Source organism: Arvicanthis niloticus, unplaced genomic scaffold (assembly GCF_011762505.2).
Source record: "Arvicanthis niloticus isolate mArvNil1 unplaced genomic scaffold, mArvNil1.pat.X pat_scaffold_363_arrow_ctg1, whole genome shotgun sequence".
Taxonomy (NCBI): Eukaryota; Metazoa; Chordata; class Mammalia; order Rodentia; family Muridae; genus Arvicanthis; species Arvicanthis niloticus.
The window spans coordinates 19,324-83,170 of record NW_023046015.1 but is presented as its reverse complement, the minus strand read 5'-3'; the positions used below and the strand labels follow the sequence as shown (position 1 = coordinate 83,170).

The 63,847-nt window shown below is 48.2% G+C and overlaps 2 protein-coding genes across 3 annotated transcripts in view; one reads left to right on the top strand and one right to left on the bottom strand.

The window, feature by feature from the left end:
• The first annotated feature begins 6,677 nt into the window (after window positions 1-6,677).
• Window positions 6,678-47,060, top strand: LOC117701977 (calpain-9-like). 2 transcript variants are annotated; one of them, XM_076706348.1, is made up of 20 exons: window positions 6,684-6,958; window positions 14,574-14,643; window positions 17,292-17,410; window positions 20,431-20,564; window positions 22,560-22,728; window positions 23,807-23,890; window positions 25,370-25,455; window positions 29,126-29,203; window positions 29,412-29,572; window positions 30,662-30,819; window positions 30,968-31,176; window positions 33,533-33,569; window positions 35,279-35,359; window positions 37,333-37,390; window positions 39,722-39,786; window positions 40,180-40,248; window positions 41,009-41,087; window positions 44,366-44,483; window positions 45,676-45,732; window positions 46,676-47,060. In XM_076706348.1, the coding sequence occupies exons 1-19, from the start codon at window positions 6,746-6,748 to the stop codon at window positions 45,695-45,697; spliced, it is 2,010 nt and encodes a 669-aa protein (XP_076562463.1). In that variant the 5' UTR covers window positions 6,684-6,745; the 3' UTR covers window positions 45,698-45,732; window positions 46,676-47,060. The 2 variants fall into 2 exon arrangements, with proteins under 2 accessions (XP_076562464.1, XP_076562463.1); XM_076706349.1 differs by lacking the exons at window positions 39,722-39,786; window positions 40,180-40,248; window positions 41,009-41,087; ... (1 more) ...; window positions 45,676-45,732; window positions 46,676-47,060 and adding an exon at window positions 39,088-39,314 and having other exon boundaries at window positions 6,678-6,958.
• A 16,147-nt stretch (window positions 47,061-63,207) lies between these two features.
• Window positions 63,208-63,847, bottom strand: part of LOC117701978 (uncharacterized protein C1orf198 homolog) — a 14,584-nt gene continuing 13,944 nt past the window's right edge. The window contains exon 3 of the mRNA XM_034493379.2: window positions 63,208-63,847. This exon is cut by the window's right edge and continues 1,495 nt beyond it. The gene's annotated coding sequence lies outside the window, so the exon portion shown is untranslated.

Here is a 63,847-nt window from a genome sequence, read left to right as displayed (position 1 = left end):
GTGGCTTGTGCATACCTGCATGCCTTGCTTAGTATGTGGTGTTGCATATTAATGTGGCTTGCATGTATATGTTGTTTATACATGCATATCCGTGTGGTGGTTTGCATGTGTGTGTTGTGCATGCATGCATGCATGTTTGTGTATGACAAGGATAGATGCTCCCAGGGGCTTGGAAGTCAGGGCTGTATTGGCCTTTGTTTTTCTGCCTCTTTGGGCTTTTTCTTTACGGTGTTGGGGTGAATTGGGTAGGTACCATGGGACTATGCCAGCCTCCCAGCTCCCACCATAGACCTGACATCCGAATAGAAATAAAAACAAAGAACGCTTTGTAAATTTAGAAAAAATATTGTTAAAATATATAAACTGGTTAGGGAAAATCACTTTAATGGCTTTTTTATTTTTAAGACAGCATGTATCCCAGGCTGGCCTCAGACTCTCAATGTAGCCGAGGATGACTCGAACTCCTGACCCTCCTGCCTCCATTCCCCAAGTGCTGGGGTTAGAGACATGCATGCCCATGCCTGGTTTATGGAGAGTGAACACAGGGTCTCAGTCATGCCAGGAAGTCCTCTACCCACTGAGCTACTCTCAGGCAGCTTAGTGGAGTCTATTCCAGAAAGTATTTGTCAATAAAAATCCCTCAGCTGTCACATACGTTGAAACTAAGTCTCATATTGAAAGTGGCAGATTCTGGGGATGTCCTCAGAGTGCCTTGTGGGTCCTTTGGCTCATGAAGTAGTATTTCCGTCAGAGCCGAATGAGGCCACAGAGCAGACAGAAATTCGGGTTTCCTAACCTTTTCTCCAGTTCTAACTCATTAGCACCCACACACCCACAGACACAGCCATGGGCTGCCCGTCCAAACTCCATGTTTGTCCTGGCGAGGGTCCTAGGAAAGTCTACGGAAGGGTGCTTCTGCCCCGGCTGTCAGTTTAGATAAGTCATGGCCTTTCCTATGGAAAAATGTCATCACCCTCTTGTCACCAGAGCGCCAAGCAATGGTCAAAGGACAGCTCCTGTGGGCCCAGCAGGCTGCCTCTTGCGAAAGATGAGCTCTAGAAATATTTAACTTAATGGTCAGTTCCTCTATGGAAAACATAGCAAAGAAATTTGGAAACACAAATACTAGTGTCTTTCCACTGCAGACAAGGGAGAGAGGGGGCGAGGCAGAGTGGATACTGGGCACCGTGGAGCAAGCTGCAATTCCAGTCCTAGGGAGATAGAGCCAGGAGGACACGTCAAGTTCATGGCCAGCCTGGATTACAGAGTAAGACTCTGTGGAGGAAGAGGAGAAAGAGGAGAAGGAGGAGGAGGAGGAAGAGGAGGAGGAGAAGTGGAGGAGGAGGAGAAGCGGAGGAAGAGGAGAAGTGGAGGAGGAGGAAGAAGAGGAGGAGGAGGAGGAGAAGTAGAAGAGGAGGAGGAAGAGGAGAAAGAAGAGGAGGAGGAGGAAGAGGAGAAAGAAGAGGAGGAGGAGGAAGAGAAAAAAAGAGGAGGAGGAAGGGAAGGAGGAGGAAGAGAAGTGGAGGAAGAGGAAGAAGAGGAGGAAGAGGAGGGTAGAGCAAAGGCTCTCACTGGAGGACTGCCAGGAAACACTGTTTGCTGGGGATCCTTAACTGCAGTGGTTTACTTCTGAACTTCTGACCTCTAGTGTGCACATGCAGCCCCCAACATCTCCCCCTCCAACACTTGTGCACTTCCTCATACACATGCATCTACACACACACATGCACCCCCACATGCACCTCATACATATATGTACCCCACACACATGCAACCCACATACACATGCACCTACACACACACATGCACCCCTACCACACACAAAAAATTGGAAGAAAAGAGGAGAGAGTTTGGAGCGTGATGGCCATGAGTGGGCTGATCTTACTGGAGACAGGCCATCTGTCATCAGGCGTGTCCATGCCTATAAACTATTAACCTCAAACCAATTAAAGTACAAAGGTGGGTCAGCAAGAAAAGTTCAGCGGGTGAAGCACTTGGAGCCTTACAACCTGACCTCAGCTCCCGAGTTCCACATGGTAGAGAACTGACTTCCCTAGTTGGTCTTCCTGATCTCTCTCTCTCTCTCTCTCTCACACACACACCACACACACACACACACACACACCACACACACCACACACACACCACACATACCACACACACACACACACCACACACACACAACACCACACACAACCACACACACACACACCACACACCACACATCACACACACCACACACACACCACACACACACACCACACACACACACCACACACCACACACACACATCACACACACCACACACACACACACACACACACATCACACACACCACACACACACCACACACACACACACACACCACACACCACACACACACCACACATACCACACACACACACCACATACACACACACCACACACCACACACACACCACACACACACCACACACACCACACACACCACACACCACACACACACCACACATACCACACACACACACCACATACACACACACCACACACCACACACACACCACACACACACCACACACACCACACACACCACACATACCACACATACCACACACCACACATACACACACACACACACCACACACACACACACACCACACACCACACACACACCACACATACCACACACACACACCACACACACACACCACACACACCACACACACACCACACACACACCACACACACCACACATACCACACATACCACACACACACACCACATACACACACACCACACACCACACACACACCACACACACACCACACACACCACACATACCACACACCACACATACACACACACACACACACCACACACACACACACACCACACACCACACACACACCACACATACCACACACACACACCACACACACACACCACACACACCACACACACACCACACACACACCACACACACCACACATACCACACATACCACACACACACACCACATACACACACACCACACACCACACACACACCACACACACACCACACACACCACACATACCACACACCACACATACACACACACACACCACACACACACACACACCACACACCCACACACACACCACACATACCACACACACACACCACACACACACACCACACACACCACACACACACCACACACACCACACACACCACACATACCACACACCACACATACACACACCCCACACATACCACACACACACACACACACCACACACCACACACACTACACACACCATACACACCACACATACCACACACTACACACACACACACCACACACACCACACACCACACATACACACACACACCACACACACACACACTACACACACACACACCACACACACCACACACCACACATACACACACACACCACACACACACACACTACACACACACACCACACACACCACACACCACACACACACACACACACCACACACACACACACTACACACACACACCACACACCACACATACACACACACACACACACACACACATACCACACACACCACACACACACCACACACACCACACACACCACACATATCACACATATCACACACACCACACATATCACACACCACATACACACAAGTAAAAGGTTTTTGTATTGTTTTAAAGAGCAAAGGTGACCTGACCCTGTGCCTGAGGTAACCTCCCTCCCACTGTGCCCTTTGCCACCTCAGCTTTCATCCAGACTCACCCAAACCAGAGCCTGGGGACCATAGCCTCCTGTCTCCCTCCCCCAGCTCCAGGCAGCAACATTAACCCTAGTGAATGTGTCAGGTCAAGACAAGTAGATAAAAATAAGGCTGTAACCCTTCCTATTGAAGACGGGAGAAGAGCTCACTTCCCTTTTCGTGAGGGGGCGACAGTGTGCAGCCTGTCATGGTGGGACCTTTCTCCTGTAGGCACACAAAACCTCTTCAAGGACTAGGCAGGCTTAGCCCGTTGTAGGAACCAGAAATGCTCCTTAGGGTCCTGTGCCATCTCTGGAGACACAGATAGAGGGAAACAGGGGCCATACTTCTGTGGAAGGCATCTGCCCCAAGGCACCAAGCTCTCCAGCAGGAGGGCCAGAAGCTTGCTTGCCCTGTCTCTGGATAAAGCCACTGCGCAATGGGCTCCTTTCTGTCTGAGATCTTAGCAGCCAAGCTCCTGCATCATCTGGTCCCTTGGTGAGCAGAGACTTACCTGCTGCCTTGGAAGTCTCCAGCCTGGAGGCTGGACTTGATTTCAGGTCTAGCTCCAACAGTGCCCCCTGGTGGTCAGGTGCTCTCATGACTCCAGAATTCAGCCCTCTCTACCTGTCCAGGCTACACCAGGGCTACACCACCGGAAGTGAGTTCTTTCTTCTGCTCAAACTTCCGTCGAAGCCCTCCCAGAGAGCTGCTTTTCTGAGGCTGCCTTTCCAGTTAGTGTGCAACCCCATGCAGGCCACCCTCCTCCTCCCTGTGGTCACAACGCCTGTCTCCTGACCCGTGGTCCAATACACTGAGCTCATGTCTGTCCCCTACACAGTAGGATACTTGTGGTCCCCACTATGCAGAATGATCGCACAAGTCTGGGCCCGCAAAGAGTTCTGTGACCATCTCCTTGCCCCACTCCCTTCTTGTCCTACGGCTCAGCCCTGTTTCAATGTGATGTTATTAGCACAAGACGTGAAACTATTCCCACGGAAGGAAATCCCACTGCCAACCCTCAGCTATGAGGCAGGTTTCCACACTCAGCAATACAGTTTCATGTTCCCGCTCCCTGACGGTTATCTCATTGCCTGCAATTCAGTAAGGCACACCAAAACGGCATCCTTGGTGTATGGAAAACTTTTGTTCTGGAGAACTTGACCATGAAGTTCAGATGGGGAGGAGTTACACAATGTCCCTTTTCCTCTTTCTCTCTCTTCTCTTTCCTTCACGTCTTCCACCCTGATCCCACTTTCTACAGTCTTCAGCCCAGGCTACATAGCCAAGGATGATTTTAAACGTCTGCTTCTGCTGCCTCCACCGCCCGGGTGCTGACATCACAGACATGTACCGCCATGCCGGTCTCTGTGGTGTTCGGCATGCTAGACATGTGCTCTGTCCATGGAGCTAGAGTCTCGGTCCTATTTCTTGCAAATTGTTTTGATGGGGTCCCTTGAGGACACTGTGAAATTAGAGGTCATCTCCAGCTCAACCAGCTACCCGGTTGGCATTTCCCAGTGGTTACCTTAGACCTGGAAACCCTGCTGCAGACTCTCTGTCAGCTATTCAGGTACCATTGTCCTGGCTTCAGGAAGACAGGCTGGGCCAGACAAGGCCTAAGCCACTGAGAGCCTGCAAGATCCTGATGGGGAGTTTGATGTGCAGAGGGATGTGGTGAGGCCTGGAGGGGGGCTTATAGCTGTCCGTGAGCTCACCTGACTTGGAGGCAAACCACCGGGGCCTCATGCTTGTTTAGTGTGTGTGTGTGTGTGTGTGTGTGTGTGTGTGTGTGTGTGTGTCCGGTGCTGTATCATATACCCTGTTGTTGTTGCTTTATCTGTATGGGTGTTTTGTCTTCATATATGTATATGTGCCACACGTATGTAATGCTTACAGAAGCTAGAAGAGAGCATTGGATCCCCTGGAACTGAAGTTATAGATGGTTGTGAGCTACTAACTGGCTGCTGGGAATTGAACCTGGGTCCTCTGGAAGAACAGTCAGTGCTCTTCACTGCTGAGCCATCTCTCCAGTCCTCATACATTGTTCTTTTTTTTTGTTTTGGGTTTATTTTTTTTTATTTATTTCTTATTTTTGGAGATAGGGTTTATCCGTGTAACAGCCTTGGCTGTCCTGGAACTCATTTCGTAGACCAGGCTGGCCTGGAACTCCCAGAGATCTGCCTGCTTCTGCCTGAGCACTGGGATTAAAGACATGTGCCGCTACAGTCTGGCTCGTTCGTTTGAGGCAGCATCGCTCATCGACCCAGAGCTAGCTCAAAGAAATCCACCTCTCTCCACTTTCTCAGTGCTGGGATTATAAGTGGATGCCACTATGCCCAGCTTTTTATGCAGATCCTGGAGGTTCAAACTCAGGTCCTTCCTCATGAGTGTACAGTAAAGGCTTTCCCACCTGACCCGATTCTTGTCTGTAGGGAAGGCTCGGTGGGGATATAGCCTCATCTTCGTGTCCACACAGTTGCTTTGGCAACTGTGACAGTCACTCGAGTGTGTGGCTAGAACACAGACGATGTGGTCCAGGGATATAAAGGCCTGTCACAGGAGGGAGTGCTGCGCCCTGATGTAAGTCAGGATGGCATTTGGTTCAAAGATCCCAGGCAGCACTGCCTGCAGTGTCACGTTGTGATACACCCAGCTCCCTCAAACTACAAAGCTCTGCTCTGACTTCAGACCCCACAGCCACCTCCTGGACCCATGTGGTTGCTGTTCTTCCCTATGAAGTGACCCTGCCCGTCCTTCAGGGACTCCATGGTGCATCAGAGGTACCTCCTTCCTCTGATCAGACTCAGCCATGCTCCAGAGGTGCCTCTGGTTCCTTGGAACCCTGAGTGGGCAGAGGTCTCACTCAGTATTTGCCATCCGGGAGGGCCCTATCTCATTTCACAGGGAGGTGCCCAGCAAACGGGTGGAGGCCAGGGCCAGGGCCTCTTTGCTGGCTACTCTCACTTTGCCTCTCACATCTTATTCCTGTACTTGGCTGTAGAGAAGCAGTCATGCCTTACCTGCATCGGTCCCTGAGGCCACAGCCACAGCCAGTCCCCAGTGATGCCAGGACTATCCACTCCTCACGTCAGAGCTTTGAGCAGCTGAGGCAGGGCTGTCTGCAGTCCGGCACCTTGTTTGAGGATGCTGACTTCCCTGCCACCAATGGCTCTCTGTTCTACAGCGAGAGGCCCCAGGTCCCCTTTGTGTGGAAACGGCCAGGGGTGAGTAGGGTGTGGAGGAGGAAGAGAAACAGGGAGGGGGGATAGGGATAGGGATGGGGATGGGGAGAAAGAGAGAGAGAGAGAGCACGCAGTCTGAAGAGGGTGGAAGGGAAGAGCCAATCACATGTAAGCTCATTTTTTATAGGAGGGTTTCTGGTAATGTGCTGGCTAGAGACAACTTTACATGGTCCCCAGTGTATCTGGCCATAGCCCCCTGGCCTTTCAGAAGCTCTGAGTTCCACTGAGTTTACAGACATAGGGAGAGAAGTTCTCTCACTTGTGAGCAGGATCAGAGCTCTAACCCAAGCATAAATCTCTGGCCGCTCGCTCCATCAGAACACAAAGGCAAACTAACCAAGATGGCAGGTGATGGGGTAAACGAGATGCATGTGATGTACCTGGAGGCCAGCCAGCCTTGCTCTGAGGTTTTTGGGGGCACTATGGGGCTAGCTTGATGTTAGCACAAGTTCTCAGGCGGTGTGTGATATCTGGGCCCTAGGTAGACCAGGGTTACTTATCCAAAGCAGCACACACCTCTGATGTCCCTAAGAGGTACCAGCTGGTGCTCAAGATGCAAGGTCAATATTTGCAGCACCTGGTCAGTCAGGGCCCTCCCTGTGAGCCATGGTGCTGCACCCTCTGGGTGGGAACAGCTGGTATGTGTGCAGGGAGGGGCAGTGTGTCTGCTGCTGGATCTGAGTGGGTGGCCCTTCATGTAGAGATGACTGAGGTAGGGCAGGAGCAACACACAGGTGTCCCAAACACACACACTCTCACTGTTACTTGCTGTGTGCTTCTCTGTCATTGGTAGCTCAGAATCTCGTTTGTTTGTTTGTTTTTCGAGACAAGGTTTTTACTGTGTAACAGATCCATGGCTCTCCTGAATTCACTCTATAGACCAGGCTGGCCTTGAACACACAGAGATCCATCCACCTGTGTGGGATTAAAGGCGTGTGTCATCCCATCCAGCCAGAATTTCATCTCTAAAATTCATTTGCTTATTTACTTTTATTACATGTATTTGTGTATATGTGTGCAAAAAAACAACTTGCAGGAACAGGATTTCTCCTTCCATTATGTGGGTCCCAGGGATCAAACTCAGGCCATCAGCCTTGGCTGCAAGCTCTTGCACCTGCTTAGCCGTCTCACCTACCCTTATTTCCTTGACTTTGTATGTGGGCACAAACATGCCTTAGCTCATGTGTGACAGCCAGAGGACAGCTCTTTGAAATCTTTTTTCTCTTGCTGCTTTGTGGTGTCTGGGAGAGCTCAAACTCAGGTCCTTAGTTTGCAAGTGTCTTATACCTGCTGTGCCTTATAGGTTTGCACCTTATAAGCAAGTGTCTACCCACTGTGCCATCCTGCCAGCCTTCAGACCCTCATTTCTCTATAACTACCTCCTATTGTGCATCAGTGTGAACGTGCTGAACATACATCATGTCTGACTTATAGAAAACACCCCACAAGATGCCAGGGCTCCTTGGGGAGTTAGTTATGAAACAGGAGGTTGTCATAGTTTGCTTAATGCTGGGCTTATAAACACCATGGCCAAAAAGCACTCAGGAAGGAAGGGTTCTTTCACCTGACCAGTTATAGTTCATCAAAGGAAGTCAGAGCAGAGACTCAGGGCAGGGACCTGGAGACAGGAACTGAAGAAGAGAACATGGGGTGGAGGTGGGGCTGCTTACTGGCTTGCTAGCCATGGCTTGTTCGGCTACCTTTCTGGCACAACCCAAGACCACTTGCCCAGTGGCGTTGTGGTAGGTGACACCCACCGGACAATTCGATGAAGGCAATTTGTCAGCTGATGTCCCCTCTTCCACAGTGACTTTAGCTTGTACCATGTTGACAAAAGCCAACCGGTGCTTACTGCTGTTCCCCATCCTGGACAATGGGCAGTTGATAAGTATGTATATACACGTATGCGTCTGTTTTAGAATGTGTAAATGTGCACACACATATGTATTCACATGTCTACATATGTGTCCCTCTACACGGATGGTACCAGCCCCCATCAGTGAGACAATGACCCTCATGGGAGGGTGTAGTATTGACTACCATTTTGATATCTTCATTTTGGGGGACAGCAAGGAGCATCCAGTGCTCCTGGTAGATCCTAGTGATATCTCTCTCTCTCTCTCTCTCTCTCTCTCTCTCTCTCTCTCTCTCTCTCTCGGCACCTGGAAGTCACTGTAAGTTAGTTTGGTTCTCTGCGTGTGGCCAAAGGCAGTAAAGGTCACCCATGTGGGTGAATGAGCGGGATGTTCTCCGTTCTGTAAGAAAACGTTTTTAACGTGAAAAAGCACAGGTCTTACAACACATGAAAGTGACCTCTGGTAGCATTTTGGTAGCCCTTGAGTCTTCTTAGGTTCATTTCCAGCCCTCAGGATTAGGACAAATGGGTCCACGGCTGCTGCCCAGGCTGTGTGTGTGTGCTGTACCCAGTGGCAAGCAGCTGCCTAGGCTGTGGGTGCATTTCATCCCATGAGGAGCAGCAGCCTGGGCCATGGACAGCAGGTACAGTTCACCCAGTCCTGGGAACAGCTGATAATCAAGATCTTGAGAAATTCTTCTCAAGATGCGGATTCCTTCTCCCACGAGAGTCACAGCTTGGCCCAGTCACTTCTGGCCCTGGGCGGCTTCGTCTCAGGCTGCCACACGCACTCATGTTTCCTGTGTTTCCTGATTAGGAAAGGTTGGAAGCTGCTCTAGAAGCTTCTGGGAGCAGACTTACTGGGGCCACAGATTTCAATAGCTACACTGTCAATGCATGCATGCATATATGTGATATTTGCGAGTGTGCTATGCATGTTTATGTGCATACGATGCATGTATATACTTATGTGTGTTGGGCATCGGTGGCTCTGTGTTCATGTGGTCTGTGTGCCTGTGTCTGTGTGCACACACATGTGCGTTGGCATGCATTCTGTGCATGTGAATTTCCCTGTGTGTACCTACATGCAAAAATAAGCCCTAGACCTGGGCACTCACATCTCTGCTGTATGTAGGAGTCTGGCCTAGGGACCTCTGGGTGTGGCAGAAGGCTTGGTGTGTAGATTCAGCGAGCACCAGGACTCTGGGTGTTCCCAGATGCTGGCCCCTCTGCTCCCCAATCTCAGCTTGCCCTGGCTCTTGTTCCCCCTTACAGTCTATACTCTCTCTGCCCTGCTGAGGCCTTCCTGCTCCTCTCGGAGTTGCTCATGACTTAGGCCAGCCAGCAGAGTCTTAAGCATTGCACTGTGGCCATGCCCCATTCAGTGGTTCTCAACCTGTGGGTCGTGGTCCCCTCTGGGAAGTCAAACAACCCCTTCACAAGGGTTGCCTAAGACCATTGGGAAACACAGACATTTACATTATGATTCATAACAGTAGCAGAATCATAACTACAGGGTAGCAATGAAATAATTGTATGGTTGGGGGTCACTGCAGTGTGAAGAACTGCATTAAAGATGGCAGCCTTAGAAAGGTTGAGAACCACTTCTATTCGCTTAGAAGGTCCGGCCTCATACCTACACTAACACTGAGGTCGTGGGAAATCCCAGCCTTGAACCAACACTAACCTGTTCATTTAGAGCCTGGAGACCTTTGTCTCTCTCCCCATGTGGAGAAGCCACTGAGTCTCAGCCCTCAGCCGTAGAGGCTGTCATCTGTACCATACAGAGCTGACCAACACCAGGAAGCTTTTATCTACAGGCCAGGACCCTGAAGCACAGCCCTCCATGGTACCTGCCACATGCCCCTTGCAAAGGTGCCCAAAAATTGGATCCCCCTGCCCTTCCCTGGCTGAGGCTGGGGCTGAACCGTGTCTCCAATCACCACATTCAGCCTTCTAGTCTCCTGCCCACAGCCTCTCCTTGTGGACTCTTTCAGAACTAGATCTGCCCTCTCCAGTGTGTGTGGTCCCTGAAAACACTCATCTGTTTCCTAGTCAGGGAGCCTGTTCTCTGACCATGGTGAACCCTGAGTTTCCTCTTGTCATGCTAATGTGAAAGTGTAAGGCCTAATGCAGGGCAGAGGGGTACAGAGAGGCCCGAGCTTCCTCAGCCCCTAGAAAGCCTGCGGCTGAGTAAGTATCTCAAACAGGACACATCTCAATAGCAAAGGCCAAGCTACTTTATGGGCTGTGGGCAGAGTGACCTTCCTTCTTGTCAAACACAGCTGTGTTTTGGGAAAAGAGAACACAAAGCCAGTGTGACATCAGAGGGGTGGACAGTTAGAGTCACCCTCAGGTGGCCCAGGGCTGGAACCACTGAGTGGAGTCAGGGGCAGGGGGTAGCCCGGAGGAGAAAGAAGCCTAGCATGGGGCAGGGTGGGAGAGGACATACCAGACTTCTGCTCAGGAGAGGACAGCTGATGAAGACAACACTGTGCCTTGCTGAATAGAGAGGACCACACAGTCACTCTGAGACAAAAACATGGAGGAGCTGCTCTGCTGACGCCTCACTGTCTGCCCGCGGCATGGTGGGTGGGGTCAGTTAGTGAATAAACTCCGAGGCTGCTGGGGGCTGAGGGCAGTACAAGAAGTTGTGCAGTGTGTGTGTGTGTGTGTGTGTGTGTGTGTGTGTGTGTGTGTGTGTGTGCAAAAGGTTTTGCAGGGTGATGGGTGTCTCTGGGAGAAGCTGGCCTCCCAAGTTCTTCTTTTGCCAGGCCTGGGCTTTGGCACAACCAACAGCACAGCCTGTCCCTGAACCCTCCCCCTAAGGTCACATGAACACTTTAGAAACAAATAGAGACACACAGCCCTGACCTGGGAGGCTGCACTTCCCCCTCACCAACACCACTGCCCTGGGGCCTCATGGGAAGCTAACAGCTTTCACTCCAGCCCTGTCTAGGATGCCATTGGGCTTATAGACTTCCCACTCCCATCATGCCCCTGGGATCCAAACCCAGGGAGGAAGCAGACAACTCAGGCTGTTAGGAGGATTTGTAGCTGGAGCTACCCCAAGTATCAAGTTAGAGATTCCTGGGACTTTCTGTCCCCACCCTGGCCATTCCTCAGTCCAGCTTTCACAATTCTGTTTCCTCTCTGATGTCACCCTGATCCAGTTCAAGTGAGTCCCTCCGTCTGTCAGAGTGTCCTCTAGGCCTTAAGCTAGTTTCTTCTCATTCCTGGACCTCCACGGGGATTCCCTCCTGCACAGCCTTAGGTTTCTGTCTACTTGAGCTTCCCTTTGGCCCAAGGTGAGGATTCTGGTCCTGCATCTCAGAGTGCTCTCCAGCCCTGCCCTGAGAGCTGACTGATGGTCTCTCTCAGAGATCACATGGGCTTCCTCTCTCTCACTTATGCTGGGCTGAAGTGCCAGGGACAGTGCCTGACACCTAGAAAGACAGAAGAGAGCAAAAGTAGGAGAATCACAAGTTTGAGGCCAGGCTAAGCTACACAGTGAGGCCCAGTTCCAAAAATCTTGAAAGAAAGGAAAAGAGAAAGAGAGGAGAGGGAGGGAGAGGGAGAAAGAAAGAGAGAGGCTTTGAGATAGGAGAAGGAAGAGAAAGAACTCAAGATATCAACCTGTAGGACAAGCCGAGGTACACTGAATGTGGCAGCAGATTTATTCCAAGGTTACCACAAATTCTCCAGTTCTCACTGCCCAGAAACAGTGTCCCTAAATTGCAGGTCTTGGGTCTCACAGGGGGAAAGGACAAGCAGAATGGGTAGAAAGCCTCCGTGATGTGGCCCCAACCAAGGACAGCAGCCTGTGGGGTAGGTGGCCCCACCCTGAGGACAGCAGCCTGTGGGGTAGGTGGGGCCAGTGAGATAACCTCAACTACCAGCAGGCTCAGATCCCAAGTTCAAGGCTGGCCTGGGTTACTCCGGGAGTGCAAGGCTGGCTTGGACAATTTAGTGAGACCTATCTCAAAATGAGAAGTAAAATAAGGTCAGGGACGTAGATCAGTGGTGGGTCTCTTGCTTAGCAAGTATGAAACCTGAATTCCAACCTCAGCACAGGTGGATGGGCAGACATGGTTGATCAGAGAAGGCTCACACTGGAAACTGTTTATTACCTGTGCCAAGTCAGGGGTCCTCAGAACCCTGCTGCACTGGTTCAGGTAACAGGTGACTGTGCTCTCCTGCTTCATGTCATGTGACCTCATGGAATTTAAAATCCTTTCTTATATACACATATTGTTTTAAAAGGTCTCTACCCCACCTTTGCAACTTAAGTTCCAGGATGAAAGACACACAAAACCCTTATATTTACAATAAGTCTTAAAACAACTCAAGACCTGGGCAGATATTTACCCTCCATGCTGTTAGAATCTACTTTCCTATTGATAACCCTGACTTAATACTAACAATGTTTCATAGGGGCTGCTCTAAGCTCCATTGGCCAGCCCACATGGCCATGTTCTCTTGACACCTAACCCATGGTGCTTCTTCCTCCTCCTGCACTCTTTCTCCTCATGATTCCTCTCCAACCCCAAACCTCGAACCCTGAACCCCACCTATGTCTCTTCTGCCCAGCTATTGGCTGCTGGCATCTTTATTGACCAATCAGAATAGCTTGGGGACAGGGTCACTTGGCTTCAGTGCAGACTCTCTCCTTGTCTCTGGGGCAACCAGCCTTAGGGCCCAACATTAGCATTAGAACGCAATCAGCATTAGACCGACCCACTACAGATACACATTTTAGAGAGGGTGGTGTATGCCTTTAATTCTGGCACTGGGGCAGCAGAGGTAGGAAGATTGCTATGAGTTTGAGGCCAGCCTGATCCACATAGCAAGTTCTAGGACAGCAAGAGCTACTTAGTGAGACCCTGTCTCCAAAAACCCATATGTTTTATATAATTGTTTAGACTTTTTAATATTTTACATAGAACTTTCCATGTTAAGTTTCTACATGATTATAGTTTCATACACACAAAATATACACGATTACATAAAATACCTAAGGATGGGGTAACATGTAATAAAGTGTACATAGTACATGCGGATAAAATTCTGCGTGATATGCAAACACTCCTCTAGATGTGATAAGGATATAGAAAATCTACTGGGAAAAGGAAGGCAGCTGGGTGCTGGGCCGGGTGTGGAGAGCCTGCCTGGGGTGCCGGGTCACATGCTCATTACACGGTGAGTTTGAAGGCCCAAAGCTGACAGTTCTCTTTTTTCTTTTTTCCTTTTTTTTTTTTTTTTTTTTTTTTTTTTTTTCGACAGGGTTTCTCTGTGTAGCCCTGGCTGTCCTGGAACTCACTCTGTAGACCAGGCTGGCCTTGAACTCAGAGATCCACCTGCCTCTGTCTCCCAAGTGCTGGGATTAAAGGCGTGCGCCACCATGGTAAAGGACTATTTGGAACTTTCCTTTACCTATCCCAGGACTGAGGCAGGAGGCTTGGTGCTTGACTGCCATCTCACTTTCTCCTTAGATAAGGCGTGAGTTTCTGTAGAGAAAAGTGACAGGATCAGGCTCTTCCCTGGGCTGAGCTATGGATGGACTAAGCTGAGCCCAGGAAGGACCGAGCATAAACTCCTGTCAGCTTTTGCCTCCTCCTGGCCTTCGGCAATGGAAAATCAAGTGTATGAGACTCTGTCTCCCTGGGGGTGGGGCTGCCTGTCTCCCTGGGGGTGGGGCTATGGGTGCTTTGGGTCTTCCCTAAGATGCTCTCGATCCTGCAGGAAATTGTGGAAAACCCAGAATTCATTCTTGGAGGGGCCACCAGGACCGACATCTGCCAAGGGGAACTGGGTAAGTAGAGAGGAGAGGGGATGTCCAGGGATTGCGCCTGAGTGTCACCACAGCCAGAGCCATGAAGGCTCCTAACAGGGCTGGACAGAACAAGGCCACCACCTGACCCACTCCCTCCCTAGTGCCTTCCCTGCACGGGGTCCAGTGGCTTCCCTTCCCCTGGCACTCCTGCTTTTCTGGTTACATTGTGTTTGGGTTCTGTGCCTATCTAGAAGTTCCCAGAGGGCTGAGCCTTCCCTAAAAGCAGCACCTGATTCAGAGGCTCCTCCCGACCCTTTGGCTCCTCAGTGGTGGCTCACAGTTTTATAACTCACTGACACCTACACGATGAGCCTGTTCCCTGCCATGTCCTCTCCCTAAGATCACAGACTTCTGCTCCTTTTCCCAGATGTCTTCTCAATGTTACATATGAGGAACTGAGGCAAGGGAACCAAGTAGTATGTCTAACTTCACACACAAGTGACAGGTGAACACCCAAGCAGTATGTCCAAGGTCATGAGTAACAGATGGACAGTCAGATTGCAAAACCATGCTGGCTACAGAGTCCGTGTTTCCTGCCAGCACATCCCAGTAGCTTTAATCAGGAATTAGGGTAAAACTAGGCAAAGTTTGGGGGCTGGAGAGATAGCTCAGTGGTTAAGAACACTGACTGCTCTTCCAGAGGTCCTGAATTCAATTCCCAGCAACCACATGGTGGCTCACAACTGTCTGTAATGGGATCCGATGCCCTCTTCGGGTGTGTCTTCAGACTGCTGCAGTGTACTCATATACATAAAATTAAAATAAAAAAAAAAAGAAAAAGCCTGGGAAAAGCTTACTTTTACTGAATCTGCAAAACACAAAAACACTGTAGAATGTGCTAAAGGAGGAAGCATGTGTAGACTGAGCTACCCAGAGCCCAGGCTAGCACTGTGGTCACTGTACTTAGAACAGAGCATCTGGAATCTCAGTGACAACCTGAGTTGTCTTCACATAGAATCCAAAGCCAGCTTCCCAAACTGGTGACAGTTAACTAGAGTGAGAAAGAAAGAAAGAGAAAGAAAGAAAGGAAGGAAGAAAGAAAGAAAGAGAAAGAAAAAAGAGAGAGAAAGAAAGGAAGGAAGGAGACATGCAGATGATAGACTGAAGACAGATAATAGTCAATAGATAGATAATAGATGAAAGAAGACAAGTAAGTTGAAGATATAATATATAGAGATAGATTATAAAAGACAGATCACATATGATTAATAGATAAATAGATGGTAAATGGTAGATAATAACTATACATGATTGATAACACATCTAGACAGGATGGAAAGGATAGATTGATAGACCATAAAAAGTCAGTAGATCATCCTAAATAGATAGATATGGTATATGATTGACAGGTGATAGATGGTACAATTGATACATAAATGGTACATGGATGGTTGATGGATGGATAGAAGAATGTGGGTGGGTGGATGATGCATGGGTAGATTACAGATGGATGGATGGATGGATGGATGGATGGATGGACAGATGGGTGGATGATGCATGGGTAGATTACAGATGGATGGATGGATGGATGGACAGATGGATAGATGGATGGACAGATGAGTGGATGATGCATGGGTAGATTACAGATGGATGGATGGATGGACAGACGGATGGATGGATGGGCGGATGATGCATGGGTAGATTACAGATGGATGGATGATGGATCAATGGATGGACAGATGGGCAGATGATGCATGAGTAGACGATGGATGGATGGACAGATGGACGGATGGGCGGATAATGCATGGGTAGATTACAGATGGATGGATGGATGGATGGATGGACAGACGGATGGATGGATGATGGATCAATGGATGGACAGATGGACAGATGGGCAGATGATGCATGAGTAGATGATGGATGGATGGACAGATGGGCGGATAATGCATGGGTAGATTACAGATGGATGGATGGATGGATGGATGGACGGACGGATGGATGGGCAGATGAATGAGTGAAGGATGTGCAGACGATGTACAAAGATACACAGATGGATGGGTGATAGATGGATGATGGATGGGTTGATGGGAAGCTAGAGGATTGCTACTGGTCCAAGGCCAGTCCAGGCTACAGGCTGAGGTCCAGGCTTCCAGGCCAGTGAGACCCTGTCACAAAAGACAGGGGCAGGGGAGAGTAAAGAGAGGGAGGGAGGGAGAAAAGAGGAAGGAAGGAAGGAAGCAGGAAGGAAGAAGGAAAAGAAGAAGGGGAAAAGAAACCAAGGGGCCTCCTTGGAGCTATTGCTGCTCAGAGCTGAACCAAGCCTGGTGTGGGAGAGGCAATAGCCCAGGATTGAAACAGGCAGCACTAGGCTGCTTCCCAGACCCTTTCCCCACCCACTGCTGCAGGGCTACTGTGACACACCGTGCCTCCCTCGTCTTCTGAGACCTTATGAAGATGAGATGCAGTGGATCCCTGTGCCTGAAACCAGTCAGCAAATATTGCCACAGTATCCAGGAGGCAGCCACAGATCAGGGTAGAAGAGCAGGCTGGACAGGCAGAGGGGACAGAGGTATTCACTACCCCTCTATCACAGAGGGGTCTCCACACCCCTCTGGTATTGCTTTTTCTTGACTTCTGGGAATCAGTGGCCAAGAAAGTGTGATACTTATGTGACTTTCACTCTGCAGGAGACTGCTGGCTCCTGGCAGCCATTGCCTCGCTAACCCTCAATCAGAAAGCACTGGCCAGGGTGGTTCCCCAGGACCAAGGATTTAGTTCTGGCTATGCTGGGATATTTCATTTCCAGGTAAGGGAAACCTGAGACCTTTGGTTTGCTTGCAATGGGAGGTGGCCCAGGAGATACTGTGTACAGCTTTGTGCTGTTGACAACCTTGGAAGCCATGTGACAGAGTGTATGAGCCATGGTGCCATACCATGTGGGAATCTTCCTGGGGGACTTCCAGAGGCAGCAGGCAGTAGGAGAGGAAGGCATGTGGTGTCCTCAGGGAACCATGGCTGCTCCCCAGGGATCCAGAGTTCTTCTCATAAGCGGAATGGCTCCCTTACTGAGGAAGTGCAGGTTGGAGCAATCAAACATAAAACGGAGAAACACAGCCACAGAAAAGCAGCCATGCGCTTGTATGACTGAGCTGCACAGTGACACATGTCCCTGCTGTGCTCTTGCTTCCTCTGTCTATCTCTCTCTACCTACGGAAACACACACTTAATACACAGATGAGCACAATGTTAAACACATATTCATCTGTGTATATACTCACACACATGTGCGCACATACCTGTACTCATAAATACACATGTATTCTCATGCCTGTGCAAATGCACACATGCTTCTATGCACATTCTTACATTATCACACCCATGGACTCACACACAGTACACCCACATAAATGTGCTAAGTCACATATGTATGGCATGCACACACATATATGAATATGTATGGCAGGCAATGTGTATGCATATGTGTATATATAGTATATGTATAGTATATGTGTATATGTATGAATACGTATAGTATTTGTATATGTATATGTGTAGTATGTGTTTGTAGAATATGTGTATTGTGAATATAGTATGCATATGTGTGTATGTGTGTACATGTATGTGTGTGTATAATATGTATATGTATGTGTATAGTATGTGTATGTATAGTATATGTATGGTTATATATAGTATATGTATGTGTATATGTGTGTATATGTGTGCATGTATGTGTATGTATAATATATGTATATGTATAGCATATGTATGTGTGTACTATGTGTATGTATATGTGTATGTATGTTTATAGCATGTGTGTGTGTAGTATATGTATGTATACGTGTGTATAGTATGTGTATGTATAGTGTGTATAGTATACGTATGTGTATATGTATAGTATGTGTATATGTGTGTATATATGTAGTATATGTATATGTAGGTATATGTGTATAATATGTGTATTTGTGTAGTATATATAGTATATGCATATGTAGGTGTATGCATGTGTATAGTATGTGTAGTATATGCATGGCATATGTGTATGTGCATGTGTATATGTATATGATGTATATGTATGTATATAAATGTACTCACCCACATATTTACATATACACATTCTGTCCCACACCCGCACATTCACAGATGAACTCACTCACTGTTGTAGTTTCCTTTTTTCTGTCTCTGTGATAAAACACTTGGATGGAAAGTAACTTAGGGAAGGAAAAGGCTTATTTGGCTGACAGTTTCATAAGGTGGTCCTTAATTCATAAAGAACTCATATTCCTTATGAAGCATTCCTAATTCATCACTGAGGGGAAGTCGGGGCAGGAACTCAAGCAGAAACCACGGAGGAAAGCTGCTTGCCGTTTGCTACTGGGTCACACTAGCTTTATTACGTGGTCCAGGACTCTACTGAAGCTGGTGCCATCCACAACGAACAGAGTTCTCCCCCATCAGTCACAGTTACACAATCTCTCAGACATGGCCATGGGCCAACCCGAGCTGAGCAATTCCTCTATGGAGATGCCCTTAGATGACTCCATGTTGCACCCGAGCTGCCCCATGTTGGGCAGCCAAAAATGTTGCGGCCCTCTCCACTCCACACTTGGCGGCCACTGTTTCCCGGCCCAAGCTGCCGCTCTGGTCTGCGGGTCAGGGTCTAGCGAGAGAGAGAGTGGGAATAAAGGGGAAGAGACACGAAGAATGGAGACAAGACAGAGGTTCTGATCAAGTCTCAAGTCTCGTTTATTGAAGGGAAATCTGGGGTATTTATAGGCTTTTGCCACGTGCCTTGTAGGTGCATGAATACCACGTGCCTTGCAGGTGTTGATATGACGTAAGCCTTACAGGCGTAGATACCATGTGCACCTTATAGGCATGTATGGCATGGATAGCATGTGGATAACTTGCAGGCATGACTACCACGTGCGCCTTGCAGCTGGGGGCAGTAAACAGCAAAACAAAATATGTTGGATATCAGAGTGTGCTTCAGCTTTTGTAGGCTGTTGAAAAACAAGTCTCACGTCAGGGTATATGGCTCAAGATGGCTGCAAAGCTGATAGCCGCTTTCTGCTAAAAGTCAGCTCCCAACAACTCCAAGCTTTGCCAGGTTGACAGCTGATGTTAACTAGGACACCCACATGATGCACATTTAAATGCACACACTTACATGTGCATGTACATACATGTGCATGCACATGAACACACACACACAGGTTCATAACTACATGCATGCCCCCCCACATATGCTCATACATGCAAACACCCAAATGGACTCTCACGTGCAGTACCCATATGCCCCTATGAGCAAGGCACACAGGAAAGCCAAATCCAAACACATGCGTGTTGGGGCTCCACCTATGTGGGCTGGTGAAAGGCCAAAGCTGGGTGGAAATGTGAATGGAGACTGGGCTGAGTGTGAACAGAGCTAAGCCCATATCCACCCTCCCACATCTGCCCACCTAACCTGGTGTCCTGTGGAGAAAATGCATTAGCTCAGAGCACAGGGGTGTCTATTGTGACTTCTCCCTCAACCACCTCCATGGTGACACAGTCCTGGAATTGATTTCCATAGTGGGTGAAAGCCCAGTATATGGCTGAGTGGACAAAGCCCAGGTGACCCTGCTGTGACACCTGGGTTACCCTGCTATGACACCCAGATGGCCTTGTCATGACATCCTCTCAGCCCTGATGTGGTACCAGATGATATTTTCCCTGGAGCACAAGGGCAGTTTGCTCAGGGGGAAGAACCATGGAGTTAGCATTTGCCACTGGGCCCACACCTCAGTGTGACTCACCCTTGTCACCATGTCTTGACCTGGACACTAGTTCTGGCAGCACAGTGAGTGGCTGGACGTGGTGATCGATGACCGCCTGCCCACCTTCAGGGACCGCCTGGTCTTCCTCCACTCCGCCGACCACAATGAGTTCTGGAGCGCACTGCTGGAGAAAGCCTATGCCAAGTGAGTGGGGCTCCTTCCTCCTGTTCCTAGAAGCCTGGACTCTTCCCCTCACGGGGATGTTTGGTTGAGAGAGTGGGATGCAATCAGTAGGGAAGAATGGTTGCTACCTCTCAGGAACTTGGACCATTAGGACATCCTCATGAGATGACCTAGACATTTCCAGCTTCAAACATGGTGGCCATGTTTCCCATGTCCCCGACTCACTGATCTGACCTTGGCAATGCTGGCAGAAGAGATGTTAGGAGGAAGACGGGCCCCTGGCTATGCCCACATGGGACAATGGTTCTTCAGGCCTTGTGCGAGGATTTGCCACAGATTAGGTGTGTGGCTTTAAGCCACATGAGTAGAAAGATATCAGCTGTCTCCCAGTGCTAATTTTCTTCCTTTTAAAAATTGTTATGAAACAGGCATGACATAAAATTCACCACTGTAACATTTTGAGGGCATAGTTCAATGGCATTAACACCATGTGACCAACTAAAGCACCCACCCTTAGAAGTGGTCGCCTTGCAAAACTAAAACCCAGTCCCTGACAGACTCTGGCACCCCATCCCTCTCCTTCCAGCCCCTCTTGGCAGCATCTACTTCCAATTTCTGTGGTTGAACCGGTCCAAGAATTTCCCATTAGTAGAGTTAGCACATTCATTTCTAATCCCCAGCCAAATGGTCCCATTTCCCCCAGACCTCCAATTCCAGCCTGCTGAAATACCGAGGTCCAATCGCATCACAAATGTATAAAATGAAACTTAATTGAGTTGGGAAGATAGTGGATGCCTTGGTCACCCTAGGAACACATGTCTGAGAGATGAAAGCATTACTAAAACAGATAAGGGCACATCCCATAGGGTTCAGGCAGGGAATCCTGATGCAGTGGTCCATACAGTGACTAAGCAATTGGTGAGATGGAGGGCAGGTAGGAAAGCCAGCTGCTAGCTGTTGGAGGGTAATGTTGCCCAGCAGGGTACAAGGGACTCTACATATACAAATGGAGGGCACCAGAACACAGGGTAGACTTATGATGATCCCACCAGAGGCGGTGACGAGAAGGGCATGTGTGTGTGCATAGGTTATGCACACAAATGCAAAAGGCTAGGCTTGGTCATGAATGCCTATGACCCCAGTGCTGCGGAGAGCAGAGACAGGAGGATCTACCAGCCTTGCTCCAGGTTCAGTGAAAAACCCTGTCTCAGAATATGGAGGAGAATGATAGAACAGGGCAGTCAATGTCCTCCTCTGGCCTGTGTGTGCACATAGACACATGCATCCATATACAAATGTGCATATACAGCACACACACACACACACACACACACACACACCATGATGAAGCTGGGCATGGTAGTGAATGCCTATAACTGGGGAATTCTCTGGAATTCTAGGGAAGCTGAGGCAGGAGGATCACCATAAATTTGAGCTTAGCCTGGTCTGCGTAGCAAGTTTCAGGCTAACCTGGGCTATATAGCCATATTGTGTCTTGATTTTTTTTCTTGGCTTGGTAACTTACTCCAACAATCCTAGAACTGAAGATTCTAAGACAGAAGGCTTGCTATGAGTCTGAGACCAGCCTAGTCTATGGAGTGAGAGTCTGGCTCACACCCAATCATATGCATTCACACACACACACACACACACACACACACATCAAGATGAAGCTAGGTGTTGTGGTGGATGCCTATAACCTCAGCTCTGAGACAAGAATATCACTGTAACAACAATAAAAAAGTAATCTCAGCACTTCAGAGACTGAATCAGGAGAATGAATTAACAACTAAACATTTAAACACAAAACAAAAAACCCCGTTCATAAGGAAGATGGCAGGACTGGCGCAGACTAGGATCCCCTCGAAGTGTCAGCCTCGGTTGCTCATCTTGCTAGTACCAGGGCTTGCCCCACCGCCTTTCCTCACCGAGTCTGGCTGGTGCTCTGTGAACTGCACCCTGCACCCCATCCTATTCCTCCACTCCCTCAACCAATCTGCTCTTCCATCTTTGTAGGCTTAACGGGAGTTACGAGGCACTGAAGGGGGGCAGCGCCATCGAAGCCATGGAAGACTTCACTGGGGGTGTGGCTGAGAACTTCCAAATCCGAGAGGCACCAGAGAATTTCTATGAGATTCTGGAGAAGGCCTTGAAGCGTGGTTCCTTGTTGGGCTGCTCCATAGATGTGAGTGTCTGGCTGCCCGTGTAAACACCAACAGGCAGAAACAGCAACCCAGAAGGGACATGAGTATCTAGGAGGTGGTCCTCGTTAATTAAAACACAAGTTGATAGAACGCTTATCTAGCACACAGGCAGCCCTAGGGTTTAGCCCCAGCACTACATAAACCGGGCTAGAGAAATACTGCTGTTACTCCCAGCACTCAGGAGATAGTGGCAATCGAGCCCTCAGCTCAAAGCTATCTTCCACTACAAGACAAGACAGACTGGGATACTTGAGACTGTCCCAAACAAACAATCAAACACAAGCTCTAATTGATGCTTGTTGGATTGCAATGGGCAAATATACCTCCTGCCAGGTGGAACACCCCAAGGTGTCTAGAGGTAGAGCTATCTGTCTCTCCCATCATGCCCTGGGATGCTTCCCCAGTACCCCACTAACCAGAGCCCTAGCTGCCCTCAACCCCAGTGCTGCCAGGCAGGATTCACCCTACTGAAGGGAATCCGACAGTGAACTCTTCCCAAGTGTGTTCCTTTTATCTCTATGCAATGAAAAATCCACCAGAAAGAAAGCTAACAGGGTTTTTCTAATCCCTCTATACACAGAATACATACAGAGATAAAATTTCATATCCTCTGTGTTTGAAATCTATTCAAGTTTCCCCTTTCTTTTTGGATTAACTACAAAGATCTATTATTTGCCTGTGAATGAATTGTTCACTTCCCCTGCAAGTTCATGGTCATGACCAAGTCACATGTCACCAGGGTATGGCTCTCCCCTGTGTGACTGTGGGTGTTATTCACTAAACTATCACTGGGGTGGCTGGTTTCTGTTTGGGGTCAGAAAGGTAGACTCTTTGCAATCGTGGCCCCCCCACCCTGGAAAGAGATTGGCTTTGCTGTGTATCATTGATGGGGCTTTTAGGGAGTCCTGTACTCCCAATTTCTAAGGCTTACATACATGGCTGCCCTTGAGGAATTAAGCGCTGGGGTGTGCTAAGGTAGGCATGGGGCTGAGGCTGGGCCTGACACAGGGGGAGGTTGGCATAGATGATGGACCTGACTCTGGTCTTCCTCTGTTCTAGACCCTGAATGCCTCAGAATCTGAAGCCCGCACACCTTTCGGTCTCATTAAGGGCCATGCCTACACCGTGACTGGGCTCGACCAGGTAGGGGCAGAGCCTACTGCAGGGGACAGAGGTGGGGGAACAAGACAAACAAGTCTTTATATCTGTTGTGTAGCAGAGGACATCCCACCTAACACAGCAGACAGAAGCCAGGGAGGAGGTGGGTGACCCATGCATGCACCAAACTCACCTTAGAGGGATTGCAGATTTTGTGTTTATAAATTGTTTCTTAATAATTCTATAGCAGTCATATACAGCCAGGGTTTTACAGAGAAACAACCATTACAAGAACAAATGAATAAATATATACATACATATTATTATATATACATACATATATATTTGTTATATAGGCATACAGATATGTATATTCATTATATATGCACATGTGTATACGATTATGCATCTTCACATATATTAATGTTTTTTATGTATATATGCATATGCATACTCATTTTATATAAGTATAAACACATGGATTATATATAGACACATATGTACATATTCATTATATAGATATGCACATATATATGCAATTATTATATGAGTGTGTTGAGATTGTTCCTCTGTCTGTTCCCATCACACATGCTCCTCGAGTGGGCAGGCGGATCTGAGGCCAAATCTTCCAGCTGTTCCCAGCCCAGTGACTTCTCCTCACCCTGCTTCACTTGCTTCTGCATTCTGTCCCTGGATAAGGTGCTTGCTCATGTCTGCACGTGAGATTTCATACAAGAGTTGGCTTGTGTGATTACAGAGATGTGAGCTTCTAACCTCTGAGACTTGATTTGTTTTGTTTTGTTTTGTTTTGTTTTGTTTTGTTTGAAATAGACCCTAGGGTGGCCTCAAACTTTTTATATAGTCAAGGCTGGCCTTGACTTTTGATCCCCTGCTTCTACCACCCAAGTGATAAAAACATGAAACAACAGGCATGTGCCACCACACCTGGTATAGGCAATTCTGGGGATCAAACTCAGGGCTTCTTGCATGCTAAGCAAACAGCCTACTGACTGAGCCAAGCCTCCAGCCCATTTGACTTATTCTTTCATGTCACAGTTCAACTCTCATTCAGCATGTAACTGTAGACTGAGAGCTAAGATCTCTGGCTAGTTGCTACCTTGTAACAGCTAAAACCTTTCTAAAGGATCTCCCTTCCCTACTCAGTCCTCGGGAATGGCTAGTTGATATTTTGTAACCTCTAAAACCTTTCTCAGTCTCCCTTCCCTACCCAGTCCTCAGGAATGGCTTGACTTGTCTCCTACTGGCTCAGGATTACCTACAACAATAGCAAGACTATTCTCTTGACCATTGCTGGCGAAGGTTAATTTAGTATATAGTGAGCCCTGTCTCAGAAAAGCAAGGAGTGGACACAGGAGGCCATGAGTGTGTGGGGCACATCTTCATTGTGTTTTCCTCAAGAGCTTGGATAACAACGGCTCTACACAGAGATGAACCCCAGGTCTCATGATGGCTAAAGGCTTCATGCTCCTCACACCATGTTTACTTGATGCTTTTTTCTTTGAGGTAAACTTCCATGGCCAGAGACTCAAGCTCATCAGAGTCCGTAACCCGTGGGGCCAGGTGGAGTGGAACGGGCCGTGGAGTGACAGGTCAGTGGCCCTGCTCCGTTCCTGCTCTGTGGTCAGTTCCCAGGTGTGTGTAGTCAGGCTGACCTGTGAGGGACTGGCCTGTCCCAGAACTCCCTGTACTGCTTCTGTGTCCTACTTCTCCCCTTCAGTCCCTACTTAGAACACTTATGTTAAACTCGATCCTGGATAAACAACACTCAGGACGGCTCTTTCCCTGTCATGTGATCACATTGCTGATGAATGTGTTATTGTCACTGGGGTAACAGGAAAGAATATTGACTCCAGTTATAACCAACTCTGTGTGCATGTGTGTGTGTGTGTGTGTGTTTATGTGTGTGTGCGGGTGTGTACATGTGTATATGGGTGTGCATGTGTGTGTGCATGCATGTGTGTGTGCCTGTGTGCACATGTATGTATGTGTGTGTGTATATGCATGTGTGTGTGTGACTGTGTGCATATGTGTGTATGTGTCTGTTAGGGTATGTGTGTATGTGTACATGTGCATGCACATGTAGGTTCATGCATGTGTTCACATGTATATATGTGTGTGTTAAGATTTGTGTGTATGTGCAAATGCACACATGTGTGTGTGCATGCATGTGTGAGCACCTGTGTGCACATGTGTATATGTGTGTATGTGTGTACATGTGTGTGTACATGTATGTGTGTGTGCACCTGTGTGCACATGTGTATGTGTGTTAGGATATGTGTGTGTGCATGTGTGTATGCATGTTGTATGTGTGTGTGTAAGAGTGTGCATGTGTATTTTGAGACCAGGAATCCCTGAAACACTACCTAACAGGTCACTCTTCCATTCTTTGTTGGCCATTGATCAGTGGCCAAAGCCCACAGTCCAACAGAGAAACAGAGGTAGAACAGGAAGCTAGGCCTTTACTGGGCTCTAATAATATGGAAAGACCAGCTTTCCAAGCTGTGCCCACCTGTCGCTTGGACAGTGATCCAGGTGACTGGGAATTGAGAAGCTGTGGCCTCTCCACACCCCCTGCAACATTCTTGTCCTGCTGGTTTGCACTGCCCTGCTCAGATCTCAAGGAGAATGGCTGGGAACAACTCTTACCAGGACAGCAAGGGAAGGGCAAGTTTGGCTTCCCTCTGCTGGTGGAAATGGGAAGAAATGAGGGAGAGAAAACCTGAAGTAATAAGACTGACATCGAGATCAGAACTGGTGTCCAGTGCTACCCATCAAAGACATAACTTAGCCGCTCCATCTGATCACCAGGTGTGACCCACTTAGAATTAAATGGTTCAGTGAGCCAACTGGGGCCCTCAGTTCCCTCATCTGTCCACCAGGCCCTCACTGGATTTCATGAGCACAGCTCATGTGAGCACAAAACAGGCCTGCCACACTATCACAGCAGCACAACACGTGAGGCGATTTGAGTGATGGCAACCCCCTTTACCTGAAATTTCACCATCCATAGTTTCTGTTGAATATGGTCAACTGAGGTCTGAAAATATAGTATCACGTGGAAAATTCTAGAAACAAATGTTAACCGTCACATCACTCTTTGCAGTGTGGTGAATCTTACACTATATATACCACTGTGTTATGGACTATTTCAGTATGTGTGTTTAAGTAACCTTATTCCACTTAATAACAACCTCACGTGTAAGAAGAGTTACAATGGCCACTCAGACAGGTCAGAGGAAACAGAAAATGCACCCCTTAGATGAAAACATAAAAGTGTTCAGCTTACCTTGGAAAGAAAAACATTATATGTTGGGTTTTCTAAGGTTTCCAGAATAGTTAGAGCAATAGATGATAGATGTAGATTGATAAATGATAGATACATACACATACACACACAGATACATACATAACATATATACATACATAGATACATAGAAACATAGATGATACATAGATAGATACATACATACACACATACATATACATACATAGGTGAATGGTAGATAATAAATGGATCAATATGTATCGAATGAATCGATGGATAGGTGTGAATGGATGGGTGATGGCTACATTGATGGATAGACAGTGGGTGGATGACAGATGGATCAATACACAGGTAATGGACAGGTGGATGCATAGATGACAGATAATAAAAGGATGGGTGGATACATTCATGTACAGATGCCTAGACAACAGATAAGATGATGGATGATGAATTGAAATGAGTGTTCAGATGATGAATCAATGGTTGAACACATGAATGCATAGATAGATCATGGATGGATTGATACATGAAAAATGTAAGCTGATGAATGGGTAGATAGGCAACAGGTGGATGAGTGGATGAGTTAATGAATGAACAGATAGATAATGTTTGTAGCATGGGTGTGTAGATGAGGGATGAGTAGAAGATGGGCAGATGGATGCTGGATTAGTGGATGGGCAGATGGATGCTGGGTTAGTGGATGGGCAGATGGATGCTGGGTTAGTAGATGGGCAGATGGATGCTGGATTAGTGGATGGGCAGATGGATGCTGGGTTAGTAGATGGGCAGATGGATGCTGGATTAGTGGATGGGCAGATGGATGCTGGATTAATGGATGGATAGATGGATGATGGATTAATGGATGGATAGATGGATGCTGGATTAGTGGATAGGCAGATGGATACTGGATTAATGGATGGACAGATGGATGATGGATTAATGGATGGATAGATGGATGCTGGATTAGTGGATGGGTAGATGGATGCTGGATTAATGGATGGGCAGATGGATGATGGATTAATGGATGGGCAGATGGATGATGGATTAATGGATGGATAAATGAATGAAGGATTAATGGATGGCAGATGGATGCTGGGTTAGTGGATGGAGTACTTGATGGACACATGAGTAGATGTATGGATGGGTGGATGCATGGATGAATATATCATACAAGGATATAGATAGATGATATGAATGATAGGTAATAGAGAGTAAATAGATTACAGATAACACATTCATATAACTTTTGTCACACTGTTGCTCTGATTGTCCCACTTCAGTAAGCATTACTGCTAAGCTCTTCCTGTGTGTCTATAAACCAAACTTCACTATCTGTGAATATATAAGAAAAGATGAACAGGACTCTGTCCTCATGGATTTAGCACCCCCTGGGGCTTCTAGAACCTACCCAGAAGACTGCTGGATCAGAAGGCAGCAAAGAAATCACAGCACACAACACTGAAACTGGAATGCCAAGCTTAAGCCTGCAAGGGTGTCAGCATTTCTCCTTGATAGCTCTTCCTGAGAGTGAGTGCTAGGCCTACTTGAACCTTCAGGTTGGGACATGAATTTGGACTCACCCATGGCAGACCCTTCCTGAGCTTCTGGTCACATAAACAGGGCAGTCAGTATTTCAAATGGCTACCACAAGGATTAGAAGCATCACCCAAGTGCCAATTTTTAAATCAGAAGGACCTTGGCATGCTCCAGGCCACAGGCAAGCTGTGAGTTAGGGACATTCGTGAACTGTGACCTCCAGCTGGGCTACTATGTTCAGCTCCTTATGTCTGTCCCATAATGACCTATGAAGGGACTGCTTATCAACAGCCCTTCCTAGCCACCATCTTGTTGGAGCCAGTGATGAGCTGGCCTCATGTTCCTGGGCCCAGTGAACCTTGCTAAAGAGGGTATGAGCCCCACACCATGCATATCTAGTTAGGGTGTCTCTGGGGGAGGTGGAGAGCCCAGGCTGAATTGTGGCTGTCTTCTCTCAGCTCTCTTGAGTGGCGCTCTGTAAACCTGGAGGAGCAGAAGCGCCTGGGTCACACCACCCTTGATGATGGGGAATTCTGGTAGTGTAATCCTTTCCATTTTTGTTTGAAATTGGGGTGCATGGGGTAACACCCACCATCCTTTTTCCCTTTCCTTCCTCATCCCCCTCCGTCCTCCTTCTTTCTCCTTCTCCCTGTCTCCATCCACCTGGGAGGGACCCCTGAGGGTTAGAGGGTTTAGTGCCATCGCCATGACACTGTGACTCACCCATCCTCCCCTCTGTCTCAGGATGGCGTTCGAGGACTTCAAGACCCATTTTGACAAAGTGGATATCTGCAACCTCACACCTGATGCCCTGGAGGACAACGCCCTCCACAGGTGGGAGGTGACCATCCACCAAGGAAGCTGGGTTCGTGGCTCCACAGCTGGTGGCTGTCGCAACTTCCTCGGTAGGTGGCCTCTCTATCCTTCTCTCTCCTATTCCCATATCCATTGTTTGGGGACATGGAAGGGGAAGTGTGTGTGGAGCTGGATAGCAAAGTCAGGATGAACAGGGAGACAACGGCTGAGTCTTAGGCAGGAAGCTGGTAGGAGGTGCTCAGGAAATGCTTTGTTGTAAGGTTCAGGTGACATACATAAGGTAAGTGACAAGTCACACCAGGTTAGTGGGAAAGAGAATCTGTTGTCCAACAGTACCTCAGAGAGGTGGAGCAGGCGAAGGAGTCTTTGAAGGCTGTGTGGGTGATGGCCGAAAAGTTAGCGGAAGTTCGAGGCAGGGGCTTGACTGGTTGTTGTAAAAGAAGCAGGCAAGAGAGCTGATGGGAAAAGGGAGGGAAGAGACCACCTTTTCAGGATCAGAAACAATCCAAGGTGCCAGGGAGAGAGTGTGTGTCCCAAAACTTTCAGATCTTGTAACTTTTTTCTTTGTATTGGTGTTAGGTAGGTGTGCTCATACATTTTATTTTGATTTTTTTTTCTCTCCTGTGTTCATACGAGTGTAGCAACAAAAGAAAACCTCGGCCATCATTCCTCAATGTCACCCTCCTTGTTTTTGAGACAGGGTCTTTCATTGGCCAGGAGTCTGCCAAGTCAGCTAGGCTGGCTAGCCAGTGAGAACCAGAACCAGACTGCCTGGGTCCCCATCCCCAACACTAAATACGTTGTGAGACCTCGTGTTTCCATTGACCATGTTTATTCAGTGCATGCGTGTGTGTGTGTGTGTGTGTGTGTGTGTGTGTGTGTGTTTATGCATTCCAGCGTTCACCAGTGGAGGTTAGGGGACAGCTGCTGGGAGTTGGCTTTCTGCCTCTACCTTATAGGTCCCAGGTCATCAGCCTCTACAGAAAATGCCTTTCTCTACTGAGCCATTTTGTTTGTTTTGGTTTTGTTTTGTTTTATTGGTTGTGGGGATGGAGGGTAGATTCTGGGGAACCAAACTCACATGCCAGCACAGCAAGCATCTTGCCATCTGAGCTCTGATTTTTTATTTTGAAGGAAGTGATAGTAATACATGCACCCCCCCCCCTTTCAAACGGCAGACACCTTCTGGACCAACCCGCAGATAAAGCTGTCCCTGACTGAGAGGGACGAGGGCCAGGAGGGCTGCACTTTCCTGGCAGCCTTGATGCAGAAAGACCGCAGGAAGCTCAAGAGGTTTGGCGCCAACATGCTGACCATTGGCTATGCCATTTACCAGGTAGGGGACCTGCTGTTCTCAGCATCTGTGCAATGGCTGTGAGTTCCCTGTGGCTTCTGGACCCAGTGTCATGATCAATAAGCACTTGTCCAACTGAGCATGAAGAAGAGAGTCATGTCTCCCTGACGAACCCTGCTTTCCCTTGCAGTGCCCAGACAAGGACGAACACCTGAATAAGGATTTTTTCAGGTACAATGCCTCCCTGGCCAGAAGCAAGACATTCATCAATTTGAGAGAAGTCTCAGGCCGCTTCCAGCTGCCCCCGGGAGACTATATTCTCATCCCCAGCACCTTTGAGCCGCACCAGGAGGCTGACTTCTGCCTGAGAATCTTCTCTGAGAAGACAGCTGTCACTCGGTAAGATGTGGGGGATACAGAGCCCTTCTTCCTCAGTGTGTACCATACTCCAATTAGGCCACTGGGGAGTCTAGCAGAGCTGGAACCGCATCCATCCCTCCCATCACCTGCTCAGGAAGTAAAATGGGGAGACCTGCATCCCCGAGCTCTTCAGAGCCCTTCTCCAGCACACCAGCAACGACCCATCTGCTCCTGGAGTCCTGCTCACTCGGCCTCTTGGACGTAGCTCTTCATTTCTCAGACCTGACTCTTAAGAAGCTTCTAGAATCAGGGGTTCATACGGCGATGCTGGGCATGCTTACTCACGAGATGGGGAGGTGACTGTTGGAAGTTTCCAGAATCACACCATCTTTCAGCTCCCTGATGGGTGTGAACCATTTCACACTGCCACCTCCCGCCATGGAGTGTTAAATAAGGTCTTTTAAAATGAACTTCTCCTATTGCTAACACTTTTCACTGTGGTCAGTGACCTTGTGTGTGGCGCAGGGGAAATGGTTCGTGATATAAGAACTCACTCTTTAATCTGGGGGGAGGGGGAGAACAGCTAGAGCAGGGGTTCTCAACCTGTGGGTCACGACCCCTTTGGGGCTTGAATGACCCTTTCACAGGGGTCACCTAAGACCACTAGAAAACATAAATCATAACAATAGCAAAGTTACAGTTATAAAGTAGCAACAAAATAATCTTATGGTTGTGAGCCACCACAACATGAGGAACTGTGTTAAAGGGTTGCAGCATTAGGAAGGTTGAAAACCACTGAGAATTCCAGATACAGCCCAAGAAGAGACCATGCACAGATCTCTCAAGAGGCTACCCACTCTGCCTTTACCTTCTGTGTAGTGAAGCAGAACAGGACTGGCGGTGGGTAAATGAGGGGGCCCCGGTTGTGAACCGTGGTTGGAGTGAGTTCTCAATGCAGGCACCACCAACAGAAGCAATGAAGCTTTCACATTTCTCCCGCGTTCCCCTGGATGCTGACATGGGTCAAGCATGGATCCCTCAGCATCCATTCTCACAGAACACCTAGATAAGTCCAAGATGACCCTATCCTGTGAGTGGCCAGTACAAAACAGAGCCAGGTGACACCACCTGTTGTCCTCATCAAAATCTCAAATGCTTGATTTTACCAATAAAGACTTGGGAGGTCGATGCTAGCTCAGAGAGGCAGGGAAAGCATCCAGCATCCTCCTCAGCTGATGTCCCAAAAGGAAAAGCAAGGCTCTCTCCTCCGTGCTGTCTCAAAAACCCTTCAAACTGAATGTCCCTCCCTTCCACTTCCTGTGCGTCTCTCCGTTTGCCCTCCTGACTTCCTCTTACTCTCTATGGCTTTTTCTATATTCTCTCCCTGTTACTGGTCACTTGCTCTGCCTCTTAACCTATGGTTAACTTTATTTAATCTTGTTTACAAAAACAAAAAACAAAAACAGAAAGCTCTTGGGATTAAAGGCTCAGCTAAGGCTGAGCCATCCTACAACTAGAAACAGGTATTTCCAATAAATAACACAGCCTTGGGGTTCACAGTGTAATCAAATATCTTGCAACAGCCAACCCTAGGCCTCTTGCTTTTCTATCCCATCAGAGGACTGAAAGTTGAGCCCTGATGGTCCGGCTATGAAGCAGGGCCCAAGCCAGCACTGTGTCTGCTTCCGAGGGGACATACCAAGCTGAGTCTGTTGGTGTGACTCTCGAGCGGGCTCCTAACCATCAGTATTTCTGGAGGGATAATGTCATGTGTCCAGGGAAGGATGAGGGAGGGGATGGTGTCTTGGTTACTTTCCCTGTTGCTGTGATAAAATGTCCTGGCTAGAGCAATTTGAAGTTTTATTTTTAGCTAATAATTCAGGCGTGTGACATGTTGGTGGGGGAGTCAAGACAGCAGAAGCTTGAAGCGTCTGATCATGGCGCGTGTGTAGCCAAGAAGCAGAGAGAGATAAAGGCTGCTGTTCAGCAGGCTGGATCCTTCTGTGCAATTCAGGACCCAACCCAAGAAGGGTGATCACTGGCTGGCAGCATCATCACCCATCTCCTCTGGAGGCAGAGCTTATGGGTTTAGAGATGCCATTATTCCACAGACCACCTGGGGCACCCTCCTCAGAGTGCATCAGGAAAAGAGGGGCACTAATATATCCTCTGGCTTTTAAGCTCTGGATTGCAAGCTTCCTTGGGTTAGGACCATGACAGTCTCTCTCTCTCTGGCACACTGAACAGGGTTGAAATGCTGGGGGTGATATTGATGCAAGGGGGGGGGGTGAATGAAGGACACTGATCAGGTTCTGACAGGCAAGACCCTTTCTGTAGCTCTAGTCCAGTGAGGTGCACATCTACATCTGAGGCTGTGTGCTTTCTACCACTGCAGGGATCTGGACGAGAACATAGACATTGACCTTCCTGAGGTGAGTCCTCTGCCGTGGCTATAGGGGGTGGGGTTCAGCTGAACGTTCTAGAACTCTTCTTCAAACCAATTCAAAATTGAATTCAGCGATGGGCAGTGGCTGCTCCTACCTTTAATCTCAGCACTTGGGAGGCAGAGGCAGGTGGATCTCTATAAGCTCAAGGCCAGCCTGGTCTATAGTGTGAGTGCCAGGACAGCTAGAGTTACACAGAAAAAAACCTTCCTTGAAAAAAAATGAAAGGGGGGAAATTCAGGAGATGATTGCTCATAGCCTGCCTGGTAAGCCCCCTGGTTGACTCTAACCTGGACCCTGTAGCTTCTGCTTCTCATCCCACACAAACCACGGGGCTGGGCAGTGGCCGGGTGAGTTCTTGGAATAACGTTCTGTTGGGTGCCATCTTTCTTTGGGCTTCCCTCTCCCCCCAAGAGACCCTTGCTAATTGTGAAGGCAGTGAAATATCTTCACATTTACTTTATTTAAGAAGATAACCAAGGTGGACCACACTTGTAATTCCTGCACATTGGAAGTGGGGGCAGGAGGATCAGCTAGGTCAGTCTTGGCTACTGGGTGAACTTAAGACCTACTTGGTTGGGATTATGAAACTCTGTCTCAAAATATACACACCTCCAAAAAAGGAAAATAAAGGAAAAAAGGAAGAAAGGAAGAGGAGGGGAATGGAAGAAGAGAGGAAGAAGAAAAGAAAAACGAGGTAGACTGATTTGGGAAACACAGGACTCATTGAGCGGGGCTGTGAGATCTTTAACATGTGTTTAAGATCTATCTATAGACGTGCATATGCCTATGTGATGTAGATATGTCATGAAGTTAGAAGTGGGGCTAACCGGAAAGAGGAAGGGGTCTAGCCTTTAGAGCGGAGGAATTAATAAGGTCAAAAGACTATATAATATGCTTGAATCAAAATGCCATTGTGAAATCCAAAGCTGTATAATGAATGTTTAATATCTGAGGAGCGGGGGAGACACGCTCAGTGCTTCTGAAACAGTCAGAACTTCCTGGGCAGAGCAAACCTGCTTGGGAAGAGCCTGCTGCTCCGTGCTGCCCCCTAGGGCCGCAGTTGATAAATGGGCCAAAATCTACAGCAAAGCAGACCGCCTGTTGTACTGAGCCGTCTGCCTGCTCTGAGTGCTGGAGACAGACTCTTGGTAGGCGACGCTCTATCAAGAGAGACAATGGATCAGGAGATGAGGCTGGAGCATGGCAGCCGTGTGACAAGCTCCCTGTCAGGCCACAAGCACGCCTAACCTTCTCATCCACGTCAGGTGACGGAGTTCCCACTCTGGCCAACTGACATGTGGTCACTCAAGCTGAACTTCACGTCCCCAAGATGAAACCAAGTTGCTCATCTAGCTCTCAGACATCAGGAGATGCCGAGTGAGCCTGGCAGGCCACCTCTGTCCGTGTGACTGGAAGACACCCCCCGCCCCCCAGTGAAAATCTCCGGAGCAGCTTGCTGCTGGCCAGCCTGTTCTGTGCAGGGGATTTCCGGTTCCTTCCTTCTGTTGTGTGGGAACTGAACCGGGCATGGCCTCCCACGTGCTAGCGAAGACCTCTGCTCGCTTTTCCTTCAGGGACAGCATGTGTCCAGTGTGGGCTCTTCTCTTCTGTTATGTATGCGAGAAAGCATGTGTCAGATTTCTCTCTGTGAGCCCTTCTCTGCCCTTTTACACATCCTTGTTTGGCTCTTTCAGCTTCCTAAGCCGACTCCACAGGAGGAGGAAACGGAAGAGGAGCGCCAGTTCCGGGACCTGTTCCGTCGAATTGCTGGCGAGGTAGGACGCAGCTCCCTTGGTCTCCTCCGACCTCCACCCCTGCGCTGACTGAGGGCCTGCTCAGGCTTCCCAGCAGAGGACAGTGACCATGAACAACAGCACCTCCCCAAGCCCTAATTGTCTTGTAAAGCCAGCTCTGGTCCCTGAGAGCCTGAGCACCAACTTGGGGTCAAGTGTCAATCAATTCACCCCTGTTAGGGGTGGGGCTAAGGTTAGGGGTGGGGCTAAAGTTAGAGGTGGGGCTAAGGTTAGGAATGGGACTAAGGTTAGGGGTGGGGCTAAGGTTAGGGGTGGGGCTAAGGTTAGGGGTGGGGCTAAAGTTAGGGGTGGGGCTAAGGTTAGGGTGGGGCCAAGGTTAGGGTTACTCAGATGAGCTCAGAACTGACCCAAAGATCCTTGCTGTAGATCAGAAAGCCTTAATGGGGAGCAAACCTGCTTGGGAAGAGCCTGCTGCTCCGTGCTGCCCCCTAGGGCCGCAGTTTATAAATGGGCCAAAATCTACAGCTCCAAATCACAGCCAATAAAATGCTCTACTAGACTAAAATACTACTCAGGGAGGCACTGTGAGGACCCACTCCCCAGGCCTGGAAGCTTCAGCAGTAGAGTCAGCTGGCATATGTCAAAATCATGCCAACTGTGACCAAGTTCACATGGGTTGGTTCAACCCCCAGGTGTACAGAGGCGCTAGCCAGCCCTCCTTGTGCATAAAAACCACTCAGGTAGCTGGGTGTGGGGGCTCGGGCCTCTCACCAGGGAAGCTGAGACAGGAAGATTTGCAGTGAATATCAGGCTAGCCTGGGCTACCCAGTGAGACCTGGTCTTTAAAAACTAAACAAGGCAAGATGGCTCAGTGAGTGTAAAAGCTGAGACAGGAAGATTTGCAGTGAATATCAGGCTAGCTAGCCTGGGCTACCCAGTGAGACCTGGTCTTTAAAAACTAAACAAGGCAAGATGGCTCAGTGAGTGTAAGTGCTTGCCATGCAAGCCTGGTGACATTGGTTTGGTCCTCAGAACCCAGGTAAAGGTGAAGGACAGAACCAACTCCACAAAGCTGACCTCTGACCTACATACACACAGGCACACACACACCACACATACACAAACCACACACATAACACACAACACATGCAGATACATACACCACACATACACACACCACACACACAAACCACACACACACTCCATATACCTACAAACCACACACCACCCACAAACCATACACACTATAAACACACACATCATAAACACACACAAACCACACACACACTTCATACACACACAAACTACACACACATACACACCACACACACACAAACCACACACCACACACACACAAACCACACACACCACACACAAACCATACACACAGATATGTATACCCCTGACAAACCACACACACACACACACACACTGAACTGCCTGGACATCCTACAACTGTGGGCTCTCTTCCATGGCCCTGGTAAGGCCTGAGTGTATCTCTCACCACCTTTTGCTCTGTGGACACTAGGGCTGGTGAGTATATTACACTGAGGATTCCAAGATTCACCCCTAGAGGTTTTAAATTAACCGTGTCATGGTTAGGTCGTGGTTAACCGTGTCTTAGGTCTTCTGTCTTGACTAGCAGGTGAGACCCCAATATGTGAAGTCTTTTTGGTTCTCTGGGTCCTCCTGTGGAGAGGTACGAGGACCTGCTTGCTCTCCAAAGGTCTTCTGACTCTTTAAAAGTCTCTGGCACCTTTTTGAAGTATTCTCAGAGAATATTGCATCTTTATGGGAATGGTCAGCTTGTTTTACCCTTTCCTGAGTCTTTCCAGGTTGCTATCTCCCCTGGGGTGGCTGGCCATTTCCTGAGAAACCAATGGGTTGCAGTTACCATGGAGGTGAACTCAGCTCCCAGCACAGCGTCCCTGGGGCCATTCTCTCCCCAAGCCAATTGTCAAGGATCATAAAGAGCGATTGTCTCCGCTCCACAGGACATGGAGGTGTCGGCAGAGGACCTTGAACGTGTTCTAAATGCTGTTCTGCAGAAGAGTAAGTGTCTTCCCATGGGGACAGGGCTCCCTGGAGAGGAGGAGTGACCACCCTGTCAGGGCTCTCCCAGGCTCTGCTCCTTGCTCACCGTGGCTGACGTCCATGTGTATGCAGACCGTTGAATCTGGTCTCATTGCTTAGTTCCTAACTGCGACACGGATGCAGCTTCCCGTAGAGTGTTCTATAGACTTTTCTACAGAAAAGCTAGTGGCAAAGATAAAAATCATTGCACCTCATCACCCCCAAGAAACCACTGTCATTGTGTGTGTGTGGTCTGTGCTCTGCAGATGTGAATGTGTGTACACATGTGTATGTGTGTGTTGCCTGTGCTGTCTGTGTGCACTTGTGTATACATATTTGTGTTCTCATATGTGTACATGTATCTGTGTTTGCATGTGTATACAAGGTCCATTTTTACCACAGCAGTCACTTCCTAGTCCATTCTCCCCAGCTTCTGGGAGCCTCTCATCTGCTTTCTGCCTCAGACTTACTATACTGGACATTTTATATCAAAGGATCATACATCATGTAGTTGTTACTGGATTCTTATAGTAGCATACTGTTTAGTGTATGTGTGTGTCAGTAAGTGTGAGTGTGAGTTTGCACTACTGTGTGTGTGTGTGTAAGAGTGAGTGTGTGTATGTATGTAATATGTGAATGTGTGAGTGTGTATGTGTGAGTGTGTGGGGGTGTGTATGTGAGTGTATGAGAGTGATTATATGTGTGTGTGTGAGTTTGCATGAGTGTGTGTATGTGTGTGTGAGTGTGTATGTTAGTGTGTGTATGTGAGTTTGCATGAGTGTGTGTATGTGTGTGTGAGTGTGTGTCTGTATGTGTGTGTGTGTGTTAGTGTGTGTGAGTGTGTGTGAGTTCGAGTGTGTGTGCATGTTTGTGTTGTTCACATGTACAGGTATGCACTGACATGTAGAGCCAGAGTACAATTTCAGATATGGCTCCTCGGGCCATTGGCCTTGTTTTGTATGTTTGAACAGACCTGGGACTCACCAAGTAAACTAGCCTGGCCAGCCAGTGAGTTCCCAGATCCCAGATCCTCAGTGCTGAGATCAAAGTCCAAGCCAGTGCTCCAGCTTTTTCTGTTTTCTGGAGGACTGAGTGCAGGTCTTCATGCTTATGAGACAGGCACTCCATTGATGACGCCACCTCCCTAGCCCTTGGTTTTATTTGTTGAGACAGAGTCTGGCTAAATACCTACCTAGACTGGCCTCAAATTTATATTCTTCCAGCCCCAAAATCTTGAGTGTTAAGATTACAGGCATGTGGTACACCCAGCTACCACAGTGTTTTTGAGGTTCCACCAGATGGATATGAATATCAAATTTCTTTGGCAGTTTGGGGGGAGGGGTTACTATTTGTTTTGTTTGAAACCAGGTCTCACTTGGGCTTGGGCTAGCCTGGAGCTTGCTACGCTGTAGACCAGGCTGGCCTCTGCCTCTGCCTCCATAGTGTTGGGATTATAAGCATGCACTGCCACATTTATCTCTTTAGTAATTTAAAATCCCGCCCATTGAACTTTAGGAGCTGGTCATTAAAGTGCACTTGGGAAATAGTGGAATATTGTGTGGTTGTAATCTATCATGTTAATATTCTTGACTAGCCATTTATATAATTCTCTCTCTCTCTCTCTCTCTCTCTCTCTCTCTCTCTCTCTCTCTCTCTCTCTCTCTCTTTTGAGACAGGTCTTCTTTGTGTAGCCCTGGCTATCCTAAAAGTTGTTCTGTAATCCAGGCTGGCTTCAGATCCTTCTGCCTCTGCCTCCCAAGTGCAGAATTATGAGTATTATGACCACTGCCTGGCATAATTTCTAAATAATATTTGCAGTTATAACCAGGATGATGATTGGACTGGAGAGATGGTTCAGTGGTTAAGGGCACTTGCTGCTCTTGCAGAGGACCAGACTTGGGTTCCCAGCGACCAGAGTTGGCCTGTTCATAATCTCCTATAACTCCAGCTCTGGGGGATCTGATGCCCCTTTCTGGCCTCTGCAGGGACCTTCAGGCACCTGAGCATACACATATGCAAACGAACCACATACATGCCAGTTAAAGGAAAACGAATCTTTAATAAGCAGACATGGTAAAATCTTGGGATGCCTAATGCTAAAGTAAATATATGGGAACAGCCCATCCCTAAGGCTTTCTGAACAGATTGCAAACTTTCCTTCTGGAAGTCCAGCCCCTGCTCTCAACATCCTAAGGCAGTGTCCACGTCACGGTCCCAGAAAGCCTGATCTGCCTACACTACTGGGCTCCTAGAAGAAAGGAAGATAGGTTTGTCTTATCAGGGTCATTGACCACACCTATGTAATTGCAGAAACGGCCCTCAAGTTCAAGAGGCTGAGCCTGCTGTCCTGCAGAAACATCATCTCTCTGATGGATGTATCCTTCCAGCAGGTGCACAGGTCCCTCTGGGCAGAGGAGTCCTTTGGGACTCACTCTCCTGGGACTGGCACTATAGCTCTAAGAAGAGGGAGGCTTTGTCAACCTAACTAGGGTTGGGTCAGGATTAACAGAGCCAGGACGATGCAGTAGAGGGTTTCTGAATGGATCTGGGGTTTCCCCTAAGGGAATGATGACTCTGCTTTCTGGCCTTGTAAATATTCAGGTGCCCCATATTGCCTTCCATTTGCCCTCCTCAGAGGTTCTGTCTCCAGGTTATTCTCCCAGGGCCCCAAATCTGTTACACCACACAGCCCTGGCCTCCTCCTGTGATCCCAGAGCTGAGTTCCTACAAGGATTTCGAGTTGAAAGACCCTTAGCTCCTGTGGTCAGACCAATGGCAACGGGAAGCTGGAGTTTGAAGAGTTTCGGGTCTTCTGGGATAAGCTGAAGCACTGGATGGTATGTGATCTGGCTCAGACGCCCAGCAGAGCCAGGCAAAGACCTAGGCTACAGGCTGAGTGCTGTTGGGAGGGAGTCAAGGAACCACAGTGAGTCCTGATGCAGGCAGAGGTACCACGGTGCTTCCAGCCAGAAGGGAAGGAGTGGACCTATGGGTGGAAGTAGAGCTACAGTGTGAGACCCAAACTCCTCAGCACCACAGGGAAGAAAAGAGGGCCTGTGGGCTGGAGGTGTGGCTAAGTTGGTAGCGTGCTTACATAGCATGCGTGAAACCCTGGGGCTGATCCCCAGTGTGAGACTAGTCATGGTGAGGCACATCCATAATCCCCACACTCAAGGACCAAGGACTCTCATCTTTGTAGGGGCAAACGGATCAGAAGTTTAAGGTAACCCTCTGCTACTTAGAGAGCTGGAGGCTAGACTGGGCTACATGAGACCCTGTCAGAGAGGAAAAGAAGGAAGAAAGGAAGGAAGGAAGGAAGGAAGGAAGGAAGGAAGGAGGGAGAGAGAGAGAGAAAAAAAGAGAGAGAAGAAGAAGAAGAAGAAGAAGAAGAAGAAGAAGAAGAAGAAGAAGAAGAAGAAGAAGAAGAAGAAGAAGAAGAAGAAGAAGAAGAAGGAGAAAGAGGAAAGGAAAGGAAGGGAAGAGAAAGGTCTGGGTCCAACCTTGTTTGTTTAGAAGGCAGCTGTCACCCCTGGGTAGCCGCCAACTATCATTGGTCCCTGGGCTTTGACTTCTCAATGCTCTACCCCCTGGCTGCAGGACCTGTTTCTCCGGTTCGATGTGGACAAGTCTGGCACCATGTCTTCCTATGAGTTGCGGACGGCACTGAAAGCTGCAGGTAAAGAGACAAGTCAGATGTGTATTCCGGCTGCCGCTTCCATGTTTGTATGTAAGTGGGGCAACAAGCTGTAAAGCCAGAAAGACCGTGAGAAAGAGGAGGAAACAAGGATGCTGTGGAGGCCAAGTGGACACGTGACAGGCATGGGGAGAGGAGTCCCAGTGGGGAGGGGGAGGTGCAAGGGGAAATGGGGGAGGGGAGAAGGTACAGGAAGAGAATCAACATCAAAAACCTGAACTGGGCTCAATGGCGACTGAGGTTGGCCCACCATGCGGAGTTCTAAACAGTCATTTTCCGCTGTCCACAGCAGAAGGCACAACGCAGCGTGACACCTCAGGCCCTTTGTGAAGAGCAGTGTCATAAACATCAGACAGTGCCTGATTCTCTTAGGGTCTTGTGACCCCATTTTCCAGGACAGAATAAATTGAGCAGGGAAGTACCGAGCCTTTGCAGTCCTAAGTTGATATGGGAGGAGTGGCTCACGTTCCTTGGTCCCATGGATGCAGCTGTCCGGGTTTAGGAATGGCTGAGGCCAGGCATGATGTGCGTACTCCAGAGACAGTGCCCTGAGCCGGACCAGCCTCCACCTCTGGTGAAACTGGAGGAATGAGTGGGAAGACCCCTGCTGCACTTCCAAATGCTCCTGTTAACATGTGGACAGATATGCACTCAGAGTTAACGTAGGGACAGAATACCACCTCCAAACCACGGATTGGGACGCAGAGTGATGAAAGCCAGACCCAGATGAAATTCCCACTCATCCAAACCATCTGAGTGTCTTAGTTAGGGTTTCCATTGCTGTGAAGAGACACCATGACCAAAGCAACTCTTATAAAGGACAACATTTAATTGGGGCTGGCTTACAGGTTCAGAGGTTCAGTCCATTATCATCAAGGTGGGAGCATGGCAGCATCCAGGCAGGCATGGTGCAGGAGGAGCTGAGAGTTCTACATCTTGTTCCGAAGACAGACAGGAGAGAAGACTGACTTCCAGGCAGCTAGGACAAAGGTCTTAACGCCCATGCCCACAGTGATACACTTCCTCCAACAAAGCCACACATACTTCAACAAGGTCACACCTCCAAATAATGCCACTTCCTGGGCCAAGCATATTTAAATCACCACACTGACAAATATGGAAAATGAAGGCTGAAGAAGAGGAGCCTTGGCCCGTGGTGGCCAGGCCATGTCCAGGGCCACACTGGCCCCCGGTGTGCACAGCTCAAGCATGATGTAAGGAATGAGCCCCTACACAGCAACCCTCACTGAGGGCCCAGTCCCTTAGGAGATATCTACAATACAGATACAATAAGATACCTACAGTACAGATACAATAAGATATCTACAGTACAGATACAATAAGATATTTACAATACAGATACAATACAATAAAATATCTACAATACAGATACAATAAGATATCTACAATACAGATACAATAAGATATCTACAGTACAGATACAATAAGATATCTACAATACAGATACAATACAATAAGATATCTACAATACAGATACAATAAGATATCTACAGTACAGATACAATAAGATATCTACAGTACAGATACAATAAGATATCTACAATACAGATACAATAAGATATCTACAGTACAGATACAATAAGATATCTACAGTACAGATACAATAAGATATCTACAATACAGATACAATACAATAAGATATCTACAATACAGATACAATAAGATATCTACAGTACAGATACAATAAGATATCTACAGTACAGATACAATAAGATATCTACAGTACAGATACAATAAGATATCTACAATACAGATACAATACAATAAGATATCTACAATACAGATACAATAAGATATCTACAATACAGATACAATAAGATATCTACAGTACAGATACAATAAGATATCTACAGTACAGATACAATAAGATATCTACAATACAGATACAATACAATAAGATATCTACAATACAGATACAATAAGATATCTACAGTACAGATACAATAAGATATCTACAGTACAGATACAATAAGATATCTACAATACAGATACAATACAATAAGATATCTACAATACAGATACAATAAGATATCTACAGTACAGATACAATAAGATATCTACAGTACAGATACAATAAGATATCTACAGTACAGATACAATAAGATATCTACAATACAGATACAATACAATAAGATATCTACAATACAGATACAATAAGATATCTACAATACAGATACAATAAGATATCTACAGTACAGATACAATAAGATATCTACAGTACAGATACAATAAGATATCTACAATACAGATACAATACAATAAGATATCTACAATACAGATACAATAAGATATCTACAATACAGATACAATAAGATATCTACAGTACAGATACAATAAGATATCTACAGTACAGATACAATAAGATATCTACAATACAGATACAATACACTAAGATATCTACAATACAGATAAATAAGATATCTACAAATACAGTACAATAAGATATCTACAAAAGGATCTTAAGGATTACTTTTTTTTTTTTACAGTCCAGTCATTACCCTCCTCCTGGTCCACCCTCCCACAGTTTCTCATCCCACTCACTTCTCCTCCCTCCCATCTTCAAAAGGATGTCCCCACCTCAACCCCAGTCCCCTCCTGATCTTAAGGATCTTTAAGAAATACCACTGGGGGCTGGAGAGATGGCTCAGTGGTTAAGAGCACTGACTGCTCTTCCAGAGGTCCTGAGTTCAATTCCCAGCAACCACATGGTGGCTCACAACCATCTGTAATGGGATCTGATGCCCTTTTCTGGGGTGTCTGAAGACATCGACAGTGTACTCATATAAAATAAATAAATAAGTAAATAAATAAATAAATCTTGAAAGAAAGACAGACAGAAAGAAAGAAAGACCGACCAGTGGACTGGGGAGATGACCACACTAGCCCAAGGACCTGGGTTCAATCCCAGAGCTCATGTAAGATAAGTAAGGCATGCTAGCCTGTACTTGTAATCTCAGCACTGGAGAGACAGAGACAGGAGGATCCCTAAAATTTGCTAGCCTAGCCTACTTGGCAAGTGCCAGACCAGTAAGGAGGGGGAGGGGTGACCCTGAGGAATGATAGCTGTCTTTGACCTCTGACCTCCACCTACACTTTTGCACATGGACATCCACATGAACACGTGCACACAGGCTTTGCACACGGAATAATTCACTTCTGCACCTCTGGAGGTCCCAGAGACGTCGGCTTTACCATTGGGCTCAGCCATGGCAGGTGCTGAGTCTCCTGTCTCTCTGCAGGCTTTCAGCTGAGTGGCCACCTCCTGCAGCTGATCGTCCTAAGGTATGCAGATGAGAGCCTCCAGCTGGATTTCGATGACTACCTCAACTGCCTGGTGCGACTGGAGAATGCGAGCCGTGAGTGTACAGGGAGCCCTGAGTGTGAGGGAGAGTGACCTTGGACCCCTGGGAGTAGGGAGTGCCCAGCTCAGGATCTCCAGTCACCACTGATCAGTACATAAGAACCTGGGGGAAAGAAGGCAGATCTAGGACATGGAGGACCACTGTGGATGTCTGCACAGACACCTGTGCCCTGTGGTCAGCTGAGAGATGCAATATAGCCCTGTGGTTGCACACCAACAGGCTGTGAAGGGCTATGAGTGGACAGGTTTTGCTCCTCCTACTGAGGAAAGGTCAGGTCCCCTCACAAAACCCAGAATGAGAAGTCTCTGTCCTTTGCCTGCTCTCCCTGAAAGCCCCAGACACAGACCCAGCCATTTAAACAGGGTCTGCTATACAAGTGAGATGGAAGGCTTGTGTGCAGTACTCTACAGAGGAGGTTCACTGTCACACTCTCTCCCAAAATAGCCCTGAAGGGTGGCCAAATGCGTCCAGGGCAGCTCAGTCACTCCACTGTCCCTTCAGCTGCAAACAAACATGTCCCAGTGTCTTGTGGTTCTATAATTGCCATGCATTTTACACACCTAGAAATTTACACACCTGCACAGCCATGGGATGCCCAGTTCATAGTGAAGTGTTCAGTGTGATGACAGGATGTTGTCACCATTGCTTGAGGGACTCAGCATCCAAGCAGGTCCATGCTGCATTTGTGTTCTCTCTCTGTCTTTCTGTCTCTGTCTTTCTGTCTCTGTCTCTCCCTCTTTCTGTCTCTCTCTGTCTCTCTCTGTCTTTCTGTCTCTGTTTTTGTCTGTCTGTCTCTCTCTCACTCTGTCTCTCAGTCTCTCTGTCTGTGTCTCTCTCTGTCTCTCTCCTTCGTGCTCTCGCTTTCTCTCTCTCTCTCTCTCTCTCTCTCTCTTTCTCTCTCTCTCTCTCTCTCTTGCTCTGGGATAGCCCCTCCTCCACCTTGCTAATCAAGGTTTGGCTGTATCTCTTCTGGAGGTGGGAACCTGAAGTCCAGAGAAGACAGTCCCTTCTCAGGTCACCCAGGTCAGGAATTGAAGCCTTTCAATGGTCTCCATCCTGCCAGGCAGTGAATCTGATCTCCACTAGAGGGAGCAGCTACCCACAGATTTCCTAGTGGTCCAGGAGCCTTTAAACCTACTCAGGGGTCTGGCTCCACTGTGACGCTTCCTCCCTCCCACTCACCAGGGGTGTTCCAGTCTCTCAGTGTGAAGAACAAGGACTTCATCCATCTCAACATAAACGAGGTATGGCCAAGCAGACCCTAGCCAGGGCCCAGCAGAGTATGAACAGTGTAGAGGCTGGTGTTTCTGTCCGCTTGGCAGTCAGCATAATCAGTGCTGTAATCCTGTGAACTGTGGGTGTCTTCATTGCCCTGGGGTCTGCTCATGCTATCCCCAAGAAAGAGGGTGTGGAGGAAACAGAACGTTCCATATAAACATGACCAAGCCTGGCGAGAAGGGAGAAATGAGATGCTTCCAGATGCTTCGGCAGCTTGCTTGCTCACAAGGAGACTGAGCCACAACCCTGCCTCCCTTCCCTTCAGCTCCACCATGGTAGAGGGTCAGCTTTCTCTGAAAAGCAAGCCCAACTCACACTACACTGCCCAAGATGTCTCTGTAAAGCTGTCCCCTCCACAAGGACAAAACACATCTTATCCCTCTGTCCTATCTGCCCTCTACTGAAAGTTCTCTTAGCCTTTGTCAAGGTTTGTCTGACTGGAGAGATGTGCCTACCTCACAAGCATGAGGCATGTCTGAACCCACCCCTCCCCCACCATAGCCCATGTAAAAAGCCGAGTTGAAGGCATGTATCTGTAATTCCAGTGCTGTGTGGGGGCTGAGGCAGGTGGATCTCTGAAGCTCACTGGCCAGCCAGTGTGGTCAATTGATGAGCTGCAGGTTCAGTGAGAGACTTTGTCTCAAAGTATAAGATGTCGAGGAAGATGCCTGATATCAAGCTCTGGTCTGCATACACATGCAGACGTGCTCGCATACATAAAATAATTATGTATGCGACACGCCCAGCAATCTGTTTTAATTTAAATTTTAAATAAATGGTTTCGTGTTGAGTCAGAAGCTTATATTTGTACAAGATGACCAGCAGAGTTTTTGCAACATACACAAACCGAGGCCACTCCTCGGTTGCTAGGCTGGGTTTCCTAAGCCTCGTCTCTCTCTTTACTTCCAGTTCATCAGTTTGACCATGAACATCTGAGGTTGCACAGATCTGATACCGTCTGCTCCTCTGAGACTCAGCTTCTGGACCACGAAGCTCAGAGGGCCATCCTCTGATGTTGGAGGGCCATCCCTCCCACTGCTTTCTCCTCAACTCTTACCCGCCTCTCCGTCGTGATTTAGAAGAATCTAAAGGGATTGGCTGTGTTCTCTGATTCTGTGGGGCTTCTTGTAAGATGATCGCTCCACAAGAACTCATGGTACCACCTGTGTCTGTGCTCTGGCCTGAGGTTGCTGTATGCTCCTCCCCCCACTGCCCCTCCCCCACCAGTCGGTCCTTCGATGTTCCAGTCCTGGCTTCCGAGTGCTCCAATCATGCTATTAAAACACACACACGATGTTTTTCTTTATTTTCTTTATTCAAGGGGAAGTTAGTGAAAATGTTTATCTCAGATGGAGGGATCAGAGCCTGCTGGTGCTGAGAGCCTAAGGTGCCACGGAGTAACACGGAAATTATTCTGCTTACTACTATGGGAGACTGATGGCACTACTGTGTGCGTGTGTGTGTGTGTGTGTGTGTGTGTGTGTGTGTGTGTGTGTGTTGGAGGACAACCTCCTCGGGTGTCCATTCCTCAGGCACCAGCCACCTTGCCTTTTAAATATATTTTAATTATTATCTTTGGAATCGCATGCATACATGCTTATCTGTGTGTAGGTGCACGTGAATTCAGTTTTCCTGAGAAGCCAGAAGAGAATGTCAGATCCCTGTAGCTGAAGTCACTGGCTCTTGTGAACTGTGACATGTGCTAAAAACTGAACTGAGGCTCTGCAAGAACAGAGAATTTTGACCTTTACCTGCCGAGCCATCTCTCCGGCCTCTGCACCTTGAGGTTTTGTTTGTTACTGTTTTTGGTTTGGGTTTGGTTTTGGTGGTGGTGGTGTGTGTATGTATGTGTGTGTGTGTGTTTTATTGTTGAGGCAGGGTCTTTTGCTGGCCTGGAACTCACTAGGTGAGCTAGGCTGGCTAAGCCAATGAGTCTGGGGAATCTGTCTGTCTCCGCCTCCCTAGAGCTGGGCTCACAAGTAAGTACACACCACTGCCTTTGCCTTTTTATAAATATGTAAGAATGTGTGCATGAATACAGATGGCTGAGGAGTCCAGGAGGGAGCATGGATTCCCTGGAGCAGGAACAGATTACAGGGAGTTGTGACCCACCTGCAGAGCATGCTGGACACCACCAGAAACTGCAAGAGCAGTACATACTTTTCTTTCTTTCTCTCTCTCTCTCTCTCTCTCTCTTTCTCTCTCTCTCTCTCTCTCTTTCTTTCTTTCTTTCTTTCTTCTTTGACAAAGTCTCTGGCTGGCCTCAGACTCACAAAGATCCTCCTGCCTCTGCCTCCCCAGTGCTGGGATTTAAGGCGTACACCACCAGGCCTCACTGGCAATATTATTCCTAACCCACGAGCCATCTTTCCAGCCAGCATTACTTTTTTAACAACTCTCCTGTTGGAGAAATGATAGAGTGGTTCAGAGCATAAGCTGTTCTGCCAAAGTCTCAGCACTACAGTCACCTGCCACCAACTTCCTGCCCACAGCGTGGTCTGTAGGCTTGACTCTCCTCACAGCCCTGTGGTCAGATCTGAAGAACATGAACCTGAGGTATAGAAATTGTTGGATGTCTCCATAGGTCCTGACACTTGAGCCCCTGGGTGTCTCTATAGGTCCTTACATCAAATCCTCCGGGTATCTCTATAGGTTCTTACACTGAGTCCCCCTGGGTGTCTCCATAGGTCCTTACACTGAATCCCCTGGGTATCTCTATAGGTCCTTACAGTGAAATCTCTGGGTGTCTTTATAGATCCTTACACTGAATCCTCTGGGCTCTGTCTGATGTAACTAACATACAGAACCAGCTCCTGGAATTCAAAACTTAGAGCTAGCTCCAAACTCCCCCAACCCTGTCACCTCAGAGCCTTGTGGTCCAATGAGAGGCCAAGGCTTCAGAAACACAGAGCGTGTGACTCAGGCGAGGGTACCAAACTCACTGGTGCCAGCCCAATTCAGGGCCCTGAGTCTTTTGATAAAACAAAGCCTTATTCTACTGACAGCCAAGAATGCCTGCCAACTACCAGTGGGGAGGCCGCCTACCACCACAGTTGTGAGTCAGTAGTAGGGTGTGTTGGCTACCAGTGCCATGGGGCATGTTCCCAGCTCCCTGGGCCTTTCAGAAGGGATAAAAGGAAGGGAAGAGAGAGGTCAAGAGATTCCCATGGTACCTGAACTGCATTGGAACACTCCTGGGGACAAAGCTTGGCTTACTGTCTGCAGGGCTATGCCCTGAGGGGAAGTTTTGTTTCTTTTCATGAGGGGGACCAACCAGGCAGGCACTGGAGCCTCTGGGAGCAAATACAAGATAGCACAACAGAAACAGCTCTGGATCGAGTGTGCCTGTGCCCTCTGAGACTTGTACCACATCTTTCTGAGGTCCTCAAGGGCCCTGGCTTGAAGGCCAAGCCAGGTGGCGTCTCCTAGTCTAATTGAGCCATGGAGATGCTGGGAAGAGGGAGAAGAGAATGACCCCATTCCCAGATAGCTCGGAGTTCTGACAAGGGAAGATGTCTAAAGAGCTGACCCTATCACACACAGCCTGGCTTCCAGAAGCTTCTTAACTCTCTTCCTATCATGGCTCTGGGAACTGCTGTCTTAGGAGTTTGCCACATCCTGCATACTCTGTGGACTTAGCCAGGTTTCTTAGCCCCCAGGGTCTACCTCTTACACTCTGGGATTTGTCCCCATGGTCAGTTCTCAGCATACCTCATCAGTGACAGTGCCAGCCACTTGAAAGGGGGACTATCAGTGGGATCCATGTGAGGTCTGCGGCTCCAGCTGCCAACTAAGTCCCAACTAACTCTGGGACACTGACACTTTTTGAACGCGGCTGTCCCCTGCCTCCAGCCCCTCTGTATGGTCTCCTTGGCATGCTCGTTTGTCTTTGCCCAGCATACTGGACACGCCTCTCAGCCTCACATTCCTGGTTAAGGGTCCTATAGCTTCAGTCACTATTGTGCTGTTCTTCTCCAGTGTCTGGGCTTCTGCACTCCTTGTCTGAACACCACGGGAGAGAGGTGTGTCCCCTGTCACCCTGTGGAGTCACACTGAACACCTCTGCTTTAGGCTCTACTCCTTAGTTTTTGAGTCAGAATCTCTCACTAAACTTGAAGCTTTCCATTTGAGCTAGGTTGACCAGCCAATGAACACTCAAATCCACTTGGCTCTACCCCAAGTGCCAGGGTTATAGCTTTTTATGCGTGTGCTGGGGATCGAACTTAGGGCCTCAGGCTTGCATGGCAAGCACTTTACCTCTGAGCCATCTTCCCAGACCCGTCATCTCCACCTTTTTAATATTTTGTAGTAAGGATTAAATTCAACACAGGAAACCTTGGGGACACGTTGAAACCACAAGTCAATACAAGGTGTTGCTTCTAGATGGTTCTTTTCTTCTTTTAGTCGATCAAAGGTGTTGCCCCATTTTCTCGTGGCTCACAACATTTCTGATGAGAAATCTGTTGTAATCCTTACTTATGTTCTGTAGTGAACAGTGTTTCCCTGTGGGCAGGACTTCCCAGGACATCGCTACTTTGTTGCAGTATGATTGATATACTCCTGTCTGTCTGTACCTGCATGTTCCTCTCAACCCCCCCCCACCCTCTTAACTTATGGGATTTATTAAAATTGTTGCTTCTTTCAAGCATTTTTCTTTAATTTCTCCACTTATGCTTCAGGCAATTCTGGGTGTGCAGATACATAAAAGCGCTTGATCTGTTAGCTGGCTTGTATGCGATTTTATTTTATTTTATTTTATTTTACGTGTTGTGTTTGGCTGAATTGATGGATGTATGCATGTGATCATTGCCTGCAGGGTTCAGAAGAGGGCGTTGGATCTCCTAGAACTGAATTTGCAGATGGTTGCCAGCAGCCATGTGGGTGCTGGGAATTGAACCTGGGTCCTCTGCAAAAGCAGCAAGTGCTCTTAACAGCTGAGCCAAACCAATAGCCCTCACTTGTTTTTTTTGTTTTTGTTTTTTTTTTTTTTTTTTCCGGTGTTCTACTATGTAACTTTTCTGTAATTATTCATCTGCCTCTCATTCCATCTTGCTCATTTTCTCACCTCAGTCCTGTGGTTTCCATCGCTCCAGGTTCAGCTTAGCTTTTCCCTGTCCCCGTTCCACCTTCCCCCTGGCTTTGTGAGCACAGGGGACCCTGTAGAAACCCCTTTTTACATTCTTGTCTCTTAACCCATGCTTTGGGTCAGTTCTAATGATTGATTTCCCCTCAGTATGGGCTGTGTCTTCCTGCTTTCTCTGCATAAATGGGCATTTTTATTGACTGAATCTTACCTTGGTTGCTAAATCCTTCCCTGTTCCCATAAATATTCTCTGGTTCTTCAAGGACACAGGTGACTGGAAACCAGCACAATCACTCTCCATCTTGATTTTAGGTTTTGCCACCTGGGACAACCACAGCATCTACTTTTGGGTTCATTTCCTCATTGCTGAGCCCACACAGAAAAATCCAGTATAACGTGATAGGGTTAAGGTCTCTAATCTTTTATATACTTTAATTGTGTGTGTGTGCTCCTGAGTGAATACAGGAGGTCTTGGAGATGAGAGGAGGGTGTTAGATCCTCTAGAACCAAAGTTACAGGTATTTATGACCACCACATGGATGCTGGGAACAGAATTTGGGTCTTCTCCAGCCTCCCCCGCTTAAGACAGATTTTTATAGCCAATCAGGAACTTATGACATAGTTGATAATGACCTTGAAATTCTGATCCTCTCCCCACTAACTTCTAAGTGCTAGCATCACAGACAAATATTTCCAAGCCTGGGTTCCATGGTGTGGGGCTCAAACCCAGGGCTTTGCACACTCAAATCAAGCTCTTCCTGACAACCAAGCTACAGCTCTTGCCCTAAAGGTCTGTAATTTTTAATTTCCCTTTTCAGGCAATACAGTATTTTCGGTGTCCTAGGATCAGGGTCTGAAGGCCTTAGAGACCACTGCTAAGCCTAATGGATGCTTTATTTACCCCAAGTTTATTTCTGTCCCCTTCATTAGAAATGCTGCCTCTCACTAGTCCACACTTCCTGCTGCATCAAGACAAATGGAAACTGCCTTAGCTGGATCAGTTCTGCCTCTGCTCAAATGCTGTGCTGTCTCACCATCAGGTCAGAAAAAGAAGGCTTTTCTCTGATTGACAAGCCCTCACAGGGAGCAGGCTATCAACATACTGTAGTTTATAGATCCCTCCCTGGGTCCTGTCGAGTATGGGAAGGCGGGTCTCATTGTGATTGCCTCTTCTGCCCTCTTAGGATATGGAAGTGGAATCGGTGCACAGAGGGCTGCAGCCAAGGGATGACCAAAGAGCCCGATGTATTTGCTGATGGGAAGACTGAGGGCAAGCACTGTTCAAGTTGGAGCCGTAGACGCATCGTCTCTAAAGGAGACGCCTTTAGGCTGAAAATTGGAGGGCTGAGAAAGCTGCAGGCTAGCCTCTGCTACAGCTGTGGAAGGGCTCAACCTGAAGGGGAATAGTTCAAGCAGTGTTCTAAAGACTAGCACACAGACAGGAGGTGGATGGGAAGAAGGGAGCCCCCTCCATGGGTCTCTGGACCTCCCTCCCGGCCACTTGATGGCAGAGCCTCATAGCTCTGCAGCTGGCAAAGCAAGGGTGGGATTTGTAGAGAATATCTCCATAGGAGCAGGGAGTGAAGGGAGGCTGAGAATTGGCTCTTCAGAGTGAGACCCCTTCAGAGCGAGGCCTCTAATACTGGGCCTCCAGGCTGCTCAGCCTGTTCAGCAAGAACCCTCCCACAGGCATGTTTGACCACCCCCCATTTCAGATCAATTTCCTCCTCTAATGTCCCCTAGATGACATCTGTCCCCTCCAGCCTGCTGGCTTACTTCAGCTAGCATGCCCCTTCCTGCTAATATTTCCTCTCAGTAATTTTCCAGGTCCTGACCATCCACCTCACGCTACCCCTGGGCTGTAAACTCTCACTTTTCCTTCTTTGAATTTGGAGAGGAGCTCAGTGTCCTCTCTGAGGTAACACCCCACGGCACAATCCCCATGGCACAATCCCTACAGCAAAGCCTGGTTTCCGGGGAGTCTGCGAGGCTGTCTTTAACAAGTACCAGGGACAGCCATTTACCTTACCTCCCAGCTGAAACTCCATTCCTCCGGTGGTGCCTTGTTTTTGTGCCCTGAGGTTTTTGTGCCCTGAGATTGCTAATGCCAGACTCTACTCAAAAGGGGAGACACACGGCTGTCAGTGCACAGCCTCCTTCCCGGATCCTTATTTATAAGACTTTTGTTTTCCAAACTAAAAGTTTTCCTGAGCTAAATCAAACCCAGACACATGTGGCTTGTATTTTATTATTACCACCGTGGCGAAAGGAACGTGTAGAGATTTATTGGCGTGCACATGTGACCCGGGACGATCTATATGATCACACGGAGTGAACTCACTCAGAAGGAACCAAGGGTGTCACGTGTCCATTAAATAATGGAAAATGAAATGTAAATTTTGAGAAAAAAACCTTTCACCATGACAAATGAGATCATGTCCTAGAAAACACTGTGCCAGGGATAGGAGGCTCAGGCTCTTCCTGCCTCTCCGTTTGAGGCTGTGGAAAGGCCCAAAGGTCCCTCACCGAGGGTATAGAGTTGGCACCACCTTCCAACAGAAAGAGGAAAGGATGGGCCACTCATCTCTTGGTCTGTCCTGCTTCCTCTTCTCACAGCTTAACTATCCAGACAAGAATGTAGCTAGCCAAAACTAACCAGGGTTTTATGTCGTTCCTCTGTAAGTCTGGGAATTCTGGAAACACTTAGCAATATTGCCAGACTAATAACCAGCTGGCTGCTCAAAGCTTGAGAGACGGGACACAGGAGGGGAGAGGAGTGAGGAATGGAGTCTCCCCAAAGACCAGCATCCTGGGAAGGTAGATGGACCGTTGACCTCAGAGCTTTATCTGGGGGAGCGAGCTTTTAAAGCATGCCCTCTTCCTCATCGCACTTTAGCTGAGACACTGCAGCTGGCTTTGACTTCTCTGGTTTAGTTCCTTGATGTTCTGAAATCCGACATATTGCTTTTCTTAAGAAAAAAAAAAGTACACTTATTTATGGGCCTGGAGGGAGGGCTCGGTGGCTAAGAGCACTTGCTGCTCTTGCAGAGGACCAGGGTTTATTTTACAACCAAAGGAGCTGACATCTTCTTGGGGCCATTGTGTGCACCAGAAATACACCGAGTACACAGACATACACACAGGCAAAACACTCACATAAAATAAATAAATCTTAAAATTACCCTTATTTACTTACTTGTTGATATATGCATTTATTTCGTGCCTATGCACATGCATACACCTTGTGTAGAAATCAGAATTTGTGAGATGCAGTTCTCGACTTCTACCATGTGGAGCCCTGGGATAGAACTCATGTCTTCAGGCTTGGCAACGGGTGTTTTTTACCCACCAACCCATCCCGTGGCCCTGCGTTACTTTTCTATAAGTTAAACTTCACTGCAATTTGCGAGTTTTGCGTGAGTTGTTGTATAGAACTAAAGAGGAGGGAGGGGGTTTGTTACAAAGGTCACCAGTTCTTCAGGATTCTAGAACACTGAAGAACGATTAGCCGCTTAGGCGGGACATTTTAGAATTGTAAATGCCCAACAAAACAGAGCAAGGAGGGGAGTTTCCTTACAGAAGGGCAGAGAAAGCGAAGAAGCTATGCCAGGGACAAGCTCCCTAGGGACACGTCCTAGGGATACCCACGGACGGGGGCTGCTAGCTCAGGTCTCTCTACCTTTTGGAGGAAAGAGTTTACAGGGAGCAAGACTTAGCTGAGAGAGGAGAAAAAAGTGATCAGGGGCTGGACAAGAACAGCTGATCAAGACCATCAGCCCAGAGAAGTGGCAACGCTCAGGGGCTGGGTGAACTGGACAGAGCTGGTCCATTACAAAACGTCATCGTGTAAGCCTCCAGACAGACAGACATGGGGGTCAAGCAATTCAGGTAACCCCCTGAAAAGCTGAGCTTTCACAGACAGTGGGTGTGAAGTGGGAACTCTGATGGAATGGGGCCTCAAAGACCTCAGTACCGGGGAAGTGTCACACTGCTAAGCCACAGCCTCCTCAGGCGGGATTTTATTAAAACTCCACCACCCAGGTTCTTCTTGTTTAGATCAACTTTGGCACTTTGTTTTGTTGTTGTTGTTTTTTTTTTTTTTTTAGATGGGGGTTTCTCTGTGTAGCCCTGGCTGTCCTGGAACTCACTCTGTAGACCATGCTGGCCTCGAACTCAGAAATCCACCTGCCTCTGCCTCCCAAGTGCTGGGATTAAAGGTGTGTGCCACCACTGCCCAGCAACGTTGGCACATTTTGTCAGGTTTTCTTTTTCTTACCTTTGTCAAAAGACTGTCATCCCTGTGTGTGTGTGTGTGTGTTCTGTCTGTCTCCCTGTCTCTCTTTTTCTCTCTCATGTGTGCATGTGTGTGTATATGTGTGTATGTGTTTGTGTGTATGTGTCTGTGTATGTCTGTATATGTGTGTATGTATTTGTCTATGTGTGTGTGTGTCCCACATGCCAGGCATGAACCCTGCCACGGTCCTATATCTACAGCCCTCTTTTCAGTTTCCATGTTGAGATGGTTGTGCAGGCTGGTCTTGAACTCACTCTGGCCTCGAACTTTGAATCCTCCTACTTCAGTCTCCTGAGTAGCTGACATCATCAGACCCAGCAGGATGGAGATATTTGATAAATGTGATAAAAAAATTTTAATAGCGCTGGCTGCTCTTTCAGAAAACCTGGGTTCCATTCCCAGCATCTAAATGACAGCTAGCAACTGTCTGGAACTTCAGTTTCAGAGGATCTGACGCCCTCTTCTGGCCTTCTTGGGCACTGCAATGACATGGTGTGTGGACATACATGCTAGCAAAATGCTCACACACATAAAATAAAAATAAATTAGTTTTAAAAATAAAAACGGCAGGTAGGATTAGAGAAAATAAGGAGCAGCTGAGATGAAGGAGAAAGGTCACAAGGCCTGTGGTCTGGTTAGAGTGGAAGGAAGACATTAGAACCTTGGTCTATTTGAATCTGAGTCCAAGGTTATCTTTCCCAGCTTCCAGGGTAAAATGCAACCCCTCAATGCAGCTCGTCCCTAGTCTTCCGATCTCTAGGAAAAGAACTTACCTAAGGCACAGACAGGGAACTGAATGGCCAGTTGTCAAGGTCCAGAGAGAAGACAAATAGGATAAAAACAAATTGGCTGGTTGATAACTACATGACTGGCAGATCCTAACTGGCTTTGGGAGCTGGAGCATGGTGGGGCCGGTGCTTAATACCAGGATAGGACCTTCTCCCTGGGGCCTGTTCTCCCTGGGACTGTGCACACGGTTCCGCTCCTTACCTGCCAGTTCCTGGAGCTTCCAACTATGTTAGAGTAGCCCAGTTTTGACTCTGGGACCAGCCGGTGGGACCCAGTGGAAGATGGAGGTGGCCTTGTTCTCCTTGGACACAGCCATGAGAACCTGCTTACCCAGTCGACTCTCCTTCCCCAGGGAACAGGAGAGGCACCCAGCTAGTCACCGATGTTCCACGCCAGCTGACCGGACACATGAGCCACTTGGGAGACTCAAAAGAGTCTTGTTGGGATCCTGAGCCCCTGACCCAGGGACAGCGAGCTCAATATGCTTGCTTGTTTCTAGTTGTGGGATTCTGGCGGTGTTTTGTAAAGTGTTTTGAAGCAATAGAAATGGATACATTGTCCAAATAGAAAATACTATTGTTTCAAAAGCCAGGGTGGCAAAAAACGGGAGGGGCTGGAGGTGGGGAGTGAGAAAAGATTGGAGGTTTACAAGCCAGAGCAGGCTGTGTGCATCAATAGTGTGTGGAGTTCATGGCCAGCGTGGCAAGTTCTGGACTATCCTAGAAGGTCCTCTGATTTACCTGCTCCAGAGAACTATGGCCTGCAAGGCTTCAGATGGTTGCAGGGTATTATCTCATAGCTTGAGAGTAGAATACAAAACTCACACCTGTTGTCCACAGTGGCAATCCAGGAGGAATCCTGTTGGAAGCCAGTGAAGAGCTCGCTCTGGGTGGGTAAGAACGGGATGGCTTAAGTCTAGCAGGGAAACTGCCTGTCTAAGGTGGCCTGACCTCAGCCCAGGAAGAGGCTCACTGGCCTGCAATTCTGGAAGTGTCCCATGATGAGGTCTGTGGCAGGGATCTCACAATTCCCACTTCCTCCCACCTAATTCCAGACCCCAGCCTTTCTCTATTTCTTAACACATTCTGAGGCTTGGATCTCCTCTCCCCTGAACAAGAAGTCTGGGGGGAGCCTGACCTGGTAGCACCAGCCTGTCGTTCAAGCTACTCAGGAGACTAGCACGGAGATCACTAACTCAAAGCCAGCCTGACATCTTAAAGGGGGAAATGTAGTGGGTTGGCCTAATGCTGTTTGTATTTTAACGCTACGTTTGGGCCCCCAGATCTGGAGTCTGCTAGCCCCTGGGACCCTGCCCCAAGTTAATTCTGTTTGATAAATAAAGATGCCCATAACCAATAGCTGGGCAGAAGAGACTAGGTGGGGTTAAGGTTTGGTGGGCTTTGGAGAAGCAGAGAGAAGCTACCATGGAAGAACGTGCAGGATAGGAGAAAGGAGAGCCGCCATGGGTTAGCTGAGCCATTAAAACGTGGCCACGTGGGCTGGCCAATTGGCGCTAAGAGCATCTGAGATGAAACACAGTAAGTAATAACTGGGGTTATCGATAGCAAGGCAGTTTCTAACAACGTGGAGGGTAGGCAGTTGCCCAGCTGTTGTGCTGCCTAAGGCATATTTAAAAATATAAAGGCTGTGTGTGTGCTTTTTATCCGGGACTCAAGGATCTAAGACGGGGGAAAAAAAACACACGTCAGGATGTTTAATATTTCTTACTACAGACCTTGTATCGAAGTTAGACATAAAGAGTTCGGGGAATGCATCTGAGCTGTAGAGCACCTGCCTAATGTGCTCTAGACACAACACTTGGTGCCCAGCGCTGCAGAAACCAACCAAGAAAAAGCTTCCCAAACTCAAGCTTCATGTCAGGATCTCCACTGTGGCCACCATGAAAAAATCTTTCTCTGCTTTTCACGTGTGTGTGTGTGTGTGTGTGTGTGTGTGTGTGTGTGATATGTATGTATGGGCGTGGGAAGTGTGTATGTCTATGTGTGAATATGTAGAGGCCAGAATAAGGTACCAGGTATCTTCTACAAATATCTGTATTATTGTTATCCAATTTGAGGGTTACAACCAGTGCCCCCAAGTTAGGTCTGACCACCCATCCTCACAAACCACTTAAAGGATCCAAAAGTTGGAAGTAGGGGAAAAAAAGAGTATTGGATGTTGCTACACTGGGAACAGAGACAAAAAGACCCAGCAAGCCCCATCCCCCAAGTCCAACTTCATGGTCTTGAAGTGAGATCAAAGTTTAAATAGAGGGTCAAGGACATGCACATCTAAATAGTCCACCACCAATCCATCATTGTCTAGATATCAATCTCATTCTGTAAGGTGGTCTGATAATCATTAGAACTGTCTGAAATTTCTTTCTGGGAGATAAGTTCTCCTCCAGCTGACGTCTTTTCTGCCAGGTGAGTTACATTATTGCTTGAGCCTCAGATCTTCAGGCTTGCAAAGTAAATACTCTTACCCACTAAGTCAGCTCTCCAAACCCACTTCTCATTATTATGTGTCTATTTAATTGGTCTATTGAGGACAGGTGGCTGAGCTGGCTTATTAGGGCTGCCAGGGCACAGACTGATTGACCTTGACAATTCCCATAACGGTTTCGATCTGTCTCTGCGGATGATACCCAGGGCCTGGCTGTCACAAGCCTTCTCAAAGCTCTAGGTCACAGGTCTGCCTGTCTCCACATGGACCTTTGACATGGTTAAGGGCAAAACAGTGTCCACCCTGCCTGTTCTGCATCACGGCTAAGAGGGAAGCAAGCCAGGGAAGGGCCAGCTGTAACCCATGTGCCTACAAAGTACTGTATGCTCCCCGAGCCAGTGGACCAGACATGACACCCCATTAGAATCATCTCTGGCTTCCGGGCTCTCTGAGCAGAGCCAGCTGGCATGGCACGTACAGCCTCCTGTTTCTAGGTGAATCTGGCCCAGTTTTGACACCAAGAAGTGACTGCTGCCCAAGGCCCAGGGCCTTGTTATTTACTGGGGGGGCGGGGCGGGAGAGAAAAAGGACACCAACAGCAGGGTTTTGTTTTGTTTTTTCCCCCCTGGTGATGCTGGCTCCTGGATACTTAGGGATGGTTTGTTGGTTTTCTCTACAAAAGCTTCTCTTTCTCTGCTCTTCAGTGCATGGCAGAAATTCAGGCACAGGCTGTTTGAGGCCAGGAAATTCAGCTTCCCACACTGGGTGAGTTGGCATCTTCTTCTGAGGGTGGGGCCCTTGTACATCTGGGTCCTCCTTACTTAAGTTTGTTACTAAGTTAGCAGGCCTAAAAGACAGGTTCAGCTACCATCCCCGGTTGCCAACGACATAGGCAAGTCATAGTGAGAAGCATCTAAATTTAATCACCATTGGCCACGTTGGAAGAGGAACAAATAAAAGCGTTCCAGCGGCCAGGTCTATCTTTGGAATACTGATGTGAGGTTTAAAGCCATCGCAAGAGCTAAGTCCTCTTGATCAAGGTGTGGTCCAGCTTGTTACTGACCCATCCCGGATGGTCTCAGCTCCAGTCTCTTCTTGCAAGGTGATGTGACAGTTTATCAGAACAGTGTGAAATCTGTCTCAGAGACAAGCTTCATCTCTGACTAGCACCAGGCTTCATTTTTTTTCCCCTCTGCCCGACATCTGACTCTTGGGGGTAATTCCAATTCCTTGACATCCATTGTTTCAGTAGTCTGATAGACAAAGGGTGGGGTGGGGGGCACAAGTGTCTCTGTGAAATATATGCATTCTTGACAGAACCAGTAAAGAAACTGAGAATTGGGTCCCATTCTCTGGGAACTGTGACAGGCAAGAACTCACAGGCCCTTTCATTGGAACGCAGGTTCTCTGACACCCCTAAGGGTTGCAGGTGACCCTGCCTGCCCCTGTCCCTTGAGCTGCAGAGAATGGGCTGATCATTTGCTGGCCAGGACCAGCCCTCAGACCCCAGTTCTGGTGAGGCCTTTCTCAGCACATTGCTTCTGTTGCTTGCCTTGTGCAGAGTCTTCTGGATCTAGTGATCTGGTGATTCTGCCCTACAGGGACTGTGCTCCACTCCACTTCCAGGGGGAAGCAGCTCAGGGTCCGCTGAGGCCTGGATGCAGCAGGCGAGCTAGCAGCTGTGGCTAACACCATAGAGAACAGCATGCTTCACCCTTGATGGACATCGTGTCTTACACAGGCTAACTAGTCCCTAGGAGGTTCCAGAGTAAACAATGGAGCATTTTTCAGTTTAAGCTGAACCACCAGAGCTGGGTTAGGAGGGGAACGGAGAAAGGCATTTTCCTTCACCATGGACTCCACCCCTCTGAGTGGGACTCTCATGTCCTAACACCTTTTTAGGAGTAGTGACTTGCCTGTCCATCACATACCACATTGCCCTGAGCATTCCTGTGAGCCAGAGGAGCCCAAGTGGAGACGTTTCCTTCCTACCCTTCCCACCTCCTGCTGTGGCCATGGCACACAGGAAGAGGATGGGAAGTCCTGAGAGCCTTCAACAAGCCTGGAGAGAGAGGAACCATGTGGAACACCTTTCAAGACCCCAGCCCAGGGAGCTCACATTCCAGTGGATGAACAGGCAAGGGGGCTTCTTGTCATAACCAGAGGGCAACCCTGGCATATAACATGACTCAGTCATTCTTAACCTAGAATAGACACTGCCGCCAGTTTGGGTTAAAAATCCAATCTAGAAAATTCAAAAATAGATTCGTGAGTCACCAGTGATGTTTGGAGGCTGAGAGTAATTTGCCTAGAAGAGACCCAGCTGGCTGGTGACAGGGTCCTGGCAAGTTTTGTCCGGCTATGTCCTCAACAGCAATCTGTGCTTCTCGCTAGCATTGTTGGCTGTGAAAGGCTTGCTGTGGTGATGCTGTACGTGACTCTGAAGGGTAGCAGCATGGGAGTCACAGAGACCCAAAGCAAAAAGGGTTCCAGGAAACCTGATGTCAGGATGCCTCAATGCCAGGCCACTCAGATTGTCATGAGTCCTGGTATATGTCAGCCCTGTGCCTGCCTCTTAGTTTTATTTCTCTGCTTGCTATCCCTGTCACATGTCATTGAATAACTCACATGTCACCCAGTGAGCATATAACCCAGGGCCTGAAGAGGGCTTTGGTGAGCCCTGAGGTTCCAGAAAGCAGAGGGTTCATGGGATGACATACTCTCCCAAGTGGCAGTGCAGAGCGACAGGGCCAGATCTCAAGAGCCAGCTCACTGATCCAAGGAGACGAGGAAGCAAACATTCCAGAAACACAGACCCATGGAATCCATTGATCACAGAATGCCAAGTCAGCTCTGACTGCTTCGATGCAGAGGAAGATGGCACTATGGTTCCCAGAGAGACGGACAGCTTGGCTTGCTTTCCGGGGAGCCATGAAGCCTTGCTGTCTCAGAAGTTTGTTACAAGCAAGAAAGCCAGGCAGAGCTGGAGCCTAGGGGCTGAAGACCACACTCTCCCACGAGCCCCTCCAGCTGCCCGAGGGTCAGGTGGGGGCATCTCTACACTGTACCTGCCCCCCATTTATTCTATGGCTTCAAGGCACCAGCATTTTCTCAGGAAGAGCCAGTAGGCTTGGAGGGGCAGTTTGAGAGTGGAACTTGATATCCCTCTATAGAGTCCTTGCTTGAGAAGCCAGAGAACAGAAGGGCAAGAGAGGCAACCCACTGCAGGGAGCCTGCAGCCAGGGAGGCCTACAGAAGGCAGGCAGACAGTAGGGTCTGAAACGGGATCAGAGAGGTAAAGTTGACAAGACCTAGGCAGGAAGGACCCTGGAGGTGGAAGTAAGGGCTATCTTATTCCATTTGAGGTAAGAGCTATATTTTGCATCAATGAAAGTTTATTTGAAAAGTGACATCTGGCCAGCTGGCAATGCCTTAAGCTTGGCACTTGGGAGGCAGAGGTCAGGTGGATCTCTTGGGCTCTATATAGCCCATCCTGGTCCATCCTGGTCTATAGATGAAGTTCCATGACAGCCAGGGCTTCACAGAGAAACTTGGTCTCAGAAAAAAAAAAAAACAAATGACATCTGGAATGTCCCCATCTGCACTTGGCAATTTGTCACGCTGTGTTGTCAACAAGCAGGATCAGACTAATTAACTAGGCTAGATATTGAATTTCTTCCACTCCAAAACAAAAATTCACCTCAACTGTACTCACTCATCAGGGGGGCATGGAGGAATTCAGCATTTGTTCTAGGGTCAGTGCACTCTCTTCGGGAAGTCTGTCTCTAGCTCCAGTCGTCTGAGGGCCCTATGATCCCCCTGAAAGGGCACAGTGACAGATGGGGACACATTTGGTTTTGTACGGTAAGAGGCAATGTGTATCTCTATACATTGCCAATAGCTCGGCGTGTGCACACTGCTCGTGCACGGCTTGCTACTCTGTGTTCGCCCTGAGTGCTGCCTTGAGGGGAAAGCAAGGCTCACTGGCTGTGGGAGTGTGCAAGCAAATCCAATAGCGTTTGCACAGAGACAGTAAATAGGACCCAGTGCAGGGGATACAATGACAGAAGCCTCCTCATGTGAGCCTCAGAGCCGTGGCTGACCATCTGACCAACATGTGAAACTCGACTTAAATAACTGACCACCTTTGTTCTGGGATCCCTGGCTCTCTGGACAAAACTCAGTTTCAAGATTCATCCCTGCGGGCAGACGTGAGGGGCAGTGTGAAGTCTGGTGTTCTGGTTACATCTCTAGGACAGAGTCATCTGCTGGGCAGGCACACTGAGCCATCACCTCTACCCGCTGCAGAAGGGATGGTGTAGACTCCGGCGGGCCACCTCCCACCAGTGTGAGTCTCTTTACTGCATGTTGTAGTGGAACCATCTCCTCCAGGCATGACACTCATCACATAGCAGGGTTGCTGTGTGCAGACCATGACCCACAGGTCTAGAACACATGACCTCTAGATGAGGTCATGTCAAAGGACCAAACTGAGGTTCCAGTGTCACTCCCTCCTGATGCACATGAGCAAGGGTGTAGCTAGAATATAGAGGGAGAGGTTGACTTGGGGACTCCTCAGTGATGGAGCTCTGAGATAATCCACCACACTGAGAAGGGACCTTCTGGTTGCAGGGCCCACTTTGGTAAGTCATCCAATAGACTCACTGGCTCACTAAGTAGAATTGGATGGATTCCTCTCTTTGGTCTATTAGTGACCTATCTAGGGTGAGCAAGTATTTCTTTGCATCTTCTTAGGAAACAGAACTTGGCATTAAACTGCCGGCACCCTGATTCTCTTCCTGAACATGGCAGAAAATGAGACAGACCTGATTCTCATTTTTAAAATGGCTTTATTAAAGGCTAGAGTATAAAATAGGACCAAATTACAAGCTGTCAGTAAGAATTTTCGATTCGAAAGTATGTATCAAAGGAGAGGGCGGAGTGAAGAATGGAAGGCATGGAAGGCGCTCTCACTCAGGCATGAGGAGTGCACCTGGCCAGGAGGCAGACTCCGCTGCTCCCGACAGGATCGGATCCAACCCAGAGGGCTGGGATTCAGGGACAAAGCAGAGGCTGGGTTCCTGAGAGCTTCTGTTGGACACAGCCACCGAGAGCAAGACAGGGAGCCCTGGAGCGGCCTCCCAGGAGCTTAAGTCTGGGCATGTAGTGGAGTCCAGCATCATACACTGGCTTTGGCCAAAGAATGTGCTTCAGAGAAGAATAATGAATGTACTTATCATGATTATGGAGGAAGGGAAAATGGTAAATATAGTTCTGATTTCCTGGTCACTGCCACATATTCCCTGGGGGAGACCAAGAAGCCAGTGTGGTGTGGACTCTGCCCAGGTACAAGGACAACCCCCAGGTCAGGCGGGCCCTTTAAGATCCCTCCTGGGGTCCCCATCTGTGACTTCCCACCTGCTCTTCAGAGGACTCCTTGTGAGCACCACTGTGAGAGTCACCCAGGGGG

Excerpts from the sequence above, each read along its gene's own strand:
- LOC117701977 (XM_076706348.1), top strand. The coding sequence starts at position 6,746 with ATGCCTTACCTGCATCGGTCCCTGAGGCCACAGCCACAGCCAGTCCCC. Across the intron at positions 17,411-20,430 it reads CTGGGATATTTCATTTCCAG|TTCTGGCAGCACAGTGAGTG; the intron begins GTAAGGGAAACC and ends CCTGGACACTAG. Across the intron at positions 29,204-29,411 it reads CTTGATGATGGGGAATTCTG|GATGGCGTTCGAGGACTTCA; the intron begins GTAGTGTAATCC and ends CCTCTGTCTCAG.